The sequence below is a fragment of the Pristis pectinata genome, chromosome 15 (assembly GCF_009764475.1).
Source record: "Pristis pectinata isolate sPriPec2 chromosome 15, sPriPec2.1.pri, whole genome shotgun sequence".
NCBI lineage: Eukaryota > Metazoa > Chordata > Chondrichthyes > Rhinopristiformes > Pristidae > Pristis > Pristis pectinata.
In genome coordinates, this window is record NC_067419.1 from 34,218,261 (window position 1) to 34,290,349 (window position 72,089).

Sequence of the window (72,089 nt, forward strand, 5' to 3'; positions counted from 1 at the left end):
TAGTCAGTAAAGCCCACCACATTAAAGGCTGACCAGACGTTGAGAAGGACTGGGGTTACAGAAAGCTTTTGAGAGAAGAAAGTCTCAAATATTGCTGTTGTTGATAAGATAATTAGAACAATGTAACATTATTCATCATGCAATCAACATGAACCAACCACAATCCAAAATTAAAATTTCAGAAGGGCAAATGGTGCAATTTTAATCTCTATTCATCTGATTGGGGTGACAACATGGTGCAGCAGTTCATATGCTGTTTCACAGTTCCAGAAGCCCTAGTCTGATTCTGACCTTAGATGCTGTCCTTGTACAGTTTGCACATTCTTGGTGTGACTATGTGGGTTTCCTCTGAGTGCTCCAGTTCTTACCTATATCCTAAATATGTGCTGGTTGGGAGATTCATTAGGTACTGTAACTTAACTATAGTCAGCAGGAGAAATGGGGAGGAGTGGAGCTGATGGACATGGGAGAGAAAATATGTTACAGGGAAATAAATTACAATGATGAGTGATGAGTTTGCTCTGAGGGCTGTTAGTGACTAGACAGGCTGAATGGCCTCCTTTGATGTCTTAAGAAAGTATGAGATGTCTATGCCCTGAAGCCTGGGTGTTAAAGAAGTTGAGGACTACATTTGGTGCAAGTTATTGATGAATGATGAGTAAGTTTAAAAAAATATGAGCCATCATTCAGGTTACCTGACACAAGTATTATTATTGCTCACAAAGGTTTAGTTTGAGAAAACTTAGCCCAGGCAAATGAAGTGACAAGTGAATTTATGACCCAGCAGTTGCATTCATAATTTGGGCAATGATGAACAAGCTCAAAGTAATGGCAGAACCCAACATACGTGACCGAAAAGGAAAAACAGTGGATGGATCCACAGCAAAGGCTAAGAAGAACGAGGAAAGAAATATGAGTTTGGGGATTAGTAGGTAAATTAGAACATAGGACAGCATGAAACCAAAGTCATATGCTAAAAGGCAACAAAATTAAAGAGTGCACCTTTACATGCATAATAATGACCAAATACCATGTATTATTGTACTTGTTTATGTTACTAATTAGTGTTATTTAATGCTTGTATTAAAGTTGTACTTCATACAGTGTGATCAAATTATCCTAATGAAACAAGGATCGAACAGGATGCCAGACCAAAGTTGTATGAGATTTATATTAAGAGGTGATGTACAAGAGTGCCTTAAATAGGCACTTCAGAGATGTTAGGTACAGCTTGAAGTGCAGAGTGCTGTAGGAGAGAAAACTGAGGAATTGAGCAAATTTTTTGGTTACCTTAAATATACATAGTATATATAATTAGTTAATTGCATGGTATCATATATGTAAGTAGTTATACATATGATTATATAACTTTGTAAATGTAAATAGTCAATAGTTTGCATGGGTTTGTTACTTTTTAAAGGGAAGGTGTAAATTGTGAACATACCTTGAAGGATTGAGTATACAAGCTGGTGTGATTTTGATACGTTATCGTACCAGACCCAGTTGTATGGCTTAAGGATGGTTGTTTTAGGTAAAAGGTGTTCTGTTCTTAGCCATATCTAGTTTGAGTGATATCATTTGGAGCAACATTAAGGAAAACCCAACAGCACTACAATGGGAAAGTGTAGAATTATGAGTGGGTAGAATGTTGTACACAGGCTCTTTTGAGATGTTGTTCATGAAAGCAAGTAATAATAGAACTACTAACATCTTTTATTGAAGGCAGTTAACACTAACTACAACAGTGGTTGATAAAACAATGGATAATATGTGTACACACGGCTTTTTAATTTATTCTTCTATGGGACTTGAATGTTGCTGGCAGTACCAATACTTATTGCCCATCCCTAATTAAATTGGTAAGGCAATTAAGAATCCACCACATGGGTCTGGAGTCACATATAGACCAGACTGGGTAAGGATGACAGATTTCCTTTCTTGAAGGGCATTAGTAAATCGAGTGAAATTTTAAAGCAATCTGGTAGTTTCATGGTTAACATTACTGCATCTAGATTTCTTTTTGAAATCCAGATCTATTTAATTATTTTAAGAAGTTAGATTTGCCAGCTGCCATGGTTAGTTTTGCCAGCTGGGATTTGAATATGTATCTCTGGATCAACAGAAAAGAAAGGTAAACACTTAAGGTATTTATTAAATACTACTTCTCTTTAAAAAAACATGCAAACCATCAACTAGCATTAAACTATACCAGCTATAAATGTTAACTATTTATATATGTGAAATTATAGAATTGACTAATTACATACAGTGACATATATACCAAACATAAATTTCTTCATTTTCATAGTTCTCTCAACTACACATTTTACACTATAAGCTAAACTTAGTTTATCTGCAGTATGCATGTCAGGCATTGATAATTCCTATGGATCACTTCTCCAAATAGGCATTATACTAACTTCTCTCTGAGCACATATGGCAATTGTTACATTAATGATTGCATAACCAAAAGTACATGGTGCTAAATATTTTCTAAATGTCAACCATAATATTAAATACATATTTACTGCTACAACAGCTGCAATTGTATTTTATTGTCACTGGATTGGGAGGAGAAGGCTCTAATGCATAATGACAAAGGCATATTGCCAGCTGCAGGTTCCCCTGTAAGTTGCTCACCATCCTGAGTTTGAAATATATCACCAGTCATTTCTCATCATTGGCTGTCAATCCTGAACCTCCCTCGCCAAAAGCACTGTGGACTACCTTCACTAGAAGTACTATAGTGGTTCAAGAACTTGACTCACCCACTTTTCCAAGGGATGAGCAATAAATGCTGGCTTTATTGGTGATGTCCAGAAGATAAAAAAGTAAAAAATAATGAAAAACATCATACACACAATCATACCATTTTCTACATATATTCTTTCTGATGTTTGTTCTTCTGCATGCCTCTGCACCTACTCTGTCTTGCATCTTACTTCCACTCTGACTTGCTATAGGTATTGGATTTTTTCCTCTTTTCTACTCTCCCTGTTGAAGTTATTAACTTTCCTCTCTGGATTGTTTCTAGTGCTTATAATATAGCTCATAATTGTTTTCAGCTTCTCTTATCAAACTCTGGCTACACTGTACTTAAATGGATTCAGTAAGTCTAGGCCCAATCTGCTGATTTCAAGGCCATTCTGTAGCTCTGTAAACACCACAAGCTGAGTAGACACCAACTCTTCTGGAAGTTGTTGTGATGAACCATTGATTGCAATGGCATCATCTGACTTAAAAACAGAAAACACTGGAAACACTCAACAGGTTAGGCAGCATTTGTGAAAGGTAAACAGAGTTAAAGTTTCAGGTTGAAGCCCCTCTGTCAGAATTGGAAAAGAGAGAAAACAAGTTACTATCTTGGTGCAGGGAGGGTGGGGTTGGGGTGGATAGGGAAAAGCGAACATCTCTGAAAGGTTGGGGCCAGGACTGTCTTAAGGATAAGCTGTAAATGAGGTCATCTTGGTTGAAGGAGAACATGGTTGCTTGTTCATAAAAGGTACGGGCAGTTGAAGGGTGAGAACACAGACAAAGGAGTGTACAAGTTGCAAAATGCAAGGCTACAGGACATGACCTGCAGGTCAGGCCTGATGATGGAGAGAGGAAAACTGAGACAATATCACCAAAGATGGGCTTGGCCTGTGCTCACACACAGAGAAAACAGGTTACCTGAAGTTGTGAATTCAGTATTGAATCTGGAAGGCTGCAGTATGTCCAGATGTAAGATGGGGTGTTGTTTCCCAAGCTTATGTTCGGCATCGTTATAACAGCGCAGGAGGCGACGGACAGAATGGGCAGAGTGGGAATGGGATGGAGAATTAAAGTGGCACGTGATAGGAAACTCAGGGTTATGTCTGTGCACTGAATGCAGATGGTCTGCAAAGCAGTCACCCGATCTGCATTTAGTTTTTCCAGTGTGAGGAGATTGCATGTAGAGAACACTGCAATTACTATTTCTGAGGGCTTGTTTCCTGCCTGCACATTGGAGTCATGGCCTGAGAGCAACTATTTCACATTTCTCAATGCCATCTCCATACTGCTGGATGTTCTGCCCACTTTCATCCAGCATGTCAATCAATTATGCCTGAACTCTCTCAGAAACAAACAAAATCCTCCCTGCACCCTTCGCAGTCCTGTGGTGCCTGATCAAATGGCCATGTATTCATCAACCATTTCTTCTGATCATTGATTTTCTGTGCTAAATGTGTACTTCTTGAAAATCTCTCAATGCACTAAATTAACAAGTTCAGTCAGGGATTTTACAGCATCCTCATAGGAGACTTCACCTGTGATTCACATTGCTGGTAAACTCACTGAAATCTCATATGTCTTGTATGTCTCCAGCCATACCATCAGCAAAAATATCACCCTTTTCCACTCATGTAAGGCTATATTGCTCTGTTCTATGACCTCATCAATATTATAAGCATCCAGGAATACCCCAACTTATTCCAAGTGTGGGGCAAATGGTTGAGACTTCTCATATTTCTGAAGCTTGCTGACATATCACCCACACTCAACGCCTGCCATCATCACTAATCCACCTCGCGAACCCCATTCTCTATTACCACACATTTGATTACTACCCTCCTGCTCCCTCCAGCTGTGACACACCAGACTCATCACCAGTGTAGTGTCTAAAGGCTCTTTTTGGTTGCTGTTCACGAAGGCAATAACACAAATAGAGCTAGCAATAAAATGTCTTTTACTTAAGCAAGTTATTACTCCCAAATGGTGCTCTGGTTTCCTCCCACATCCCAAAAACATACTGGTAGATGAATTAGCTACCATTAATTACTGTAAGTGCAAAAGAATTGAGGGGGAGTTGATGGGCTTGAGTGAGCAAATAAGTTGCAGGTCTACAGGGGAATAAGATGATGGAGAATTAGGCTAATGGGTTTAATCTGCAGGGAGCCAGTACAGACCCATTGGGCTGAATGGCCTCCTTCTGTGTCATACTAAGTAGGTTAAGTTGCCCAACGAAAAGCAATGATACATCAACGTATCAAAAGTCCCACAGTTCTTAACAGTGCACTCATCAACTTCATATTTTAATTTCTTTCTCATCCAGCAAGTCAAGTGAAAATGAGTTGTATTTGCCTGCAGCCTAATTCCAGCTTGTCTACACTGCACTAATTTTCAAGCTATAGGCAATATATTATCCTTTGATTAAGTTTTTATTAATTTCAATCATAACAATTATATACATTATTGCTTAAATGCTCACTTAAGAAATGTAATTCATTTCTGAAGGTATGGAAAAGTACAATTAAATTTATGTTGTCACACAGCTGATGTAAGTTTCACACTGGATTGTATTTGCTATTCTTTCATACTTTTTGCTACTAACAAATTGAAATTTTACAAAATGTTGTGAAGATAATTTAACGTATGAAGGTGATAATGGTCTTTCCAGCTACCAGTTGTGATGCAAATATAAACTCATTCAGTTCCAATGCTTTTGGCTGAATGTCAAATGACTATGGGTGCATTGAGCAAACTTCTTCACAGTACAATAAATCTTTATTGGGCTGTGGCTGTCTCCGTCTCCTGGTTTCACAAGTTATTTGGGATGTCATAAAAGAAGCCTCTGTGAATCTGGAGCTTCTTATGTTTCCCAAGAGTCCATAGCAGAGAGATAATCCTAGAGCAGTGAGGTTATACTCAGACATAACTATGAACCTTTTGGGTTAAGTGCACTTACAGTGTTTGAAAGGCCTGAATCATCTAAAGTCTTACAGATTAAATTTCTTATTGTTAAGTACTATGTTAAAATGAAGCGCTTGATGGTGAATTACAGATTCTCCAGTGAAAATCTCACACCAGAATCTGCTATGCAGAGAAAAAAGCCTTAAATTGTAAGTTTTCTGTTTCAGACATTCCATCCTACAAGCAACAAACAGAAGCTCTTCAAACTTCCAATACTAAAGCATTTATTCTAATTCTCTGCATGGAGGCATACTTGTAGAGAGTTTTAATTAGAGACAGAGCTATGGAGATAACATGTTAACGTGCCCAGAGAGATCTGAATATGCTAGAAACTCACATTATAGCATTATATGTAAGCTGCACCCTATGTGAATCATGTTCACAATCACTCCCATCTGGACTCCTGGAATTCTGGAGGCATCAAGGAACTTTCCCAAAGCAGGAGAAGCCTTAATTATTATGTCCTATGTATACAACTATTGAACTATTTGTCAGTCTGCTTTGGGGCATGCCCAATGGATATAAGCCCAGTATTCAGACTATTCACATAATAAACTACAGGTTGAAACTCTTTATTCGGGCACCCTTGGGGCCTGATTGGTGCAGGACCATTGAAATTCCGGACCACAGAAATTCCACCCCACCCCCCCCCCCCCCACCCCCACCACCTTCCCCTGAGCAGGGGAAATGTTCTTTTTAAGTATTGACACTCCCCAGGTCATGTAAGCATTCCGAGAACTATCCATAGCCCAATTTTTTCATAAGTCGGAAAAGCATTGGGCTGAGATTACTGTAAACTGAGATCACAGAAGTTGCATTGGTAGGTTAGTTAGCTACAGATTAGTACTGATCTTAATTAATTGTAGATGTTAGTTAGACCTGAGTTAGAATTAGTTAATTAGTACAGATCTGTACAGGAGTTGCCAGACCACAGAATACCAGACTAGAGAGCTTCAACCTGTATTTGCAGTGGAACTACAAACCCTTCATCTTCCGATTCAGATAGATTGCTACCACAAATCAAAAGGATGACTGCTCAAATTAAGCATTTAAACTAAATATTATTTGCTATCATCTATTCCACGTTGCTAAAGTAAGGTTGTCATCACAGAAAATACTGCAATATTTACTTAATTGATTATCTGTCAGGAACTGGAACATCAACAAAATTTTACAAACAAATTTAATGCGCAGGGAAGGATTGTGCAAGGTAAGTTTAATTTTTCATTCAGCAGTAACTGAATTCTTCCTTTGGGTATTAAAATGGCTGATTACTACTGACAAAAACATAATTAAGATGTAGCAGTGAGAAATAACTGCGGTGGGACTGAAAGTTTTTTGTGTGAGGTAAGTCAATATCATGGAGACACAAGAAAACCTTGACTGAACAACATGGTATGTTTATTAAAAAAGCTGATGCAATTGCAAGCAGGGCTCAGATTCTCAATAAATTGCTCATGGTGAGGTGGAAGATGAGCTGTTTTATAACAATAAGGTTGTTATGCTATGTGACACATGATATACGATTATCAGGGTCACTAACGAGGAATGAATGAATAGGGTAAATCTTATTTATCTAATCTACAAAGTATGACAGTGAAACTGTGTTGGGAAATTGTTGCAGGGAGCACATCTCTGCAAATTGCATTGCTTAGAATATTTTACTCAGAAAACTCATTTGTACAATATTGAAAAGTTCAAGTTGATTCTGCCAAAGAACATGAAGGTGCACACAAGAATAATGAACATTTACAAAAACCTAGCTATTAATAGAAATAGTATAACAGTTAACAAAACTTAAGACTTACTGTATAATAAAACTTATCATGAACCCAAAGTCAACAGGGGTGATGTCTAGACTAGACAGACTAGACATTTAGTCACTGTGGAATAAACAACACAGCACTTGCTTCATTCAGCAAAAGAGGGCATGGGTTTCTCCTGCACATCCGAAGTTCACAGTTGTACAGTGGCCTGCAGTACGCAACAATCCATCACCATTCTGAAAATGCTGGCTGTTGCATTTTGAAGGACACCTGCAGTGAATCTTTAGCATAGTAGAGGGTTTTTCAGTTAATAATTTACTAGTGTAATGATTTATTGCAACATTGTTGAGCATCATTGTTGTGATTTTTGATGCATGACATGAGCATTGTTGACTATGGGTATGTCTTGTTTTATTCCAGCTACCTCTTAAGCCTGCTTCCGAACAATAAGGGATGAGGGAGCCAAAGGATGAAGTCATAATTGTATCTTCCAAGGAGTCTTTCCCACACCTGGATAGAGATCATTTTATGGTCGAATGGCAGCTACACATTTACAGAGTGTGAACCTTTGGTTGTATTGGCAGTGCCTGGATTCCCACCTATTTGTGGTTGATGGAGCTCTTCATCTGAAGGAAAACAATCTTTGCCACAAAGCTTATTCTGATTGGAATTAGTGGAGGAAAAGTTGGCACATATGTTGGCACTTCCAAACAACCCAACAGCAGCCTTATGCAGATGCAGCCTTGGATGTATCGATGTCAGAGCTGGGTAGAAAGTGGAATCAAGGTGAGTTTGACCACAACAGATAAAGCATAGTCAACAGGTCCAGGAAGTAGGAGATTTTATTCTACAAGGGTGCAGATGGGCACCGCTCCATTACATGGATATCTTCAGCCTTCCAAATCACCACTTGTCGGAGAAGTCAAGTAAATGGATCTTTGGCTTCTGCTTCCAGTCTCCTGTCAGCTGCACCATCTCTACTAGTTCCATATTTTCCTGTCCTCTCTCATTGTACAACCATAAATCTTTGTGTACCACACAGTTGAAGCTGTGAGCAGCACCCATCTTAATATATTAGGCCACAGTTCCAAAGTATAAAGAAAACACCTTAAAAAGTCATTGAGTACTACAGCACAGAAACAGGCCCTTTGGCCCATGCCAACCTGCCTAATCTCATCTACCTGCACCAGGACCATATCCCTCCAAACCGCTCTCATCCATGTACCTATCCAAACTTCTCTTAAATATTACAACTGAACCTGCATCCACCACTTCCACTGACAGCTCGTTCCACACTTGAACCACCCTCTGAGTGAAGAAGTTCCCCTCAGATTCCCCTTATATATTTCACCTTTCATCCTCAACCTATGTCCTCTAGTTCTAGTCTCACCCAACCTGAGGGGCAAAAAGCCTATATGCATTCACCCTATCCATACCCTACTAATTTTGTATACTTCTATAAGATCTCCCCTCATTCTCCTGCACTCCAGGGAATAAAGTCCAAACCTATTCAACCTTTCCCTATAACTCAGGTCCTCAAGTCCCAGCAACATCCTTGCAAATTTTCTCTGCACTCTTTCAAGCTTATTGATATTTTTCCTGTAGGTAGGTGAGCAGAACTGCACAGAATACTCCAAATTCGGCCTCACCGTCTTGTACAACTTTGACATAACATCCCAACTCCTGTACTTAGTGCCCTGATTTATGAAGGCCAATGTGCCAAAAGCTCTCTTTACAACCCTATCTACCTGTGACACCACTTTCAAGGAACTATGGATCTGTATTCCCAGGTCCCTTTGTTCTACCGCACACTTCACTGTGTAAGACTTACCCTGGTTTGTCTTCCCAAAGTGCAACACCTCACACTTGTCTGCATTAATTTCCATCTGCCATTTATCAGTCCATTTTCTGAGCTGATCCAGATCACTTTGCAAGCTTTGAAAGCCTTCCTTGCTGTCCACTATGCCCCCAATCTTGGTGTCATCTGCAAATTTGCTGATCCAGTTCACCACATTATCATCTAAATCATTAATATAGATAATAAACAACAATGGACCCAGCACCGATCCCTGTGGTACACCACTATTTATAGGCCTCCAGTCAGAGAGACAACCATCTACTACCACTCTCTGGCTTCTCCATCTAGGCCAATGTTATATCCAATTGGCTACTTCATCCAGAATGCCAAGTGACTTAACCTTCTGGACCAGCCTCCCACGCGGGACTTTGTCAACGGCCTTGCTAAGGTCCATGTGGACAACGTCCACTGCCTTTCCTTCATCGACCTTCTTGGTAACCTCCTCAAAGAAGTCTTTTAGATTGTTTAGACATAACCTACCATGCACAAAGCCATGTTGACTGTCTCTAATCAGGCCCTGTCCATCTAAATACTTATATGTCCTGTCCCTTAGAATACCTTCCAATAATTTACCCACGACTGACATCAGGCTCACCGGCCTATAATTTCCTGACTTATTCTTAGAGCCTTTCTTGAACAACGATGGTTGTGGTTACTCATTTGTTACATCCAGTCATTCTGACAATGAGCCATTCTTTCCTCCGCTCTTGTTTTCTCTGCTTTAACCATTAATCATTATTCAACCCAAATCTTACCTTGTGTAACAACTTTTCACATGGCAGTGTATAAAATGCCATTTACTTGTCCAAACATAGAATTCCCATTGGTTCTCTCAGAACTTCCCTATTGGGTACACCCTCAATAAACTCTAATACAGATGTCAAACACAACCTTCCTTTCACTAAACTGTGTCTAATCATACAGTGAGTTTTCTGCATGCCCTTTTAGCATGCCCTGCTTTTGATTGACATAAAGAGGACCAACATGAACTGGTGTCTTATACATCAATCATTTCTTTGGTCAGCTTTGTTTTAAGATTTTCTTTGTGTTCATTCCAAAACATCTCTCAGCTTGCAGCCAGGCATGATCAGACCTTCCAATCATAGCTCTAAGAAACTCCCTCTCAAACCATATAATTGGGCCCTTCCCTGACCATACCTCCACTCCCGATCATGTCTCTGACCTCCAATGTTGTACCCATGCTGTCCCAGTACCCTCTGCCAAATGCAGGTCCAATCCTCTCTCAACTCTGCCGCTTTCTAAACAGCCCACTCTGATCCATATCCTACCATTCTCTCTCAGCCAGTTCCACAATGGCCCTTGAAAGCATTCTCAGGAGCAAGGCTTTTTCTATCATGTAAGATAGCTAAGATCTCATGCACAATAGGACATGACTGCTGGGAGGCCACATACAAAACTGATGAGGGTTCCTCAAAAAGCACAAACTTAATGGTTTTTTTTTGGTGCTGTGAAGCCATAATTCTGTCAACAAAACTTTCCCTAGGCACTGCACTGGACCTGTCAGCCTAGTATTTTGACATTTCAAAGTAAAAAGAGGGAGAAGTTCAAAGGAAAAAATCTCAATTGATAGAGACAGACAAGAAAAATTCCAACAGAGCCTGTCTTGAAGACCATTTTGGTATTAAGAAATAAATTCAAACTTCAACCAGAGTTGTGACAAAACTGAAGTGTGACATTGCATAGTCTTAACTTCATGCTGGAATGTTGCTGATTTTACTTTGGATCACAACTGGACATATTGATAACTTAACCTTCCCTTGTTACTGATCGCTGGATCTGTTGATGCTACTCTCGATTACAATGTTTATTCATAAGTAATATGCTTAACACATTTTCATGATGCTCTTACTGGAGATGTTCATTGGTGTGTCATCCTTTTTTTAAGTGCAGAAAGAAATAAAAGTACTCAGGACCTTGATAGTTATTTTTCTCCTGAAAATTTTATGAAGTAATGATCAAATTTTTTCAGAATTTTCATTGTTTCCATACAGTGTCAGGTACCAAGTGTTCTGTCATTAACCACATGACATTAAGACTGAACATGCTTTGTGCAATAAGGCACAAAGATAATCAGCAATGTCCTCATGAAATGTTGAAAATTGTTCTACATAAAGGGAAGATATTCTCTAGTTTCTGTTTGCCGCAAGTTACTGTAATAGGAAAGTAACTAAACACTCCTTTTGAATTTTATGGTTCTAGTTTTTACATGTAGAACTATAAAAACGCCCACATTAAGAAGTTGCTGAACTACGAAGTCCTTCGTTAAATTTAAATGTATGGCCATAAATCAATCATTTCATGAATCATAAATAAACCATGTTGAGTTGTGGCATAGCCATGATTTCAACATATTAAATCTTTACCTTATGCTTTTGAAAGAAACAAGTATGCTCTGGAATTAATATTTTGGGCACAAAGAACTGTTTGTTGCTATTAAAAAGCAGGAAAAATTAAAAATTGTTTAAAAAATGGTGAAATAGAAAATGATGTTTTTAAATTCCCATTCAAAAATGAATCTTTATTAAATTTAATGATTGTGGTTTAAGATTTTTTGACTGCAATAGTTGTTATCACATAGGGAATCTGGCAGCCAATTTGCCAACAGCAAGGTCCCATAAACACCATTTAAGTAAGTAACCAGAATATTTGCTTTAGGTATTGAGTTGCAACCCATAATTTTGTGATCATAAAAAAGGCTCTGAGTTGCTGAAGGTCAAGAGAATGTGTTTTTCAGTAGCTCAAAAAAAACACAATTTGAAATGTGTTTTTCTACCAAGTATAACTTGCTGGTTATTTCATATTTCTCATTATATCCAACCCCTGTGAATTAACTGAGAATTGCAGAATCAAGAGGAATTTTTCATAAATTCATTCAGCTGCCATTTTACAATCCAGTTTAAATGGAATTATTTTTGTAATAATGAAAACGTCAAAGAAAAATAACAAAAATACCATTGCATTATGTTAGTGAAAATAGTTGAAATTTTATTTATTTGAATGTTTAGTTTTGTTCAGCAGGTAACATAATTCCTTGAGAAAAACAAAGGAAAGCTTAACAAGTTGATTGCAAAGGTAAGGCGAACACTGCATAAAATAACAAAATACAAACAAAAAAAACTGCCATTAACTTTTACAACAAAGTTGTATTTGATCACAACTAGCTTCTTCAGAGAAAGTGACAGGACGCACATAAAAGCTGTCAAAGAAATATTTTCTTAACAATTCATGACCTTTCCATTTTATGGGCCTATTATTGGCACAGAGTTCATTGAGAGATATTTACTATTCCTTGAACTATGTAATTTACCTGGGGCATGTCGAGGACAAATTTACTGGGAGAAGGAAGTTGCTAAGGTTAAAGTTGTTGCACAAACTTCTGTGCTCAAAATGTTGATTCATTGAATATTTTTTCATTACTCATTTCAGCTGTAGAATAAACATAATAAGTGACATGTTATCACAATTGAAGTTAGTCAGTTGACTATAATTTGCTCTTTCTAATATAATTATGTATTGCATTTTCAGTTAAAGAAACAAAACAGCAGTTCTCCTTCTCATCAGATACAATGCACACTTCATTCTTTTGAAATCCTTTTACCTGTATGAGAGTACATAAGGAATTAATACTTTGGAAATGCAAGCTATAATGTTCAGTCATTTATGTGAAGTGGATATTGTTGCAAAGACCAGTATTCATCGTCCACTGATAAATTTCCTTAGGCAGAGTGGGACAGTTCACCTCAGAGTGCAGTGAGGATTCAATTATTTTCCTGCAGTTCTCAAATTTTGACCATACTAGGCAAGGTCAGAAAATTCTCTTCCCTGAAGGATATTAGTGAATCAAATGGGCTTTTCTGACAGTCCAGTAGTTTCATGGTCACCATTACTAATACCAGCCTTTTTCTCCAGATTTACTTAATTATTTGAATTTAAATGTCTTAACTGCCATGGTAGGATTCAAACCCATGTCTCCAGTTCAATATTCAAGCCACTGGATACTGTTCAGTTACTTAATCTCCAGGCTACTATACCTCATAAAATGAGGAAATAATTTACCTGTTCTCCGGTTGTGTGAGAACAGGAAGTATGGATTATTTATGATATTTTCTACACCCTGGATTGTTGTTTTGAGCATCTCCTTGTTGTCTCTTTGAATTTGCAGGATACTAGAAAAAGTAATAGCAATGGAAAAGTATTTTGTAGTTTGTTTTAGTATTCAAAGTGGCTGACAACAAGACATGTTGGCCTGTTACTTTAGCTGCAATTTAAGGGATGAACTCAACTGCCTTTTCAATTGCATGGAATCGTCTGCAGGAGATCAAATGAGTTTACATTAGCATCATGCAACTGTAGAGCAGCTTAATAATTCATTACATGCAGCAATGAAAATCAACAACACCCTCTAAAGAACACTTACTATACTTTCCTATGTCATATTTGCCTTCTAGCTTTTTCCAATAGACTATTTATTTTCCTAACTGAAATGGAACTGATAACAGGGACACCAAAAGTTGTTAAAGGAAAATGTCATCTGCTTACTGACTAAGGAAATCTGCTTTGAACTCATTGTTAAATATGCACAGATTATGTTAGCAATGTAAGATGACCTTTAGTGCAGTAATGCCACCATGGACAGTTCCACAGGTGTGTTTTGAAATTAAGAAATCTAAGTAAAGACTAAGACTCGCAGTGTGGTGTGCCACCAACACTGAAAGAGTAAGATGACATGGTTAATTCACATTGAGCTTAAAAACCTTAGATTCCAAGAGGAAGGAAGGCATGTGAAATCAGCTCTACCCACTTGTTGACTTCTGGTATTATCCACTGTCTAAACTAACCCTATGTATGATTCAATGCCAAGTTTGCATATCAACTGAAGAATATTAAATACCCTGCTTTTATTAATCAGTTTTTCTTATGGATTCCAACTTTTCAGGAAGCTTGTGTGCCTAAACACACCAGGAAGTGATATAATAGCTTGGTTAAAGTTAATCCAGATGCTTACTGATTATATAAAAGCTACACAGGATAATTGCAATATTAGTCACAATTGGAAATAAGATTGAAATTAGATTTAGCACTCCTCCACCTCCATCCAGATCTGAGTTAGAAGGCGAGGGACTGGATCTCCACTCAGGACTCACAATAACCCTGGTGACTAGATATTGGATAGTTTGTAGGTTACTAACATCCAAATTGAGTGATCCCCTAGCTCAAAGGAATTACTCTCTACCTCTGAGATACAAGGGTTATAAATTGACCATGGCCACTCTGAATGCAATGATGAAGTCCAACAGTGGTGGCTGCCTCAACATATCATAAAAAGGAGTTAATAAGAGTCTTCCCTGCTGTTTTCAGCCCTAATAGGAAAAGGTGCTTTAAAGATTAAAAACTTGTGAGGAAGATAATATGCATTCATCTAGTACATGGCTGAACAACTCCAGGTTTTTTTCTACTTCAGTTAGGATCCTTTCAAGTCTGAATACATGAGACAGACTCACAATTAGAAGGTTTTAAATTTGTTTTAGAATTATCCTAAAGATTAAATAATAATCTTCACAGATGGAAGCATGTATTTTCCCTTATCTCTCATGCACAAGTAATGCTTATAGATATCTTAAGACATGCATCTGCACCAGGTGTCTTTAACATGGCCTGGGAAGAATACTTGGAAAAATCTGACAGGAAGAATTCCATGTCCATTACAGAGCAGATGGACTTTTTTTCTTAATTCAACTCAATGAAAGCAATTTTAGGCAGGTTCTATTCCTGACACATAACTCCAAACTATTTGCTTTCTGTTCCAATGAAGTTTAATGCTCAGGTTGGAAAGACAAGCTCCATTCTGATATATCAATACTTCAAAGTGGAAAATTACTATTTTTTAAATCAATAATTTTTATTGATGTGTTATAAATAGTTCTATGGTGTCAATTTTGTATATAAATATAACTTCAAAAAGAATTTTCAGCATTATTTCTAATTTACATTGATGGTTTTTACTCTAGGAAGTAATATATTTATGATATTGTAGCCTATATATACAGTGCAAGAAAATCCACACGTCCTCACTTATTTAAATGCCCGTTCTTGTTAACTGTTCATTAAAAGTCTTGAGACCTTGCTATTCGTTGTTGGCACACTGCCAACAACTTGTCTGAATAGTGTAACTATAAAACTCACTATAGTCCACTTCTGTTCACAGCGTACCATATTTAAAGTACTTATTCCACATCAGTGTATGCCCATGAACTTTTCTTGATGCCTATAGCCAAGGCATAAGCACATAGAAATACGCTGTTTACTTAGGCGGGCTGCAATGATACAGGTTTTGCAACACGTCCCCCGAAAGTCACATAGACTACTTGGTCTGCACTTTATACATTACTTTAAGGTGCTATCTTTGACTCTTGTACGTGTAACACACTGAATGGAGCCCCAGTGATTTTACACGTTTAGTCGGTTTTAAGTTCCCGGTAAAGTTGCGCAGTACAACATCTTTTTTTTGGATTACATTTACGACTTTTGCAGATCTATTTGTGCTTGATTCTATTTGAATAATGCACCACTGTGTCCCACTAATCGTTTTGTCTATGATTTTCACACCCATGTGCATGTCCACCAATGTTTGAGCATTAACATCCATGCAGCAGAGCGTGTCTCCAGTCATCTTAGTCCCCCTAGCCATTGTATCGACATCTTCTTAACTGTTGTGCTATGGCACCCTGCCTGAAAAGAAAGCATGCACAGGCAACTTCCACCCCACACTATGAAGTTCCGGACCTGGAATGTTAGAACCCACACAGACAGCACACCAACGACAGTCCTGCCTGATCCATTAGCTCTGAAAGGATTGTATGATTGTGTTCAGGCTTCTTGCAGTTGAAGAAAGTGACAGATAACAGCGAGCTAACACGGTGGGATGAAGTTACATTTTCTCGGTATTTGTCAACATTCACACAGCATATTGGATGATATGTTTTTAAAGGTCGTAAACGAAAAAATACGAAAAAAACTCTCGTTAACAAACGGCCAGGATGACTAAAGGTAATCTGTGGAAGCGGTCACAACCTCCACACAAGACGGTTCAGAGTCCTGGCTGTGCGTGGAACTGATCCCCGTGTCCGAATCCGTGTCATTCACATCGGAAGGGGAGGGATGCTCCGAGCAGCTTTTGGGGGGAGCCTTGACACTCTTTAGGGGCAACACACACTTGTTCGCAGCCTTGGCCGGCCCGGACACGGGGGTGTCACTCTCCCCGCCCTCTGCAAGGTGCAGAGACTGCAACTGTTCCACCAAGTGCTCGCACTCCGCCGCCTTTTGACTCAGCACCAACTCCTCGCGTTTCACTTTCTCCTGCACCTCCGACAGGTCCTGGTGGAGTTGCAGGGCAATGCACATGACGGCTTCCAATTCGCTCTGCATTCTCTCGGTTTCGGCCAGGCGGCCCGACTGACCGATGCTCGGGGAGCCGGGGGCACCCTGCGCCTTGCCCGGATCGGCCCCGCAAAGCCTGGTCATCTCCAGCTGGATCTCCGCCGACAGTCTCTCGATGGCTTCCCCGTGCTGCTCAATTTGTTCCTGCAGCTGGAAGGTGGCGTCCCTCCTGCTGAGGTACTCCTGGAGCTGTCCCCTCTCACCGACCTGCCCTCCACCCTCTCTACTCTCCAGCAAGTACGTCTCCTGGACGTAGTTCTCGCCCTCCTTCTGTATCCGCTCCAAGTGAGTCCACGATTCGTACCTGTCAATCTCGGCGTCCAGTTCCCGCATCCTCTGCAGCTGCTGGCGGATGGTGTGGTCCTGGGAGAGGATCAGATGCACCAAGGTCTCAATCCCCTCTCGTCCTTGCTTTAGCTTTTTCATCTTGGCCAATTTCCTGAAAGCTTTGCGGACCATCCTCTTCTGCTTTTCGGCCGGCAGGCTGTTGATGTACTGGGCGGCACTCAATTCCCCTTGACCTCCCTTGTTCTGGATCACCTTGGCTTCGGCGCTCCTCAGCCCCGGCACGGCCAGGGAAGCCCCCGCCTTGACCAGGACGAAGTGGACGTTGGGCTGCTCTTCTCCCCAGGACGCCCAGAGCCTCAGCAGCTTGGTGGCAGGGGGCAAGAGTCTCTCGAAGCCCCTCCACTTCTCCACGATGCAGTAGTCCTTGGCAGGTGCGTGCAGCAGCCTGGTGGCGCCGGCGTTGGCGAGGTGGTCCTCCAGCAAGGCTCTCACCACCTGGGCACAGCTGGTGCGCTTGGTCAAACCGCACACCAGCTTCTCCTCCTGGCACACCCACACAGCGATCTCGGCGCCCTCCGGGGATGCCATGGTCGCACTCCGAGCCAAATCTGAAATGAGCAAGAGAGACGAGCTGTCAGGACGCTGAAATCCCTTAAAACACACACACACGCCAAAGTTTGGCTGAGTTAAGTTGCAACGATCACGTGGCTGTAGGTATAAACTGGCTAATTCCCCGCGGGCAAACTCTCATCTTGTGTCAGTTCTATATTTCTCTTTGGAAAATGCTCCCTCTAAATGTCTCTTAATTGACGATACAAACTGACAAATAGATATCACCCCATCCGTAATTAAACATTACAACAGCCTCAATTGTCTCCGCCTATACGTCCTGTACAATCTCTTGAACAGGTCACTGCAAATTAGTTAATGAAAACGTCATTTATATTCAGAATGTTTCCATTTCTTTTAGTACCTATTTGAGTGCTGAACGACAATATGTTCCTCTAACCAAAACATTGGTTAAGATCTTTTGGCTGCGAACTGCAAATAAGTTATTCGCTTTACACATCTTTTCATGCTTTACGTCCAGTTAACCAGCAGCAAACTGGTCCCACACTGCTGACGTTAACAATTCTTCAGAAAGTCAAACGTGATGAAAACAGAGAATAAAAGTACGTCGTTATCTTGTAGATGTGTGTTCGCAAAAATCCGAGATGAGAAGTTAGTTACATTTTACTACCAACATTTTACTTTTCACCACCTCGTCCTAATGCACTTTAGCTCAATGTCGAATTTATATTTGAAAACACTGTGCAGCATCTTAAAGGCGCTATATAATTGAAGATTATGTTCTCAAAAATGTTTTTGCATTACTAAATTATATGTTTTCATCAGAGAACACTTATTTGATATGTGTCCAAACTTAAGTGGAAGTCATAATTTAAGTAGAAGCTGGATAATTTGCAATAGTTAGTATAGATTAGTTAGTTAGTTAGGTAGTTAGTTAGTTAGTTCTTGGTGATTAGCATAGATATGGTGGGACAAAGGGTCTGTTTCAGCGATATCTGACTCTACCAGTCCTAGAACATAATCCTTAGTATAGGACATATACTTAAACCATATATCTGTCAAAAATTTTCCACCATTTGTAACAAAATGTATGGTTTACAATATTTTTTTTGAAATTATTCTTATTTTAAACTTCAGTTTTTAATTTTCTCCCTGGTCTGCTGAAACACCTCCAACATCTGTGGGAATGCACATGTAAAACTTTGGTGTGAGCATTCATATTTAGCATTGACAAGCAACTTAATTCTGAGAGATGTATCAAACCTGAATGACATCTAATATTTTACACATCAAAACTGTTTAAAAAGTTTTTACATCACTAACTTATTATGCTGTCATAATGTTTAAGTCCTTAGCATTTATAAAAACACTAATTATAATCAATTATAACTTTAGGATCAATGTATCCATTATTGCTTCTTCTAATCCTCTCCAAGAGTCAAACATGAACAAGAGTTGTGTAAATAATATTTTATTAACATTGGGTTCAAGCTCATTAATTATTTATGCATTTTGAAATACTTAACCAAACTGCAACCCAAAATATAGGTAGTGATACAATACTTATCAGAATATGAAACAATAGCATAATGTATTACCAGATTATTAGTTTGTGATATTGGACCTTCCAGAATAACAGGTAATTTTAGGTGGTTAATCACAAAGTAATTCATGATACACTTTCCAAGTAATCTTTAAAAGCAAAGGACATGTTAAAATACACCTTCCTAACTTATGATTATAACTTTGATTTGTTGTGATGAAGGCAATATTTTGCACAAAACAAGATGTTGAAATTTCCAGGAAAATTATGCTTTCATTTGGGATTCATTTAAAAACACTTTATTATTTCGATGTGTTCAAGAAATTAGATGATTATTTATGAATGTATTTACTTTGATAGATTAATTCTTAAGGAAAACTACATTCCAAGTATTTTCAAACACTAACAACTCACTGCTTTCTTATTGGGTAATAAATGCAACTCTGATTTAGAAATACTGCAAACAATCAAAATAACCTCTCAACAGATTAGACTTGAACAATGGATTCTTAGAAAATTGAAGGTGCCAGATTATTACTTAAATAGACCTATAAATAAAAATGTGCTGCTGTAATTAACCTTAGTTTCTGAAAAGGATTGACAATGTTAGGGCATGTTAAAGGAAATGAGATGTAGATTTTGAAATCTATTCATTTAGATCAACTTTACAGTGCCACAAAGGAGTGATTTAACAAAAAAGGTTTTCTTCTGCATCTGAGTTTCAGACGATTTTTCTACCATTTACCTAAGAAGGTATGAGGAAATTCTAAAGGCAATATTTCTGCTCCATAGGATTTTAGGTTGTTGTGGTTCGGTTAGGAAATAAGAAACCATGTTTAAGTTTTACTAGGCTTCGACTGCCTGTATTTGGAGTTTTGTAGTGAATTTTAGGTCCTATATGTGGTGAGGAATAACAAAGCCCAAAGTGAGATACCTAGCAGGGCAATTAATATGACATCTCATTTTAAGGTCCTTGACTACAGGGAGGGACCTCATGCAAGAAACAGGAGCAGCAGAAGCCCTCCAGTCTTTGAAGCCTGCTCCACCATTCATTATGATCATGGCGGATCTTTTACATTAGCCCCAATGGGCCTATTTATATAAAGGTTCACACAGAAGATGTTTGAAACTTCTGGAATTAGATCGGGAAACATTCTGCGAATTTAGGTAGGCTATTTGAAATGGATAGCGATATGTGAACTGAGAAGCACAAACATAAAATATATCAGCAGAATTCACTTTAATGTTAGGAAGCATTTTTTACAGAAAGCTTTTGCCTTTGCAGCAGATTACCAAAGCATGCAGGAAGCATGGATTTCCTACAAGCTTTCAAAAGGAGTATATTTCATGCTGTAAAAATAAAATGTAGAATTGCTGGAAACAGATTAGTAGAGTGCCCTGGAACATTTTGGTTACTTCATGGAGTCAGAGAGGAAATTTTTAGAGTACTTCATAAGTTGACCGGGAGTTCTTTCCCCTAACTTCTGCCTCTCCAGGGGAATCGCAAGACTTGGGTGGGAGAAATTTGGAAGGTCCTGTATTTAGTTGCACTGCATCGGTTTCCACCCTATTTATACAGTTCTATCTTCATATACTTCCTATGGGGAAGTGTTCTAACTATGTTCTGACGTCAACCACAATTTAATTGCAATTTGACTAGGAAACTTACCAGTTTGTGTGGCCTTAGGTCAGAATAGAAGTATGTCAATTTTCAAAATATACGTTTACCTCTTTTAAACCTATTATAGTGATCCAAAGATGTCCTATATTATAATTCAGAAGTTGAAGGATGTTGAATTAATGGTACATTAAAGAACATTCAATTACTGACCAAAAAAGGTGACTGGGATGGCCCTGTTCCTGGATCGAATGAAGATTAAAGAGAGAAAGTGATATAACTTAATCAGATTTTGTTGCTGAATGTTTTTCTTACAATCTTTTCTCTCTCTTCCTTCAAACACCTGCACATTCCTTAGAGTCATGCAGCACAGAAACAGGCCCAACAAATGAGCTGCTGGAGGAATTCAGTGGATCGAGCAACTTCTGTGGGAGCAAAGGAATTTTCGACATTTCATGCAGGTTTTCTACCTGAAATGCTGACAGTTCCTTTCCTCCCACAGATGCTGTTCAACCATTGAGTTCCTCCAGCAGATTGCTTGTTGCTCCAGATTCTAGCATCTGCAGTCTTTTGTGTCTTGATCGAAACAAGCCCTTTGGCCAATTGAGTTCAAGCTGACCATTAACTACCACTTAATCTAATCTTACATTGATGCTTTTTTTTATTCTGCTCAGGATCTACTCAGGGTAAATTACAGTGACCAATTAACCTACCGACCTGTATGTCTTTGGGATGTGGGAGGAAACCAGAAACTCACGCGGTCATAAGGGAGAATATACAAATTCCACACAGGCAGCACCCAGAGGTCAAATTTGAACCAGGGTCTCTATCGCTGTGAGGGTGTGGCCCTACAGCTATGCACTGCATCACCAACTCATCTTTTCTCATTGAGTTTTCTAATATTCCAAAACCCTTTTTTTCTTCCTATCCCACTTTTTCTTTCCCTTGCAACTGGAACAATTATGCCCACATCAGGAATAAGTAATGTTGTGGAATGAAAATGTGGGAAAAGGGGGATCACAGGTCTGTCACCTCATCTTCCAATCAGACTTCCTGATGGGCACCAACTTGAAATAATTTCCCAGCAATAGTAGATGTTAACTGTTGCCTTCAGATGTCCATCTCTGAGATTTCTGTAGAATTCTGGTGCTTCTTTTACTAAGTACATCTTTTACGTTTACAGACGGAAATGATCAGACTGTAGCTTCCTGGTTTTTGTTCTTGCCAGCTGACTGGCATCTGTTGGCACCATTATTAACAACCGGCATTGGCTTCCTACTTCCATTCTCCTAGGAATGCCAACCTTGGGGGAATTATTTGGCTGATATAAACAACCAAAAGCCCAAAGCAGAAGATTTCAGCTTACATGAAGTAGAATTCACTTTGAGGAGGAGGCAGAGGGGAACATTGGCTCCCATTTGTTTCTGCATGTGGCAATCTAGCCTAAACCTGAATCTTATGGGAACAATAGCATCATGGTCGTGTAACCTGATTAGTAATCCAGAAAACTGAGCTAACGATCCAGACCTCTGAATTTGAATTGGACCACAATGAATGGGGAATTTAATTTGTTAATTAAGAAAATAAATATAGAATGGAAAAAATAGTATCAGTAATGTAGATAATTAAAGTATGGATTGATATAAAATCCCATCTAATGCTCTTCAGGGTTGCCAATTTAAGATGGGGATGAGGAGAAATATTTCTTCTCAGGTGGTGATGAGCCTTTGGATTTCTCCACCCCAGAGAGCTGTGTTGGCAGAATTATTGAATACGTTCAAGACCAAGACAGACAGGCTTTTGAACTATAGGTTGTCAAAAGCTACGGGGAACAGAAAGGAAAGCGGAGGGTGAGGCCAAGATCAGATCAGCCCTGAACTCACTGAATGGTGGAGCAGTTTTGAGGAACATCAGGGCCTGCTCCTGCTCCTCTCTTATGTTTCTGCATTCTTATAATAAATGTCACCCTTTCTTGGTCTGGCCTACTTGTGACTGGTGATCCATAGCGATGCTAAAGATTTAACGTGAAACGGCATCTGAAATGAAGTAGCAGGCCATCCTGATCAAGAGCAATTGGGGTTAATCAATAAATTGTTGCCTGTCTAGGTGCTTTCAGACCTCCAAATCAATCACTGCACTGTGTTGTCTTGAAATTCATTCCCTGTCACTACTGCTAAATAAACCATCTAATACTCATCCTAAACTTGTCATTCCACCCCGCTTCTGACCTCTGGTTTCTTTCATTTCGATATAGCAGATGTACAGTTAAAAAAGTAGGGATGAATTTGTAGGCACACTTGTTTCCTGATCATCAATCTGTTCTATGAAAGATGTGAGACAGGTTTTTTGTTCTCTCAGAAGGTGTGAGTCTATGGAACTCTCTTCCTGAAAGGATGGTGGAAACAGGGTATTTGAATAATGTTGGAAGCAAAGAAAAAGAGATTCTTAATAATGAAGGCGGTAAAAGATTACCAGGACTAAGCAGGAATATGGGGTTGAGCTGACAATTAGATCTTATTGCAGAGCAGAGCAGGCTTGAGGGGCTGTGGAGTGGCTTGCTCCTGCTCTCCAGGTCCAAGAGTGGACAAAATAGGAAGGGAACCAAAGCACAAGCCTAGAATGAAGGAAAATGCTGTGAATTAGCTTAGCTGTGACAAGTTGCCAAAATATTTAGATGTAATCCCTGAAGAACAAAAAAGACTGAGAAGATAGTTTCAGATGGTCAGTTGGTCAGTTGGTCAGGCATGCTGGAGGGTGAAAACAACAATGAAAGCATGGTCACAGAATCTCTTGGAAGAAACTATTGAATTGTGGGCTTTGCAGTTTCAACACCTTGAAACCTTGAAGAAAAGCATTTTGTCGACATATCTCCTTGGTTGCTTGTCAAAATGTGCTAAATGTTCTCATTCCCTGTGGTCACCCTACAGCTTCATGGAGATGAAGGCCTCAGAAGTGCAAACAAAGCATGTGTTGTTAAGAGCCTGCTCACCATTTAGAAGTATCTCAATCTGAGGCCTTCCAAAATAGTGGAAACAGATTGAAATAATTTTTTAAAAATACTTAGAAGTACATTTATTCAACAAGAAATTAAGCTATTATCTAATTAGAATATAAAGATGCAGAGAAATAAAGAAAAATGACACAAAACTTCAATTAAGTTCAGCTTTTTAATTGAGATTAGTGACCCATTCAAACATGTTAGATACAATATGTCAGCATGCCTGGGGTAAACTTGAGAGACTGGATACAAAGAGTACCCAAGCCCTCAATGATTCCAGGTGTGGAGTGAGGGGTCAGATATGCCTGCATCTGAGGTCCAGTGCATTCCATATGACTTGGTGCAGAAGTCTGGAACCTGCTAACAAATGCGCTGCACCTAACTGTTGGTTCACCACTGATTCATTGACTAATTTGTGTCGCATTCTTGCTCATCAGTTGCTGTGCATTCCACTCCAGACCTAAAATTTAGATCCATTTAAGCCAATGGAAGCTATGATTCTGTGATGCTGTAGCTACGACCAAATTACAAGTTTATTACTGGGAATTAAACATGAATTTCCACCTATTCTTTGCATGTTTCAAGGCCCCAAGGAATTTTGCAGCACAGAAGGAAGGCATTTGGCACATTATGCCCGGACTAAACTTTGAAAGAGCTCTCCAGTCATTCCCACACTCCTGCCCCTGCAGGACTGGAGGACGTTATAACCCAATAATGTTGCCTTTCCCTGAGCACTTCTCACTTTGAATCTGCTTTCACCACCTGTAGGGACAGTGAATTCCAAATCACGACAACTCTGCATTAAAGGAATACTCCTCATTGCCCCTTTGCAGTTTGCTTGAGCAACATCTCCATTCTTGATACCAAATATCATCAGAAACTCTCTAATTTCGTACTTCTCAATTCATTTTGTGCTGAGCTGAACCAAATTATTTCCAATCTCTTGCTTTGAATGTAAAGTCGTGCAAATATTTTGTTTTAGTCTGTCTTTTTCCATGACTTTTTATTTTTGTGTCAATGTGCTCCATTTGTATTAATCTACTTTTACTGCTGTTGTTTTCATCTCTGACCTCCATTTCACTCTAATACAGCACTTCAACCTCATCCTCTCAGTTTACTATTGTGCCTCCCTCTCTTAAATCATGCCCTGTTTGCTTTTGTTATTCTCCTTCAGCCAGGAGTACAGCTGGAGCTACTGGTGAAAAGTGAAACATTGCAGCTGCTGATAAGAAAACTAAAAGTGAGAAAAAAAACTTTCAGGAAGTTACTCTGAGGGGATTGGGGACTTGGAGCTGGGGCTGATTTCTGACAATGATGAAGCAGGATGGAAATGAATTAGGTGGGGTCAGAACAGTACTGGGTGGGTTAGAATTAGTGAGAAGTGACATTGACAGAATGAATAGGATGCAGTGTACTACAGCCGTGTCAGAGCTGGCTGGGAATGCCTGGTGGATTGGAGAAAGCCAAGAACGCAGGAAAGCTTAGCAATCAGGGTGGGTGGAGCCAAAGTGAAGAAAGGATTTGCTATGATTTATGTGAGCTGCAGCCACGAGGGAGGAACAAACATATTTGCAGAAAAATAAAATGAGCAACACCCAGCCCAATAATTAAAGACCCAGCCAACAAAGAAACTAGCCTTGCTGGGAAATATTTTTCAGGGCTTACAATTCTGTCCACATAACTCTCTTGTTTGGAACTGGCCTGTTAACTACTTCTGGCATTTTATAGAAGGTTTGCTTATTTATATCTATTTTAATAGTAAAACTATAGAGTATGAAATACAGTTAACAGAAGAGGAAATAAACTCATTTACAATCTATGTTCTCCCTATCATGTGTCAGAATATTTTATGAACATGCTTCATACACTAGAAGTACTCTACTTGGCTGGTGGCTTTTAAAATATTAACTGAACATATAGATTTTTGAATTATTTTATTTCAATTAATACTATAACTTCTACCTTAATAGATTTTTTTTTAATTTGGGGAAACGATTAGATTGAGATCAATGGCACAGAAACTGGTACATAAACTGATGCAGTTCTAGTGGAAGGTGATTACCTTGTAATCTCTCCACAGATGCTGCCTGTCCTGCCAAATATTTCCATATTTTCTGTTTCTATTCAAAATACCTAGCATCTACCTTATTTTGTGTGTGGCAAATGGCACACATTGTACCTATGCTACAACACTGAAATGATGCAAAACCTTGCTTCCACAGCTAAATTTGTGTTGCCATATTTTAGTGTCTCAGAAGAATGTTTACAACACACTACAAGCCTATATGAGTCAAAAAAATCCCACGGAAAAATCCATTAATTTAGGATTCTTCAGTGCTGCCATGAGTGCTCACTCCAGTAATGATTACGTCTTTTTATTATAAGACAGAAAAGAGGCATTGTTCCTCTAATTCCACTGTAGTCAAGGTCATCTCTGCCCACAGCTGGACTTCCATCACTGACTTGCGAGTCACTAATAGGAAAGGAGGTGGATTACAAGCTACCTGTGGAGACATGAACAGCGAGGTCAGCCCATGTGGTATGTTTACATGCATACTTGGAAAACTTTCCACTTACCTACCCCTAAAGCCTATTAGATCTCATGCTCTGGCGAAGTAGATGGGCTAGTTTGACACAGTAAGAGGCTGGGGTTATGCGTTTTACAACCAACATTAATTTTAATGAATGGATCAAGGGTTTTCCTCCTTTTACCCAGTCAAATTTTATTAACCTGCTTTTAATGAGGTCCAACACAAACCCTGTAAAATATAATCTTATGTTGGCAAGGCCAAATATAGATAAGATCTGCAGATGCTCTCGGTTTGCAAATGAGACCTTAGGCCATGTGTCTGGATGCTGGCTGGCTGTTAAAATACTCTGGATAGAGGCATAATAGAACTTTAGAATTGTTGTGCAATAAGGTTTCCCAGTATGGTTGGTGTGTTCTTAAAGAACCTCGATTTATAGGCGTGGATGGAAGAGGGTTGCAGCAACAAGCTCTTGGTAGCATGGGAAGTGGAGAATAATGTTTCCCTAGTCACTTGTGTCAACACAGATAAGCTCATACATTTCATCATTGCATAATTTCTGGCCCAGTGCTCTTCCATATTCATGAAGGTGACGCAATGTTGTGGTAACTAAAAATGAAAGCCTGCTGAGTGAGGAAAGAATGATAGATTTCACAATCCTCTCTGGCCAGAGACCATGTGCCTCAACACTTGCTGCTTTTCAGAATTCTACACCTCAGTCTACTCACCTTTATAAATAACTTTCTTCTCCAGAGTGAATCCTGAGAGCTCCCAGGCTTATTAATTAGTTCTAAGGAGTTAATTGTCATCAGTCTTTCGGCTTTTAATTTGGATGCCTGCCAACATATCTAGGTCAACATTCTTGGAGGTACTTTGTTTATCACATTCTGTTATTTGCCTTATCAAAGTTAGTAAGTTTTTTTTAAATGGCCAATCAGATTGGTTGGTTTTCTGCTGTTTACTTCTACCTCAATGGAACTTCTCGACCAAAAGTGAATTAGTTAGAGTCCAGCACCAATGTGTTTCCGTAGAAAGATAAGGCAACAGATCTAAGGAACTCTGGATGTTCAGGGATCTGGAGGGTTGTACAAAGAAAGAAAAGGTAGCACGTGGAAGGCATGAAAGCTAAAAGCAGGAGTCGTCTTATGGAAAATAAAAGGTGTGTGGGGGAATTATAAACATTGGGATTATAAATGATAAGAATATTTACTTCATTGTGATGTCTAAGTAGGAATAGTAGATGAAAAGTGAAAAAAAGGCAGATGTTGGAAACCTGAAATAAAAATAAGTGTGGTGGTTACCCGGAAGGTCAGGCAGCATCTGTGGGGAGAGAAACAGAGTTAATGTTTCAGGTCAATGACTCCTTATCAGACAACCATTAAACACTGCTCTGAGTATTCAACCAGACCTAAGTCAAATATCAGATTTATAATTGTTTAGCTGTACATCAAAAAATAGATATAAACAATCAGATAGTTAATTATTACAAGCAACTTAAAAGTTAAATGTTGTAAATATTACACTCTGCCTTTTCATCTTCATGCTCATCCTGAATGTAAAACATAATTTGGACGTGAAATTACTTCTCATATTTTTTTTTATTCTTGTCACTTTTTCTAATGACATAGAAGGAGGCCATTTGACCAATTGAGCCAATGCCAGCTTTCAGCAAATTCCCATCAGTCCCATTCCCCCACTCATTTCCCTGCAACCTATTCTCTCTCACACAGGCCCAACAACTTCCCCCTCTGATTCTCCTTCCTCTCACCTATACTAGAGATGATTTACAATTACAAATTAATCTTCCAACCAGCTGGTCTTTGGAAAGTGGGATGCAACTGGAGCCAACATGGGAGAATGTACAAAGTCCACACAGCCAACATCTGAGGTCAGAATTGAACCTAGTTTGCTGAAGCTGTGTGGCAGCAGCACTAACTGCTATGCCATTGACCTGCCCTCTGTGCCACTTCAAGCCTTTATGGTCAAGATGAGTTCAACAAGGCAACTTGGCCATCCATTCAAACACTGGATCTATAGCTAATCCACTGCAAATAAACCATCCAAATCCAATAACACGAACCTCTATTGCATATTGACACTTTGAATTGATTGCAGATTTTGATATTTGGACAACTAAAGAGCAAATATCATTCCCTACACAAATAAAGGTGTTAATTCTGTGAAATTAATTCAACCAACTGATTTTCTTTCTCACATTAAAGGCTAGGCTCCATAGTGCCCCACATCCAGTAGGAACTATGCATGGGCTACAACTAGCAAAGTAATTCTGGAGTAAATTCTTCAAGCTGCACTTTTCACAACTACTTGTTAAGGCTTATACTGATGGTCTCACCATCTTGAGGTGACATAACAATGAATATAGTGCTTAGAATAAAACATTTTAGCTTGTTTGAAAAGAGGAGCAAGTCTTGATATTCTCTGCTTTCTAAATTAGATCAAGGTAGCTATTTTCAAATCACAAGCTGAAAGAAATGTAGGAAGTGGAATCCAGTTATCCCAATGAAAAGAAAAATTCTATGAGGTAAACTAGAAATAACCTTGCCAGAAATGCCTGGCATATCAAGCAAAATCTGGAAGCAGAACATATAAAGAACATTTCTGACAAAATGCCTTTATAATGATTAATATTATCCAGAGGTGTTCATTGATAGTTGCTTTACTAATAGTTATCTAGGCCTTATGACAGACTGCCATAGCAAATGGCTTTTCTCTGCCATTTTTTTTCATGAAACATAGATCCTTTTTTGCATCTTTTGGGCATAAAAGATTAATTGCAGAGCATGCTTGTTTGTTTCATTCTGAATGTTATTGGAAGAATGAATAGGGATTTATACAGTAATAGGCACAATTACATTGTCTGAACTTTAATTATACTACAATATTCACTACTGAACTTTGTTCTGTGTGGAAAACATACACAATCAGAAATAAAAACCAAAAGTCTGACTTGAAATTTACAGCCTTCTGAAGTGGCACATGGGCAGATATGTTGTGATCTCTTTACAAGGAGTATGCCCATTATTATGATTCCAAGAGTTCCATACACATTAGGCACAGTTAGTCCCCATGAAGCCACTAAAGTCCATAGAGGGATAATTAGCCCCACATTAATCCTGACTCTAGGTGGTAGACAGATGTGTTGTAATCTTTCCTATATATAAATGATTTTGCTTTAAATGTCATGGAATTTTAGATCCAAGAATAATAGAAGTATGTGACACAGGAAGAGACAATTTGGCACACCCTGTATATGACCTCTTCTGACTAGGTATGCTAGGGAAACAAAGGACTGCAGATGCTGGAATCTAGATGAAAAACATGATGACGCTGGAGGAACTCAGCAGGCCAGGCAGCATCCGTGGAGAAAAGCAGGCGGTCAACATTTTGGGTCAGGACCCTTCTTTGGGACTGAAGATAGGAAAATATAGAGGAGGAGGGAAAAGCAGAGCAGTGATAGGTGGACAGAATAGGGGAGGCGGGGTGGGCACAAGGTGGTAATAGGTAGATTCAGGTAAGAGATAGTGATAAGTAGGTGCAGGGAGGAGGGGAGAGCAGATCAACTGGGGGATAGGTCAAAGGTAAGGAGAGAGAGGAAAAAAAAGGTTGACAAAAAGAGGCTAGGAAAGGGAAGAAGAGAAGAAACATGGTGGGGGGGGGGTGGGGGGGTATTTGTGGGGAAAGTGGGTGGCTATTACCTAAAGTGGGAGAATTCAATGTTCATGCCATCAGACTGCAAGGTTCCCAGATGGAAAATGAGGTTGCACTTGGAATTCTCCTGGCAGTGGAGAAGGCCGAGGACTGTCATATCAGTGATAGTGTGGGAGGGAGAGTTGAAGTGACTATGCTAGGGACTCATCTCTGAATGTAACAACTTTAATTACGCAGCTTTCCAGAGTTCATCGAAATTGACTATTTTCTCTCTCCACAGATGCTTCCTGACTTGCTGAGGTTTCTAGCATTCTCTTCTTTTTCAGATTTACAGGATCTCCAGTGTTTTGAATCTCGGAGTTCCAGCATCATTTCCTGCCCTCTCCCCTCCATCACTCATTTCCTTCTATTTACATCTCCTTCAGTTAATAGCTCCATGGTTAACAAGCCTACACCGCCCCTCTCAGCTGGAACCACAATCACTTGTGTTATTCCATTTCCCAAGGTGTCCACCTTCTCACAGACATTACTGTTGTTCTCCCCACCCCTCCCTTTCTCTGAAACTTAACATGTGTTTGACTTTTAACTTTTCATAATTCTGTTGAAAGATTATCAACCTAATACGTTAGCTCTGTTTCTCTCTCCACAGATGCTGCCTAAACTACTGAGTATTTCCAGCTTTTTCTTTTTTATTTCAGATTCCCAGCATCTGCATCTTTTTGCATCAAATATCCTAGTGAATCTGCTAATACATCTTCCATGAGGTGACCAGAACTCTAGCGGTGGCCTAACCAATGTTTGATGCACCTTCACTGTGATCTCCCTGCTCGGGTATTCTATTCCTCACCTAATTAAAGAAAACATGATGTTTACAACAGGGGAGGCTGAGGGATAGCACAGTGGTGCAGCTGGTGGAGAGGTGCAGTCTGTGTGGAGCTTGTATGTTCTCCTTGTGTCTCCATGGGTTTCTTCCAAGAGCTCCACTTTCCTTCTGCATCCCAAAGATCTGCAATTTGTCAGATTAATTGGCCACTCTATAAATTGCATCTAGTATGCAGGTGAGTGTTGGAATTTTGTGGGAGTTGATGAAAATGTCGTGAGAATAAAATGGGATTAGTGTAAATGTGTGTCTCATGGAGCCAGTGGGCCAAAGGGCCTGTTTCTGTGCTATGACACTATGACCTTATTAACCATTTGGACTACCTTTTTTTGCCTACCCTGAGATCTTCAGGGATTTGTGAGCATGTACTCCAAGGTTCTTCCGTTCCATCCCTCTTGTCAGTATCCCGCCACATATTTTTATTGTTTTAGCTTGACTCACTTGCCCTTCCCAACTGAATTACCCGCAATTCCCCGGATTGAATTCCATTTGACATTTATCTACCTCCTGATCTGGGCTGGAGCTGCAGTGCAAATATACAATGAACTGTTCTGATAGTGCAAATATAAACAGAAATTTTCTGTTCTTTAGATTCACTGATTGGCATCAGAAGGTTGATGTGTGTTATATTGAAAATAAATGTTAGCCTGCTCTGTTGACCAGGCAATTACTTCACAGGAGTAATGTTAACAAGAGGCTGCTTTCAACAGGTCTGTACTTGGTATTTTGTCTTATCTCAAATTAAACATTAGTTTCCTCAGCACTAATAGAGACAAAACTGATATATTCCAAGCCTATCCTATCTTATCTGGTTTTTGATAGTTTCAAGATTTTAGGTTCACTGAGTTTTTTCCACAATATCTTCCTGCACAATAGACTTTTTAAAAGGACACCATACCGGTAATTTCAGAAAATTGAACACCTTTCTATGTACTTACCTTGGTGGGCCCCTCCATATCTGTAAGGAGGTACATATTAATCCCACAATGTCGCTAAAGCTGCATATCTTTCAACACAAGTTGTTTGAACTGGGATGGCAAAGGAAGCTCCTGAACATTGGCTGCAGTCAATGAATGTTAAAGGTAGAGAAAGCAGTTGGCTGTGTTGTAGTCAAATTGGATACAGAAACAAATAGATTAAGGGGAAGATTTTAAACAAAAGTAAAGAAAAAAATGCTTCAAATGTAAAATGTAACAAAGGTCTGGGAACAAGTTAGAGTGGGAGTGTGTCTCCATAATTGCATTGTTCTCTTTCTGGGTTAAAGTTGTGTGTCAGGACTGTTGATCACATCCTAACCAATATTCTTCTGACATGAATTGCATGGAAGCGGCACACTTAATTTGTTATAAACAACACAAATCCAACAATTTCACAAGCGTACTTGACGTCAGGGAATCCATCTTTTAAATCCCTATCCCACCAATTGAACCAATAGCCTTAGGCATGGTCCACTTCAATGCACCCCATCAGCCATCTGCTAACAATCATTATTGAACCCCAAGAACCCTTCATTACACAATTGAAGGTGACGGCAAAATGGTCATTCTTTTGGTTTTGCCGAGTTTATATGAAACTTATCCTCCGCAGTTTATATGAAACTTATCTCCTCCTGGCCACAAACCGCTGCGGTTTCACGTATCTACTGAGGTGAGCACCGTGAACTTGCCGTTAACTTTCTGATACTTTCTGTGACCACACCTTCAGCCATACACCTGAACCACTTCGCGAAATATTTGCAATGCAAACGCAAGAACTATAGACCTTCCTGCGAGTGTGAGTGTGCTTTTTAGCAACAGCCAAAGGCAGTGGCGAGCGCAGGAATTCACATCTGATCGCTTTAACATGTCTGTTTAATATGATCATCTCATCATGTTAAACAGACATGTTTATACACATACCTGCAAATGCGTACATTCTCAATATGCTAATAATTATGGGCAGGGCCGTGCACCCCACCCCTCTCCACTCGCCCCTTGTCCACAATGACCTTGACATTCAACGGAGAGAATATATTTTGTAACATTCCAACATTAGGCGAATGTTACTGGCAATAATACTTCCATGACCCCTTGGCAAGCTGTAAAGACTGTTTTTGTTGAAATTCACATTGGCTGAAATAGTGCATTAACAATAGATACCCATTTCACCCATTTTAGAAAATTCGTTCGAGTTGCCCAACATTTATAAGACATGCTCTTTTTAGCGCTGTATAGTGGTGTCACTAAGACTCTATATATTATAGACATTTAGTTGTTCAACAAGTTCACGTAACCTTACCTTATCGCTTGCGACTAACTTCAGTAACTCCTTCAAGCGGCGAGCATTCGGCGTCTGCAACTAACATTCCCGGAAAGCTTCCTTCAAATAATGAATTCCATTCCACTGATGGCTTACTCATTAATTGTGACCCTCTGAATACCGGAGATGCCTGGTGAGCGGTTTGGCACGATCCCACGCCAGAAAAACCTCCCACCTGCTTAAGATACAAAACAAAAACAGCATAGTTACAGAGCCGACCAGAAGCTTTCAGTTCAAACCCATCTCAGACCCTGTCTGTTGTGCACATTGGCCGAGATCGTCAACTTTAATAGCTGAAAGACTCGAAATCCGATTGAGCAATGAAGTGTGTGTTTCGCTGGAGAATATGGATAATGTTTATGTATCACACCACCTCCAATTGAAAAGCTACCTTTAGGGCATTCGATTTTCTTTTCGAGGTTGTTTTATTGCTTAATTTCTAGGCGAGATTTAGTTTTATACTTATTGGGAACTTCATTTTGAGTTCAGGCTTGCTGCGAAAGTTCGTGGGAACTGAACACTGCGTGCGTTTGTTGTTGGTTACCAGTATGGCCTCGCAGTGGCCTCTGTTGGAAGGTGCCGGTGCTTGGCCGGGGGCAGCGGGACGTTCGCAAGCGTTGGATTCCTGCCCCGTTTCCCGATACAGTACTGAGGGTAGGGCAGTGTTCTGGTAGACGGGACATCTATCAGCTTCATTCTCGAAAATACTGGGGAATCGGTAGGTTTATAAAAAAAACTTACAGAGGGGAAGAAACATCCTTTCTCTGCCTACATCACAGAGATAAGCAGAGAGAGAGAGAGAGACATACACACACACGCAAAATCTCCAGATGCTGGAATCTGGAGCAATACACAAAAAGTGCTGGAGGAACTCAGCAGGTCAGGCAGCATCCATGGAGGGAAACAAACCGTCGACGTTTCCAGCCAGGGCCTTTCATCAGGACTGGAAAGGAAGCGGGCAGAAGCCAGAATAAGAAAAGTGGGGGGGGGGGGGGGGGGGGGGGGGGGGGAAGGGGGAGGAGGACATGTAGGCAGGTGATAGGTAAGTCCAGGTGAAAGGCGAGTCCAGGTCAGAAGGGGAAGGTAGGTGGGGAAGATGTAATAAGCTGAGAGTTGATGGGTAGAAGAGGCAAAGAGAGATTCTGGAAACGATTCCCCAAACATTATTACAACGTATAAAGCGAGCAGTTAGTTATATGCTACAATTCTTACAGTGGTACATACCCAATATCACACAAGCCAAATGGGTGACAAGGTGAGACAGACAGCAGATGTCAGAATCTGGGGAAAAAAAAACAGAACACTGGAAAGACTCAGTGGGTCATGCAGTGTCTATGGAGGCAAATGGTCCTGATGCATGGTGTCAACCCAAAATGTCGACTTACACCTTTCACATCCACAGATGCTTCTCAACCTGCTGAGTGCTTGCAATGTTCTTTTTTTCTGTAGGAGACAAGGTCTGACTGTTTCATGGGGCCTAGGTGTGGAAGAAACTCTCTGATTGACTCATGTATACATAGTTTAATGGATGGATGACATGCGACTGAAGTTTCAGGCTTTCTGTTCTGCTTATGAGAATATGAGATCCCTGGCCACTCATGCCTGCTCTAGAAACCATTGATAAACTGCTGTAATCAAGATAAATTAACAAGGGCATACACAGGGTGTGGAGGCATCAAGTAGAGGCCCAGATCCCCATCCCTCCGCCAATAATCATTAAGCATGTTAAGCAAAATGAACATTTAAAAAATCTGCTGATGCTGAAAATCTGAAATAAAAAGCAGAAAATGTTGGAAATATTCAGCAGGTCAGGTTACAGCTGTGGAAAGAGAAACTTTTCAGTCTGAAGACCCTTTGTCAGAACTGGGGAAAAGGGAAGACAAAGGTAGCTTGAAGTTGCAGAGAAGGTGGTGGGAGGTTTGTATAAGGCAAGGGGAATGTCTGTGATAGGGTGAAATGTCCAGGGTGGGATTATCTAGCCCAGTGGACTAATTGATAACACAGACAAGCATTATATGTTGCGTGGGGGTTGGGCTGTGGGGCACGTTGAGGACTTGTGCCCATGTGTATAATATGCATTAGTTTCATAGAACATAGAAATTTGAACATTACAGCACAGTACAGGCCCTTCAGCCCACAATGTTGTGCCGATATTTTATCCTGCTCTATTATCTATCTAACCCTTCCCTCCCACATAACCCTCCATTTTTCTACCATTCATGTGTCTATCTAAGAGTTTCTTAAATGTCCCTAATGTACCTGCCCCCACAACCTCTGCTGGCAGTGCGTTCCATGCACCCACCGCTCTCTGTGTAAAAAACTTACCTCTGACATCCCCCTTATACCTTCCTCCAATCTCCTTAAAACTATACCCCCTCGTGTTAGCCATTTTCGCCCTGAGAAAAAGTCTCTGACTGTCCATTCGATCTGTGCCTCTTATCATCTTGTACACCTCTATCAAGTCAGAGTAATCCAGCATGAGTATAGAGTTATCCAGCATGAGTATAGCGTTAACCAGTATGGAAACAAACCCTTCAGCCCACTGACTCTGCACCAGCCATTAAGTACCCTCTTACCCCAATCCTATATTAGTCCCATTTATTCTCCCCACATTCCCATCAACTCCCCCCAGATTCCACCTCTCACCTACACATCAGGGACAACTTACATCATCTAATTAACCTACCAACTCAGATATCCTGGGGATGTAGGAGGAAACCAAAGCAACTGTTGCAACAGAGCAACATGGTCGCAGGGAAAACATGCAATGTCTACACAGACAGCACCAGAGGTCAAGCACGATGAGGAAGCAACCCTACTAGCTGTGCCACTACGCTACCATGTATTTAATTGTATTTAACATGACTCCCTGAAAGGATTCAACTTCAATTTCAATTATAAAAACAGAAAATGCTGGAAATACTCAGCAGGTTATGCAGCTTCTGTAGAAAGAGAAAGAGTTGATGTTTCAGATCTGAGACCCTTTGTCAGAACTTCCACTGGGTAGAACCAGAATAGTTCTTCTGTCCTCTTCTTTCCAAAGTTGGTGTGTATATCTTGGGCCTGTAAAGGGTTGAAGGCACTCATCCCTCTATGTGAGGGTGGGAGATTTCCTCTCTCCCTAACTGCTGTTGGGAACCGTAAATGGGGGTGAAAGTGGATTGCTCTGGGAAGGTGATCCATACACTGTTTTCCTGACATTAGAAGTTTGCACCACTTGGCTGATTGGACATGAAAGAAACATCTGAATTTTTATAAACCTTTTAACACCTATGGACACCTTGGTCAGCATAACCAGAGGGCCTGTTTCTGGACTGTATAAGTCTATGATTCTAATTTATGCACAGTAAGATCTCACAAATGGCAATGTGATAATGTCTAGGTCATGACAAATGTACGATAAATATTGATTAGGACACCAAGGACAACTCCCCTGCCTTTCCAAATAGATCAATGGGACCTTTGAGAGACCCCAGAGAGATACACACTCAACCTCTCATCACAAAAATGGTCCGTCTGATAGTGAAATGCTCCTTCAGCACTGCACCGCAGGGCCAGTAAAGGCATTAGGAAGAGCTCAGAAAAAGTTTACAGGATTGCTTCCTGGGATAAGAGGTAACAGTTACAAGTTAGGAGAGACTGGGACTGTTCCCTCTGGAGAACGGAGCACTAAGGGGAGATTTGAAAGTAAATAAAATGTGGTGTAAAATGCAAGCAAAAGTATAAATGAATAAATGAATTATTTACCTCATCATAACTGTAGATTAATATTACCTTTCTTTTTTCTTTGAATGCATAATAATAGATATTTTCTCATCAATTAGCCCTGTACCACTCTGAATAATTTCTATCAAGTTTCCACGTTAACCAACTAGTGATTATAAGAAAGGTTGAAGTGAAGGATAAGGTAACCTGGATTTGTTTAGAGGCTAAATCATCTACAAGATAATATACTTGAATGTATGAAAGTAAACCTGAGTCAATCTTGAGCAACCTAAAGAAAAGTGTCAGAAGATCGTACTCCAGCTGCAAGGACTTGTGTAATGTTCACTGCGCCTTGGTGTCTGGACAGAGAGGATAGAAAGAGGTTGTTGCCTTTGATGGAAAAGTCAAGCACCATAGCTCATTGGTATAACATAAAGGAGAAGGGAATTAAGAATGAGGAACTTTTTTTACACAGTGGGTTGGAATCAGGAATGCACTGCTTGCAGATGTGGTGGAGATGGTTTCCATTATGGCCTTCAAAAGGAAATTGGATAAATATATGGTGGAGAAAAGATTGCAAGGCAACAGAAAAAGAGTCAGAGGGTGGATCCAGAGAGTTGCTCTGGCAGAGAGCTGGAGTGGACATGAATGGCCTCCTTCTGTGCTCTGTTTGTAGTTTAATGATATGTTGCTATTTGCAGCCATTTCACTCCCAAGTATCTTCCAATGCATTTGCAGATGGTCCTGCAGCTGGTACTTTCTCCAGAAGACCATTCATTAAAATGGAATTATATAAATGCATGTTGTTGTCATCAATAAGAAAAAGGTATGTATGCTCATGGAATCCAGAGTCACTCACATACCTCCAAGGCCCAGATACTAAGATTGAGTTAAAGCCAATGTCTAGTATTCAGGAAGTATCTACATCACAGACTCCAGGCTCTTTGGAAACATTGGGTTGAACAATGAAAAGATTGTGTGATCTCAAGTGGCAAGGGTGATGTCAATGCAAAGAAATATTTTTCAAAACGATTGGAATATTTGAAATAAGAACTGCTTGTTATTTAGTTTCCTGAAATGGCACCAGGAATGGCTAATGTGCTAGCGTTCAGATTCAGGATTTGCATGCGATGTCTGCATGTGAGATGCAAAGTTCTTACTTTAGCCAAGGTTTTTAAGTAATACAAAAGACGAGCTGGATGCCTTTCTTGCACAGCTGTCTAGCAGCTGTTGTCTGCGCACCTGGCTTCAGGCACTTGTGCCATCAGTGGGCTCTATGGCATCTTTTGAGGTATTTCTGCTCAGCCCTTTCCTGACTACAAAATTGTGAAGCACATAATTGGTACCACAGTTCATAACACTGTTCATAAAATGCATTGAACATTTTATACAAGGCACTAAACTCAGACGCCAGAACTTGCATATCCTGATTATTATTTAATTCTAAAATTTGTTATTATTTCTTCATTGAAGTGCCGTATTGCAGCCTGTGAAAAGGCACAGTGAACTGTGTTTATCATCCAATGGTCACCTATCTTTTGTCTTTGTATGAATATTCTCCACTTACAGTGATGAAAAGGTATTGGGATTACTTAGTAGCATTTGTAGTACTTACAGCAGAGGAACAGACCATTTCCCCAACAGATTTACTTGGTGCTTCAGCTCCTCATAAGCATATCAAGTATGAGTTCAAGTTCAGGTTTATTGTCATAGGCATGCATACACAGGGTACAAATGCCATGGAAATGAACTTTTTGCAGCACCAGCAGCAGAGTACATTACAAACATGACAAACATAAGTTAACAAACACTAGTTCAATGCCATTCACCCATTGATTTTGTGTTGATGCAATATATGTTTTTAAAATTTCAATCTGAATGGAATTGGATGCTTCAGATCACATATTTAAAATGACTTTGGATATTACACCTCTGTACTGGCTTGTACCATATCTCCATTCAGTCTAAAGCTGTATACGACAGAGGCAAGTCAGAGACTCTGTGGCACCAAACCGCCACAGGAGACTAAATAGATACCATGTTTCAGGGTTCAGTTTTAAGATGCTGGATTAGTATGGAAGGACCTTTGTTGTTAACAGTATTCCAATAAACCTGTAATTTACTGTTTGTATTCAATACTGCTCATTTGTCTTTTTAATGTTCAGTAAACGTGATGAGTAGTTTACAGACAAATCCACTGCTTAGCCAAGATGAAGAAAACCATGTAAACACAAATGGTATATCCATTAATTATTAGTTCTGTATATTCACCTGAATATTAGGCAAGTTAAGGCATGCTTAAATCATTAAAATGGGGTTTGTTTATTTGTGTAGTCTTTCATGTTGAACCTGGAGAATATACCAGATATAAAAGTCCAGCCAATTAATAACTCTCCTTTGCATTGTGAAGTTTAGAATCCAAGAGACATACATGAGCACATTAATTAAGATGTCTAAATACGCAACTGATAATTGACTCTATTGAGCATGTGCTAACCTGAAAGCACATAGTAATAGTTACCTTCAAAAGGCAGGATTAAAACTAATTTATTTTTGACATTTAGAGAAAGCTCTCTTTAACTGTCTGCTAATTTAAACAGGTAACTATACAATTGCCTCAAGGATAAAAAGAACAAACACCTTGGTTTTAAAAATACCAACAATTCAAAATAGATTCTGCTAAAAGTAAATACTAAAGTATTACGGGGTGAAAATGATGTGTAGTTAACAGGTACATAATCAGATTAGGCTTTAAGGCTCATATGTTAAAGCAAGATAGATCCACAAAATATATTTCAAAATGGGTTTCAAACGATGTGGCCTTCATCAGAAGGTTCTGATGATTTGCTTTAGTTAAACAATTATTAGAAATATTGAGACAGATTTTCCACTGAAAAGTCCTCAGATTCATTTGGATCTGCTGGCATTTACACATCTAACCAGGCAGAAACTCAGGACTCTGGAACAGGGGTTGAAGTCATGTCATCTACACCGTTCAGCATCATTCTCAGGACACCTGAGTTGTCTTTGATGCCTGGTTAACTCAGCACGGCATATTTTCCAATAATAATTGAAAATAATTAAATTTTTCTTCTATTATTAATCAAACATTTTTTCTTTAAATTACGACATGGGCAATTTCACTCACGTGGTTTAGTTTTTTTGGTTATGTGATTGAAAGGGAGGATTTCAATCATTATTTGGCAATGGATTGGTTTATGAATGGAAGATGGTTTCCAATTTTTTGGAAGTTATGTTGGATTTGATTGCAACAACTGACATTCCTAGTATCTACTTGTAATAACTTTTTTGATTCATGCACAGGCTGTGGATATCACTGGCTTCATCACCGTTTATTGATTGATTGTCTATTTCTAATTGTCCTTTGAGCTGAGTGGCTTGCTAGATCATTAAAAGTCATCTGGTTTGTGGGTCAGAGTCACATGTAAGCCAGAAACAAAAAGTTAATGGATCTCTCACCCCAAAGACATTTTCAAACAGCAGTGCTGTTTACAGTTATCATTACTGATGCAAGTTTTTATTTTTCCATGGTAGAATTTGAACTGCTGTATTCTGACCAATAATCCAGGCCTCTAGATTGTCATCCAATAAGAACTTTAATGCTGCTATGCCCCATGTCAATGAAAGTGAAAGTGAATCTAACTTTCTTAAAATATCTAGAGATGTTACAAAACTCAAAATTTAAGACACAATATAAAACCAAAATACTTTCTAAGCAAAGAAAAAAGATGATCAAAACTATCATTTTTTTAAAGGAAATTCACAATGCAAAATCAACCATGGTGTTGTTGAACATCTGCACAAAATCATGGTCATTCCAAAATGTTCTTGTATTCTGGAATCTTGGCTGTACCCGGATTAAATCATTGCCACAATACTTGCTTGTTCTTGTGGCAGATCTGGACAACTACACAAGGAGATTCACAAATAGTAATAAAATAACCTTGCTTGCTTGATATTCAGGAGATACAAGTGAGACAATATGACTCATTGTTTTGGCCTCATTCTTGGAGATAACAAATTTAATCTAACCACCAGATTGCAGATTTGTTTTATTTGTCTCAAAATGTCTACTTTGTATCATTGATAGTGGTTATTTCAAAGTGAATTATGAACAGACTTGTTTTTATTCTGGAATGAGGTCTTCATGACCAAAGTGGCTCATCAAAAGTTTGCATGAAAAGGAAACAATGTAATCTGCCTTGGGAATCTTTCACTCATCTTAATGGCAATTGATTCAGACTAATAGCTGTCTGACCTATAAATTTATACTGAGGATATAAAAATACATGCAAGGTTAGCCCCTTTACCATCCAAATCAATACAGCATTTAATGACTGAACCTGTCATTGGAATTGTATAAAATGCAAGCAAAAGCATAAGCGAATAAATACATTTACCTCATCATAACTGTAGATTAATATTACCTTTCTTTTCTCTTTGAATGTGTAATAATATATATTTTCTCATCAATTAGCCCTGTTCCACTCTGAATAATTTCTGTCAAGTTTTCATGTTAATCAACTAGTGATTATAAGAAAGGTTGAGGACAAGTGGTAAGGATAAGGTAACCTGGATTTGTTTAGAGGCTAAATCATCTACAAGATAATATGCTTGAATGTATGAAAGCAAACCTGAGTCAATCTTGAGCAACCTAGAGAAAAGTGTCAGAAGATCGTACTCCAGCTGCAAGGACTGGTGTAATGTTCACCGTGCCTTGGTGTAGATGATATTTCAATCCATGCCAGCAGTGCCACATCACAACATTGCTACCTTAAACTGGAGTTCATAAGGCCTGAAGAAGTACACCTGCTTTCCAGGAACCTCTGGCCCATAACCATTCAAAATGGAGAAGGCGTACTTATAGAACATAGAATACAGAACGGTACAGCACAGGAACAGGGCTTTCAGCCCATGATGTTATACCGAACCAATTAAACTAATAATTAAATGCCTAACTAAACTAATCTCTTCTGCCTATACAAGGTCCATATCCCTCCATTCTCTGCACATCCATGCGCCTATCTAAGAGCCTCTTAAATGCCTCTGTCATATTTGACTCCACTGCCACCCTGGCAGCGCATTCCAGACACCCACCACTCTCTGTGTAAAAAATTTGCCCCACACATCTTCTTTGAACTCCCACCCCTCACCTTAAACTCCCCCACCCACCCCAAATGTATTAGACATTTCGACCCTGGGAAAAGGATACTGGCTGTCTACTCTACCTGTGCCTCTCATAAACTTCTATCACATCTCCCCACAGCCTCTTCAGCTCCAGAGAAAACAACCCAAGTTTATCCAACTTCTCTTCATGTCCTCTAATCCAGACAGCATCCTGGTAAATCTCTTCTGCCCCCTCTCCAAAGCCTCCAAATCCTTCCTATAATGGGGTGACCAGAACTGAAGGCAATACTCCAGAAGCAGCCTAACCAGAGCTAAAGCTGCAGCATAACTTCCTGACACTTGAATTTGATGCCTCCACTAATAAAGGCAAGCATGCTATGCACCTTCTTTTGTACCCTATCAACTTGTGCAGCCACTTTCAGGGACCTATGGACTTGAACCACAAGCCTCTGTACATTAACTGTGTACTCTCCCTTTACATCTGATCTCCCAAAGTGCAACACCTCACACTTAACTGGATTAAACTCTATCTGCCATTTCTCTGCCCATATCTGCAATTGATCTATATTCCACTGTATCCTTTGGCAATCTTCTACACTATCCACAATGCTACTAATCTTTGTATCATCTGCAAACTTACTAACCCACCCATCCACACTTTCACCCAAGTCCTATAAATATATGGCAGAGGTCCCAGTACGGATCCCCGTGGAACACCATTAGTCATGGACCTCCAGCCAGAATATGTTCCATCAACCACTACCCTCTGTCTTCTTATGGGCAAGCCAATTCCAAATCCAAATGGCCAAGTCACCTTGGATCCCATACACCTCAATCTTCTGGATGAGCCTACCATGTGGGGATCTTGTCAAATGCCTTACTAAAATCCATGTATTTGTGATGGTCTTCAGACTCTCCAGGCCATGCACCGGGAAGTGGTGGAAGGAGAGCACCAGCTCAAAAGCTTCCCACGAGCCCACCTTGTCAGCCATCTTTCCTGCTCTATCTGTCAAAGAGTCTGCAGTTCCCACACTGGCCTCATTAATCACCTCTGATACCACAAAAGTAGAGTGGAAGTAAATCATCCTCAATCCCAAAGGATTATTTAAAAAGAAAGGAAGAAGAGTGTGCTAATGATTTTAATGGATGAGCCCAGATTACCAAGAGATTTGGAGGATTGGACAATTACTGAGTAATGGCCTCTTTCACTTTTGCTGCAGATAGCTTAACACTTCCAATACTTTAATTGTTCAGAGGATCCTATCTGAATAAATAGTGGAATTTAATCAGTGTTCTGCTAAACAGCTTTAAACAGATATAATGTTCTTACGTATGTACTTACAGCTTGGCACTTTCTAACCCATTCTTAAGATGTTTCCCAAAAGGCAGATAATTCATATCAGACAAACATTTCTTTTCTTCTGCAGATGTCACTATAGCATGTGTTGAAAGTTTGTAACCATCTGAATGGGATTCAGCAAATGTGAACTATTAAGCAATGTCTCAGGCTATTTCTCACCAATGGTAAAGACTGTTGGGGTTTAAACACAAGGCAAGGGATGCCTCCACAAACTGTATAAAATACCATGGAATACAATCAATAATTAGTGAATCAGGTGGCTAAACTTAATAGAGTTGAATATTCTGGGCATAACATATTGGATTTCTAGAATAATGAAGGAAGTATTGCTTTACTAGTTCCAATTCATGCTTTACTGCAGTTCAGGTGACAGAGCTTTCCTCTAGTTTTGATTCTATATTGAATCCCTGGAAATTGCTCCAGAACAGAAGGTACAATTAACATCAGGTTTGATTGAGACTGATACAACTGGACCCTTTTAAATGGAGCTTTATAAACTGTTTTGAGGATCTCAAAAATTATTAGGTCTAAAGTGTAAGATTAATTTGGAATCTGCTACACTTCATTACATTTAATAACAAGATCCTTTCCTGATATAATTACTATCAAGTCCTATTCCATATGGTGATCTAATCTTGGAAGTATTGTTCAAGAAACATAGTAAAAATTATGTTGGATATTTGCAATTCAGAGAATTTTCATTTACCAAGGCTTAAGATGTGGGGTACATTTTTACTTCAAACATTTCCATTTCAGGTAAGGGCTGGAATGCTCTATAGTGTCCAAAAATTAATCATAATTCCAATCACAGGAAATTTATTTCCTTCAGTGTTGGGTTCTAATGATTTTACTTCCAACACGGATTATTCTTCTGGTTTGAAATTTAAAATTGCCATTCTTGTATCTAATTCCCTCTTCCCATTTTAGTAATCTGCAGCTCCCACATCATGACCGGAGTGCCCATGTTGCACAGGCAAAGATTCTCCTTTTGAAAGAAAAAAGAAAAATGTTTTCAGTTGTACCTCAGCAATATCCATTAAAGGATCAACATAGCTCAAAGTTAATGTCTATTGCAGTCAATCTCAGTTCCACCTCCATGCAGAATCTCTGGGAGTGACTCTAAAAATCGGCCAGAGTCAGTAACACACCTAAGTAGAGCCAAAATCTTTGTTCTAACAGTGAAAATGATGTTGAAATGTTGTCAATACATAAAATATTTACAAGTTTTGATCTTAGAACAATGGTTTGCATTCAATAGTTCAAATGCCATGGCAAGAGTTATTCCCAATGTTGCCTTTGACTGAAACAACTCACTTTCTCCCTTGCCAGTCCTTTTCTTGCCAGCTTTTGTTTGTTGTGGGATATCATGCTCACTTTACCGCCCTTTTGTGTCTACTTATCGTCTCTGCAGCTTACCAGTTCTAATTCATTTCCACATCTCTCCTGTTGTGTGTGGATTGGATAATTACAGGATGATACATAATTAACATCGACCTCATGAAGTCAGCTTGTAAAACAATCTATCTCATTATGCAAGATGAGAGATCATGAAACAAAATGTGCAGTTAATTCATAAAAATTGCATTAACTTAAGGAAAGTTGAACTTACATCCAAGTAAACTTTATTAGGAACACTATGAGATAGTCATTTGGCTAGGACAAATGATGTAGAATCTGTAGATTACTTTGCACGTAAGGTATAATACAACAGAGCCATGATTGGATCTGTTGTACAGTAGGGAAGGTCAAAGTCTAGGCGAGCAGTAGTGATAGGGGTCTCTATAGTTAGGTGCACAGATAAATGTTTCTGTGGTTGTAAACAAGAGTCTAGGATGGTGTGTTGCCTCCCTGGTACCAGGGTCAATGATGTCTCTTAAAAGGCACAGGGAATTCTAAAAGGGGAGGATGAGCAGCCAGAGGTTGTGGTCTCTATGGTACTAATGGCATAGGCAGGAAAAGAGATGAGATTCTACAAAGTGAATATAGGGAGTTAGGCAGAAAGTTAAAAAGCAGGGCCTCTAGGGTTACAATCTCAGGATTGCCACGAGCTAGTGAGGATAGGAAGAAGAGGATAAAACAAATGAATTATTTACATTTGGAAAGGCAAGAACTGATAGTCAGCATGGCTTTGTGCATGAGAAATCTTGTCTCACAAATTTGATTGAGTTATTTGAAAAGGTGAGCAGAAGGATTGATGACAGCAGGGTATACATTGTCTACATGGACTCTTGCAAGACCTTTGACAAGGTCCCACGTGTAGGTTGGTCCAGAAAGACAGAAAATGTGGTATCCAGGGTGAGCTAGTCAATTGGATGCAAAATTGGCTTGGTGGAAGGAGCCAGATGGAAGGGCTTACGTATGATGAGCGTTTGTCGGCTCTTGGACTGTACTCACTGGAGTACAGAAGGATGAGAGGGGACCTCGTAGCGACATTTAAAATGTTGACAGGTAAGGATAGAGTAGATGTGGCTAGGCTGTTTCCCTTGGTGGGCGAGTCCAGGACCAGAGGGCACAATCTTAGAATTAGAGGGTACAGTTTCAAGACAGAGATGAGGAGAAATTTCTGTACCCAGAGGGTGGTGAAATTGTGGAACTCCTTGCCACGCACAGCAGTGGAGGCCAGATCAGTGGGGGTGTTCAAGGAGGAGATAGACAGATATCTAAATAGTCAGGGTATCAAGGGATATGGGGATAAGGCTGGAAAATGGGATTAGAATAGTTTTTTTTCCCCACCCCATTTCTTTTTCCCTTTTCCTTGGAGCAGACTCGATGGGCCGAATGGCCTGCTTCTGCTCCCTTGTCTTGTGATCTTGTGATCTTGAGATGGTGGTAGTGCAGGGTTGTTTTCAGAATGGAGGCCTGTAACCAGTGTTGCGCTGTAGGGATTGGTGTTGGGTCCTCTCTTGTTTGTCATGTATATTAATGATTTGGATGAGAATGTATGTGACATGGTTAGTAAGTTTGCGAGTGAAACAACATTGGTGGTATAGTGGACAATAAAGAATGTTCTCTAAGATTACAGCAGGATCTAGATCAACTGAGAAAAGAATGGCTGATGGAATTTAACTCAGACAAGTGTGAAGTGCTGCATTTTGGGAAGTTCAATCAGACCAGGACAGACACAGTGAATGGCAGGGCCCTGGGAAGTGTTGTTGAACAGAGAGACCTGGGGATAAAAGTAAATAGTTCCACGCAAGAGGCAACACAGGTAGACAGGGTTGTGAACAAGGCGTATGGCATGCTTGTTTTCATTGGCTGAGGCATTCAGTACTGGAGTTGGGATGTCATGATACAGTTGTACAAAATGTTAGTCAGGCTGCACTTGGGAGTAGTGTGCAGTTTTGGTGCCACATGACAGAAAAGGTGTGATTTAGCTTGAGGAGGTGCAAAGCATGTTGCCCGGATTGGAGTGCTTGAGTTATAAGGATTGACTGGATAGGTTTGCTTTGTCTACCCCAGAGTAAAGGAGGCTGAGAGGAAACATGATAGAGATATATAAAATTATGAGAGGCATAGAAAAGGTAGATAGCTAGAGTCTGTTTCCCAAGGTAGGGTACCTAAAACTAGAAGGCATAGGTTTAAGGTGAGAGGAAGGAGGTTTAAAGGGGATTTGAGGGGTAAATTTTTCACACTAAAAGTGGTTGGTATCTGGAACGAACTGCCAGAGTAGAGGGTGGAGGCACAAACTGCAACATTTAAGAGGCATTAGGACAGGTACTTGAATGAGCAGGGCATGGAGGGGTATGGAATTAAAGCAGGCAAGTGGGATTAGTACAGATAGGCATGGTGGTCGGCATAGGCACAGTGAACTAAAGGGCCAGTTTCTATGTTCTATGACTCTATAAATGTGAAATGATTGCATCTCGGTTACTCGCTATCTTACTTAGATTTAAAAAGAGTGCCCATGGCACCCTGCTTCATCTGATACAGGTGAAGCTAAATCATTTTCCATTCTTCTGTTTTCCACTTTATTGACTTTAAGTAAATGGGATTTCTTGTCCTTCCTTTTCTAATATGTCGAGCCCAGCTTTTAATTTATATAATCAAAATTCAGAATTCAAATTGGAACCCAATTTTTCAAACTGTTTTAAACAGGAGAACTGAATCTGATGTATTATTTGTAACTTTAAACTATGGGCTACAGTGTGACAGATAGGAAGTGGTATTGTTAGGCATGGGACATCTTTCAGGATTTATGGAATGGGGCTAGCAGCCAGTTAATACAAATGAGAACCAGTTTTCAATTTAAGACAAGGGTAGCTGCATGAAGACACAGCACTGTTTGCAGAGAGCCATCTCTCAATGCAGTGGTAAAGAAGGCTGTTTTGGGTGTCTGTATTCCCTACAAATGTGTTTGAATATGCAGAGATGTTCTTGATATGCTCCCATTGTAAATATATTCCTTTACAGAGTATTATGACCACACTCAGAATGTTGAACTCTAATTGTAACAATTCAATCTTCATTTAATCACTTGTTGTTATCTTTGTGCTTAAGGCTAATAAAACCTCACTGTACTTTTGAGTTCATAGAGCTTCTCCAGAGTTTCTCTAGAGATTCTCCAAGAGAGTTTCTCAAGAGATTCTCTAGAGATTCTCCAAGAGAGAATTTCTCAAGAGATTCACCTGAGATTCTCCAGAGCTTCTCCAAGAGGTGGACCCATGTAACTTAAACGTATTTATGTGATATGCAGCACCATTTATTTTTCCTTCTGAAACTTATCCTTGATCAGAAATAAAAACAGAAAATGCAGGAAACATTTAGCAGGTCAAGCAGCATCTGTGGAAGGATAGAGTTAATATTTCAGGTCAGAGAACCTTTGCCAGAACTCAATAGTTTAGAACACCAATATCTAGCCAGTTATGCATTTCAGCTAGTCCAAGCTTTTGTTTCTACATCACTGTCCTTCTTTACTTCTCCCTGTTGGATACATGTCATACATCCAAGCAATAAAATAATTCTGTTTAAGTAGAATATCAATGTTACTTCTGGTCCTACATCACCCTCTCTTTTTTTCTATTGTCTTCGCATTCTAAAACTTCTTTCTCCATTTTAGTAAACAAAATAAATTGATTGTGCTTCCTTAGATCTAATACTTCTTTCAAGATACATCTGAGGTGGAAATTCTGTGCACTGGAATCACGGATTGCCTTTCCTTGAACTCCGGATTTGGCAGATGGGCTCTTCAATTTCAGGTACGAGCATCAAGCAACTTTCGGCTTCCATTTGCCTTCTTTTGAGTGTTGCAGTTAGAATCATGCAACCTTCCTGAATGCACCATGAGTTTCCTTATTATACATATACTGCAGGTTACCTGTAAACGTAATGTCATTTTCAAACTCTACTCAACTCTACTACTTTCTCTTATCACTATTTTGTCAGACTACATGAATGATATCCATGTCTGGATAAGCAGAAATTTCCTCTGACTAGATTTTGGGATGGCTGAAGTCACTGTTACTAGTCCCTGTAACAAAACAACATCTTCATTTTCTTCTTAGCATCTGTCTGAACCAAACCTGAAAATTGAGAGTGCTGGAAATACTCAGCAGGTTAGGTAGCATCTGCAAAGGTAGAAATAGTGATGGTCTTTCAGGTTGATGAACTTTCAGGCCTTTGACATCAATATGAACTCTGTCTGATGCTGCTTGACATGCTGAGTATATCCAGCATTCCCTGTTCTAATTGCAGGATTCTAGCACCTGAGGTATTTTTTGTTGTTTTTTTTTTATCTGAACTGTCTGAGTGGTTGCAAACTTGATGCCATTTTTGAACCCAAAGCACCTTATATCCAAGCTATCAATCGACCCATGCATTTCCATCCATGTATTAATATAAACCATAAATAAATGGGGACCAAGAACTGATCCTTGAGGTACTTCACTAGTTACATTCTTCCATTCTGGAAAAGGCCTGTTTATTCCAATTCTCTAAGCTATAACTATGCTAACACACTTCTCCAATACCATGTGATCTTACCTAGTGCACCAGCCTTTTATGCGGCACCTTGTCAAATGCTTTCTGAAAATCCAACTAAGCTTAATTTACAGGTTCCTCTCTAACAACTGTACTTGTTACATCCACAAATAACCCTAGAGAATTTGTCAAACAATATTGACATTTTATAAAGTTATGTTGACTTGGTTTGATTACATTAAACCTCTAGCATCTTGCCAACAGCAGATTCTAAACTACCAGATCTATTACCCACTTTCTGTCATCCTCCCTCTTGAATGATGGAGTCACATTTGCAATTTTACAATTCTCTGGTACCTTCCTAGAACTCTGTGAGTTTTGAAAACTTCAGCCAATAGATCTATTGTTTCTAAAATCCGTTTCCTTTAAAACCCTTGGGTTGGGCCTGGTGATATGTCTGCCTTTATTCCCATTAGTTTTTTTAATACCATGTGATAGTGATTATTACAAGTACTTCCATAGTATTTAAAGCTAGTCTATCGGAAATCTCTGGGGTGTTTGCAGTGACCTCCACCATGAAGAGTGATGAAAATTATTGATGTAACTTATTTACCTGTTATTAATTTCTCAGTCTCACTCTCTAGAGGTTCCAATTTACCTTGACTACCTCCTTCCCTCTTAAATATCTGTAAAATTCTTGCAGTTTGGTTTGATATTACTTGCCAGTTTTCTCTCATGGTCAATTTTTTCTTCCATTTTAACCTTTTAGTCTCTTGCTGCTGGTTCTCGTAAAATTCCCAGTCCTCTGATCTCTCACTGGCTTTTCCCACATTATATGCTCCAGCCTTTGATTTAATATTTTCTTTGACCTCCTTTGTTAACCATGGATGGTTCATATTTCTCCTTGGAACCCTCTTTCAAATTGGGATAAATCTCTGCTGAGCATTATGAACATGTGTTGATTCATGGCATTAAATGTGCTGAATACTTGAAGATGGAGGATACAAGATCTCAGGGCATTTCCTTCAAAACTGAATTCTCATGACAATTCAGATGTTCTATTTAAAAATATGATTCATTTGCCATGGTAGGATAGACTATTTTACTATGGTTTGAAATATTTATGGAGGAAAAGGAGCAAAAGAGGGTATAGATGAGTAATGAAATGATAGTGGCTTTTTGTATTGCTGCAACATTACATTAATGGTGTACAAGACACTGGCTCTCATTTGATTTCTGTCATTGATTTGTATTATTGAAATCATTATTGATTAGAGGTTTGTAAGAAATTAGTGCAATGGCTATAATTCTCATTTACAAATTGTCCCAATTACTCACACATAGGTATGATATAGTCAATTGCCTTTCTCCGTGTAACCTGCACCTATGCTCTTACGGAGACAGCATCAGTTTTCAAGAAAGTCATTTTCTCTGTTGGACCTGCAGTTGCAAAACTCTTAGCCCAACCAAGTCTAAATTCATGCAAAGGCAAAATACAGCTCACTGCCACATTCTCAAAGAAAATTAGGAATGTACAATAAGATCTGGCTTTGTTGGAAATGACCACATTCCAAAAAATGAATAGAATATAATGTTGATGTATTAATTTATTAATTCATTCACTTGCATTTCCAAGTGCCTTCTTAAATGTAAAAATACAGTTATTCTGATGCACTGGAATACATTGCGTGGAAGGGTGGTGAAAGCAGATTTGATGGTAACCTGCAAAAGAGAAGTTGATAAACTTAATGGGGAAAATTTGCAAAGGGCAGAGAAGTGAGACTAACTGGAGTATTCCTTCAAAGTGGCAACATCAGCATGATGGGCCAAACAGCCTCCTTCTGTGGCTGCTTTTCATGGTCGCAAAAGAAATGTGTATGGATGATATAATGGATCCGTTCCTTCGGAATATTTATTTATAAATAAATAGGGAAGCAGACACGGTAGTGTAGTGGTTAGCGTAATGCTTTTACAGCGCTAGTGACCCAGGTTCAATTCCGGTCGCTGTCTGTAAGGAGCTTGTACATTCTCCCCGTGTCTGAGTGGGTTTCCTCCCACATTCCAAAGACGTCTGGGTAAGGAAGTTGTGGGCATGCTATGTTGGTGCTGGAAGTGTGCCGACACTTGTAGGCTGCCCCCAGAACATACTACGCAAAGATGCATTTCACTGTGTGTTTCGATGTACATGTGACTAATAAAGAAAGCTTATCTTTCCTTATCTTATCTGAAGCATGAGACCACCAGGCAGCATTTATTTAACATAAGATAAAATATGTATTTATTAGTCACATGTACATCAAAACACACAGTGAAATGCGTCTTTTTGGTTATTGAGAATGTGCTGAGGGCAGCCTGCAAGTATCACCACGCTTCCGGTGCCAACATAGCATGCCCACGACTTCCTAACCTCTGCATCTTTTGAATATGGGAGGAAACCGGAACACCCGGAGGAAACCCACGCAGATACAGGGAGAATGTACAAACTCCTTACAGACAGCGGCAGAAATTGAACCTGGTTCACTGATGCTGTAATAGCGTTACGCTAACCACTACACTACCACGCCACCCTTGTATTTAAGTACACTTGTACTTACATACATCTTACGGAAATTCCAAAGTTATCATTGGTACTGAAAGTCGAATACAGCTTTGAAACTGAACTAAAGAGCATTGACTTTAAGTAGAGATCCAGACAACAACATTTTCAAGTGATAGCAAAGATTATACCAGCTTCTCCCACACTTTCATCTCCCCAACTGATAACCAAAAATATGTCTGAGCTGACTGCAGGTCTTTGACATTTTTATCTGAAGTTAGAATATATTGCACACAACCAGCATTTCATGCAATAACATTTCAAAATGGGAGAATGGTTAAAAAAAAACATGAACTATAACAACAAGGTGCAGGTGGAGCCAGCTGTTAACAGAAAAGATGTCTCAAAAATGTGATCTTATTGAATGCTGAGATCAAAGAAACTCTTTGAAGAATCTGCATGAGGATATCAAACAGCAAGTTATATATTTCCCATATTTAGTGCTTGCCCCAGCATTTCTAATTCAGTAAATAATGATTATTTTTGTCCTTGTACCTCTGGGACAAGGTGTCTGGGATGTAACTGAACTGACAGGAATGGTGATGTGTTACATTTTGCTGTTTGCACTCTGTCCAACTGCTTTGGATTCAGATATAATTGTAAGATTGAGCAACATATAACATTTCTTGCAATAACAAGAGGTTCTAACTTTAGCACTGTAAATATGATGCTTTTTCTATTCCTACTTAAAAATAGATAACAATTTGTCTATATTTCTTATGTTACAAAGATTAGGATTAGGTATCTCCCTAGAATTCCCTGTCCTCTCTGTATCTGTTGCAGATTTTTTCTTTATCGTTGCAAATATCAGATCGAATAACCAGGGCAGTGCCTTGTGGGTAGAAAAATATTTATTGAATAAACGCAGCCAACAATTTTTTGGTCAAGCATATGGAAAGGAAAGCCAGTTAACATTTCAGTCAGTGGCTATTCCTCTGCTTCCAAGGAATGGTCCCCACCCTGAAATGTGAAGTGGTTTTGTCTTTTCACAGAAGCTGCTTGACTGACTGAGTTCTTCCAGCATTTCTGATTTTGTTTCTGATTCAAGCATCTGCAGTTTTATTTGTTTTCCATTTTGATCAATGTTTCCTGATAGAATTATTGCTTTGAAGTTACAGCTGCAATCTTAAATTTTACCATATAGGCAGAATAGTAAAAAGGAATAGTTTAAATAATTTTATATCATCACGTAGTCTTCACTTGAACCATAACTCTTACTAAATTGCAGTCTTAATCCTCAACCAAGTTAATAGGTCATATCCTTCCCTTTGTTTATAAGCTTCATCATGCTGACATTAGCATCAGGCTTTTTGCTTTTGTTGCTTATTCTTCATTAGGAAACAAACAAACTGATCTTCACAATGACAGTAGGAGTTTGTGTGAATTATTGATCAGAAGCAGGAAACTGCAATGACATTAAAATTAGAACAAGACACACATGAGTACTTTGATAAGTGCATTACTTAGGTTGTTTTTCTTTCAGGACAAATATCTACTGAAGGAGGGGTAGTTTGTTATACACTGTGAATTTCTACTCAAAATCATTTTTTAAAAAACAATGCATATGTGGATATCCATTTTGATATATGATTGAAGCAAAGTCATTTTATAAATTAAGATAAATTAACCAATTTACTCTGAGTTTATCTGTGCATTATGAGGTGCAAAGAGAACAGTTGATAGTAAGAATAATTGAAAACAAAGACATCTAATGGCAACGCAGATCAAATGATTAAAATGAAAAGAGCTTTTATTTATTTAGTGATTTTCACAATATCAAGAAATATTTGTTTATCAATGTTGTTGTGTGGAAAATGCAGCAGATGCAGTGACGTCCCACTCCCATAATGGTACATAATGAGCTCCCACAACATAAGAGTGGTGAAAGGAAAGGGATTCATTTTCATAACGTTGGTTAAGTAATAAATATTGGCTGGACATTGGTGAGACCTTCCCATGTTCCTTTCAAAATAATGTTGTGAGATCTCTTACCTCTATTTAAGAAGAATGACAGTATTTCAAAAGCAAGAAAAACGGAGAAGAATTCCAGTTTTGAGGATAAGACTAAGTATATGCTAAAGCAAGCGAGGTTTGCAATTGAATGCAATGGGAACGGAGGGAGGGAAAACATGATGAATTTTCAATAATGTACTGACCAAAGAAGCAATGACAAAGTGGACAGAAACAAATGATGGAGAGATTGCTCCAAAACTGCAACTGAGAGAACAGACCAAAGTCAGTCATGCAGCTGCCATCATCAGAAAAGATGATTTTAGACCAGATAACCAGCAATTTGTAAGCAGAGTGAAATACTTGCCATTAGACAATTATGAAATCAAATGACCACACCCCCCAAAAAATGGCCAGAGACTCCTTTTCAATGTATGCATAGTTTTTCTCACTGGAAATGAGGGTGTGGGGCGGCACATACAATTGGCAACTCACCCACTTCATAACTGGAGGAGTTACTTAATAACTTGTAATGTTTTGTTAAGTTGTAATGATCCAGAAAAAAATTATTACTAGACTTTGCTCACCATAGAATCTGGGCTCCGATTTGAGTGACAGCTTATAAACAGGAATTAATAAGGTGGGCAAGTCAAGTAAAACTTACAAATAGCTTTGAATCTTTCCCAGAAAAGAGTGTAACTCAGTAATATGGTCTCTGTGACATCCAATATCATTACCATTTACTCCTGTGCAGGTCTTTGCCTATTCAAGTCAATTTAGAAGCCCAACTAAACCACCCGAGCCTGCGTAAAAGCATATCTTGGGGGTCTCATGCATTTTTTTGTCCATTACTTACTGAAAGATTATTGGGTCCATCCAAATGACATATGGCAACTGGGTGTAAGCATATGCCCTTATGTGTTTACATAACTGTTCTTGAATCCACATTTATCTGCATATAAGCATGAGACAGGTCCAGCTTACTAAAATATTGAGAACCCTTCAGCTTTGGAAACAAATTTTGCAAGGTGTGTATCAGGTACTGTTCATGATCAACAGCTCTGTTCAGACCTTGTAGTCCCTCCATTAACACCATCTTGTCAGCTATTGTGTTCACCCTACTAGTGAAGTTGCCCAGTCACTATGTTGGACCTTCAATAGTGCCTTGCCAATGCTATGATTTGTGGTACATCTAGCCAGTTCTTTCCCATCAGTATTGACCATTTCATGTAATTGGCTACAATCATTTGAAGCTTCCTCATAACACCCTTGTACAAACAGTACATGATAATTTACCCAAAATTTGCAGGACCTCCCTAGAAAACACCCGCAAAACCGTGCTGCTGTTTACACATGAAAGACTTAACAACAGTTCATGTGTGTCGTGTGACCCATCAATGAGTGATCTGCACCTGTATCAGCTTCCGTCCTCAGTGATCTTAGAATGACTACCACACTGCAGGCCTGCATTGACCTCGGCAGAGTTACCATTAATTTCTGAGGCTGCCTTGTGTGCTTGTAGCATCCCAGTCTGAGTGCCTCTCCAGATCTGCTTTAGACCATTGCAGTCCTGGTCTTTCCTGCCTTTCAGGCTCCCATGACTGAGGAATTTCTGGCCAAAGACACGTTTCTGTGATCACATAACCTGCCACTGTGAACAAGAGAAGACACCACCATTACTGTTCTTTTCTATGTGGCCAACACCTGCACTCATACTTTTGACCAATATCTCCATGGCAGCAGCCATCCTCAATGCTCCCTCAAACATCACACTATCAATGCAAACAGCACAATTTGAATTCTCCCATTAATCAATTTACTTATCAACCAATCCCACTGCACCAATTTAAAAGATTCCTAGAGTTGTACTTTTTTGCCAATGACATTAGCCTGACCATACAGTCACTAACCATCTCATATGGGCTCAAGTTGCACATACCAAATATGTAACCCTGAGGGTGCTGGTTTAATATATCCTTGTAAGAGAGCACTTACGCATCTCTGGCCTACTACTCCTTTCACATATGATGGCATGTCTCTGATTTGAGTCCTCACCAGGGACTCAACATCATTTGCTCTCAGGGATATTGCCACTTATTCCAGGCACAACTGAGACGACTGTGGGGCAGACACGGTAGTATAGCGGTTAGCGTAACTCTATTACAGCGCCAGTGACCCGGGTTCAATTCCGGCCGCTGTCTGTAAGGAGTTTGCATGTTCTCCCCATGTCAGTGTGGGTTTCCTCCGGGTGCTCCGGTTTCCTCCCACATTCCAAAGATGTACGGGTTAGGAAGTTGTGGGCATGCTATGTTGGCGCCGGAAGTGTGGCAACACTTGCGGGCTGCCCCTAGAATATTCTACGTAAAGATGCATTTCACTGTGTGTTTCGAAGTACATGTGACTAATAAAGAAATATTATTGTACATTTCCAGCTAACCAACATATTCACCGTCCACTTCTTCCATCATTATTCTCACTAGAGTACCTCATTCACTTAATCTCACATTTTAATATTGCCTTCCTACTTCTCCAAGCAACAACATCCCAAATCCATTGCCAAATGTATTCTCTGTATTTTGTAAAGTAAGGGACAAGGGTAGAGCTTTTAACCAAAAATCCTTTATTAAACGTTATCAGCACTCAAATATCAGGAGCAGCTGACACAACAACATATATAAAAGTCATACCACACAGTATGCATAGTTCTTAAAGATGGATATACACTTGATATATACCACAATCATAAAATACAGACAGCAAGGAATCATTAATGATATTCTGGAGAAGCTACTTTACCAAAGAATGGTGAGATTGCAGAATTTACCAGTACAGAGAGTAATTGAGGTAAATAGTAGATGTACATAGGGGAAAGATATAGAAACATGAGAAAGTGAAGGCAGTGAAGTGTCTCGTTGACGAGCTGCATGATAAGTAACGGGAGAAGGGCAACTTGAGTGGAGCGTCATCACTGGGGTGAAAATGATGGACTGAATTGCTGTATATCCTATGGAAATTTCAATTTCTTATCTCAATGAATAAATAAGTGTAAAGCATTTTAAAACATAAAGAGAGAAAATCTACCAACAGCTTTGTCTCAGTGTATTTGAACACTGTTAATAAACTCAAGGGTTTGTATGATTAATTGATATCATGTGTTTTTAAATTATACATTAGTTCTTGTGCTGGCAAACCAAAAGCCATCAAATATGAGATTTGAAAAGATGCTTACAGAGTTCTTTGCAGTAAATTAATTACACAGAGATGCAGAATCTCAGGCATGTCTTTCAGTAAATGCATTCATGTCAGCACAAAATATTCTCAAGACAATATCATCTAGGATCAAATCCAAATCCAATTTTCACATGGGTTATCCAAAATCCATTTGAATTAATTTGCCCTGGATGATAACATATTTGGATCTTTTATTATTTTCTTTAAAGTAGGTTTTGATCATCATCCAATCTAACTGTTTATTTCTGTATTGGGCACCTTAACTCATGAAGCAAATCATTCACAACAGAAAAAAAAGAGATTTGATTTTTCTTTATATTCAAGGTGACAATTGTAATTTTCACATGCAGATAATGCTTACATCAAACAAGGCATTCATTTTATGAGATACATTTAGAATTTCTCTTCTATCTTATTCTGAGCAAAGTGTGACATTTTTAATTCAAATATCAAAGATAACATTGACCATTTTTGGGATTTGGTTTTAGAAGGATCTTAGGGAAGTGGTTGTAAATTCATAAAGCAAAGCATTATTAAGTTAACTCAGTAATTAGTCTCTAATTAATTATTTCTTCTCTTCTGCCATACTATTATTTCCAATCCTTCATGACCTGTCATTACCATATATTCTGCAATTCTAACTTGAATCCTTTCAGACAGGTTTTTGTCCCTGCTATCACACTAATATGGCCTTAATCAAAGTTACAACTAACATTTTGTTCATAAAATATTCATTGTAATTTTGATCAGAACCACAGATTATGGTAAACTGTTTTTTCTCATGTTCATCTACCTGTTTACAGCCACCAACACAGTTGACCACACCATTTCTTCAAACACCTCCTCAGTTGCTTTGCTGTATGGGTCTGCCTTTGCTTAGTTCCAATATTCTCTACCCAGTCCCAGCAAGAGAATTGCCAGCAATAGCTTCTCTTCCCTTTCTGCACTGGGAACCCCCATGGATCACCATCTTCCTCCAGTACCTTCTCCTTATGCACTACAGAGACTTAAGCGTAAAAGCTTCAGTGGACAATCCAACACAGAGCTGATGCTGCACTGCTAGAGCTGCCATCTTTTACCTAAAATATTACAGTAGGAGACATAAAAGATCCTATGTCACCACATACTGGTGTTCTGGATAATAATTATTCCAAAATCAACTTTACTACAACAGATTATCTGATGATTACCACTTTACAGTTTGTAGGAGCTTAACTGTGCAATGTTTCCTATGTTACAATTGTGATTTCACCTCGAAAGTATTTCAAGGGTCTCCCTAGTCCAGATGAAGGGTCTCGACCCAAAACGTCAACTATCCATTTCCCTCCAGAGGTGCTGCCTGAGCCGCTGAGTTCCTTCAGCTCCTTTCTGTGTTGCTTCAAGGACTGAAAAAAGCTTTGGCACAAAAGAAATATACTAAATTAGCCTCTCATTTCTTTTTTACATAGATACATGTTATTATTGTAAGTCTGCACAGCAATGCCAGAAGTTAATGTGAAAATTCTCCAGCCGTTGCAAGAAGAAACCAATCCATAAAGTTACCTCCAGTATTCAATACTATGCCTCATCCTCCACTCTGAGTGCACTTTTACACATTATCTTCATGCTGCTTGATTCCCTTGGTATCCAAAAATCTACAAATCTCAGTTATTAATATACTTGGAACAAAGAATTTCAAAGACCAACAGTCCTCTGAGAGATGAAATTTCTCCTCATCTCAGCCCTGAATAGTTGATTCCATTCTGAGACTATCCACTCTGATTCAGGACTCACCAACCAGTGATAACATACTCTCTGCATCCAGTCTGTCAATCCCCTTGGAATATTTTATGTTCAATGAGATCACCTCTCATTCTTCTAAACTCAGACAATATAATCCTGACTATACTGTTACAAAATTAATGAACTTTACAAATTTTACTGGCTTATAATGAATCATTATTAAAAAACCTATTAAAAACATGAATTCCAGCATCCAATCCTCAAATTTCATCAAGTAGAATAATGAGTAGCATGTAGCCTTTCATTTCTATTCCCAGCTGATACTGTAATTATAATAAGCATCCATTCAGAACTTAAGCCAAACTCAAGATGAAAGAACATCTAAGTAAGCAGCTTAGTATAATGTTTCAAATTATTCACAATAAAAATAAAGCAATCATATGGTTGTAAGTTGTGCACAGTTGGGAATTAAATGTGCTGTAGTCTTGAACCAACTTGACAGCAAAAGTTTCATATACAGTATTTTAGAAATGATTTTATTCTGCTTACATCCTATCAAAAAATTGGACTATATTTAGTGGTACAAGTATATTTACAAACTAAAAAATTATTCTGGTTTTTATTTGCCATTAGTTCTTATTTGTGAAGAAGTGTGTCAGAAATTTGTACAGAAACAGGCAAGTAAACAGCTTTTTTATTTCTGTAAAATCTAATAAAAAGCCACATTGATGTATCAATTGCTGGTTCCAGCTAAGGATTTCAACTTCATTAAAATACCTTTTTTGGGATTTGAGATATATTCAGATTTTCTTCTCAGGACAAAGAGGGGAGAAAAGCAGATTTTGAAACCCTATTTATCCCATTAACATATGTTGTATTATGTTTTATAATTTCATTGTTTCACATATAATATGAAAATACAGACATAAACAAGTAGTGTTCTGAAAAATAAAGATTGAATTCTGTCAAGCCTAATTTTATTAGATGAACCTACTCATGTCCATGTGTAAGTCACACACACACCATCCACCCCCAACACTCATTTATAGCTCCTTCAAAAACACCTTACTGTAGATGCATACAACAGATTTCACTGCAGTTCAATAATAAGGTATTAATTATTATTTTTTGTTTACTAGTTATCATAATGAAGGATAGAGTATGAAGATGGAAGCTCTTCTTAGCCCAATGGTTTGATCATAAGATTCTGAAAGGGATAGACAGGAGAGAAATAAGTAGGTTGCTTCTTTGGCTTGAGAAGCTAACAAAGGGACCCACGTCTCTGGATAGATCAAGAGGGTGGATGAGGGGAGGACAGTGGATGTTGTCTATATGGACTTCAACAAGGCCTTCGATAATGTCCCTCATGGCAGGCTAGTCTAGAAGGTTAGATCACCTGGGATCCAGGGGGAGATAGCAGATTGGATTCACAATTGGCTCAGTGGTAGGAAGTAGAGGGTGATGGTCGAGGGTTGATTCTCGGACTGGAGGCCTGTGTCTAGTGGTGTGCCACAGGTGTCAGTGCTGGGACCTTTGTTGTTTGTAATTTATATAAACAATTTGGATGTGAATGTACAAGGCATGGTTAGTAAGTTTGCAGATGATACTAAAGTAGGTGGTGTTGTAGATAGTGTAGAAGATAATGAAAAATTACAGGGAGATCCTGATCAGCTAGGTATGTGAGCTGTGGATCGGCAAATGGCTTTCAATCCAGTTAAATGTGAGGCATTTCATTTTGGGAGATCAAATCAGGGTAGGACTTATACAGTGAATGGTAGGACCCTGGGGAATGTTATGGAACAGAGGGACCAAGGAGTGCAAGTGCATAGTTCACTGAAAGCGGCATCACAGGTAGACAGGGTGGTGAAGAAGGTGTTTGGCATGTTGGCCTTCATCAGTCAGGGTGCTGATTATAGGAATTGGGAAGTTTTGTTGCAGTTATGTAAGACATTGGTGAGGATGCACTTGGATAATCGTGTACAGTTTTGGCCACTCTGTTATAGGAAAGATGTTATTAAACTGGAAAGAATGCAGAAAAGATGTACCAGGATGTTGTCTGGACTTGGGGACCTGTGTAATAAGGAGAGGTTGCATAGACTAGGACTTCATTCCTTGCAACGTAGGAGATTGAGGGGTGACCTGATAGAGGTATATACGATCATGAGAGGCATAGACAGGGTGAAAGTACATAATCTTTTTCCCAGGGAGGAGGTGCTAAAAACAAGAGGGCATAGGTTTAAGATCAGAGGAGAGAGATTTAAGAGGGACATCAGGGGCAGCTTCTTCTCGCAAAGGGTGGTGCATGTTTGGAATGAGCTGCCAGAAATAGTCGTTGAGGCAGGCACATTAGCAACATTTAAAATCCATCTGGATAAGTACATGGTTAGGAGGGGTTTAGCGGGCTATAGGGCACATACCGGCAGTTGGGACTAACTCGCTGGGCAACACAGTCGGCATGGACGAGTTGGGCCAGAGGGCCTGTTTCCATGCTGTATGACTCTATTGCTTGATGACTATATGACTCTGTAAGGAGGTTGCCTATTTAGTAGTAGTCATGATGATAGAATATATATTTTCATGGCAAAATATTCAGATTGCTAAACCTTGATAGTTAATAAGGCTCTGGAAGCAATCAGACATCACAGACCATAAGACCATAGATCATAAGACCATAAGACATGGGAGCAGAATTAGGTCATTCAGCCCATCGAATTTGCTCTGCCATTCGATCATGGCTGATTTATTTTTCCCGCTCAACACCATTCTCTTGCCTTCTTCCCGTAACATTTGACACCCTTACGAATCAAGAACCTGTCAAACTCCCAGTAACTTGGTCTCCACAGCCGTCTGTGGCAATGAATTCCACAGATTCACCATCCTCTGGCTAAAGAAATTCTTCCTCATCTCAGTTCCAAACGGACGTCCTTCTATTCTGAGGCTGTGTCCCTCTGGTCCTAAACTCTCCCACTACAGGAAACATCCTCTCCACGTCCACTTTATCCGGGCAATTCAATTTTCAGTATGCTTCAATGATATCCCCCCTCATCCTTCTAAATTCCAGTGAGTACAGGCCCAGGGCCATCAAATGCTCCTCATACATTAACCCTTTCATCCCCAGAATCATTCTCATAAACCTCCTCTGGACCCTCTCCAATACCAGCACATCTTTCCTTAGATATGGGGACCAAGACTGCTCACAATACTCCAAATGTGATCCGACCAACACTTTATAAAGCCTCAGCATTACATCCTTGCTTTTATATTCTAGTCCTAATGAAATGCATGCTAACATTGCATTTGTATTCCTTACTACCAACTCAACCTGCAAGTTAACCTTTAGGGAATCCTGCACTAGGACTCTCAAGTCCCTTTGCACCTCCAATTTCTGAATTCTTCCCCCGTTTGGAAAATAGTCTATGCTTTTAATCCTTCTACCAAAGTGCATGACTGTACACTTCCCTACACTGTATTCCACCTACCACTTCTTTGCCCATTCTCCCAACCTGTTCAAGTCCTTCTGCAGACTCCCTGCTTCCTCAACATTACCTGCCCCTCCACCTATCTTTGTATCATCTGCAAACTTGGCCACAAAGCCATCAATTCCATCATCCAGATTATTGACATATAACGCAAAAATTAGCAGACCCAACATCAACTCTTGAGGAACACCACTAGTCATCGGCAGCCAATCAGAAAAGGCCCCCTTTATTCCTATTCTTTGCCTTCTGTCAGTCAGCTGATCTTCTATCCATGCTAGAACCTTTCCTGTAATACCATGGGCTCCTAACTTGTTTAGCAGCCTCATGTGCGGCACCTTGTCAAAGGACTTCTGAAAATCCAAGTAAACAACATCCACTGACTCTGCTTTGTCTATCCTGCCTGTTACTTCCTCAAAGGCTTCCAACAGACCACTCATCCCCCACCCACAACTTTCCCTGCTCAGCCATCAGACTGCAGATCGAGACATGATGACATCATCTGGCCCAATTTGCATATTTAAAGTTGGACCCCACCTCCCAGGCCTCAATGCACTGTGTAATGAATTGATCTGTATGATCGGTATGCAAGACAGGCTTTTCACTGTACTTCAGTGCAAGTGACAATAATAAACCAATACCAATACCATGCAAGGGTACCTCAAATGTTCAGGTTAATATGGGGACACAGTGGGGGTGGGAATGGGACCATGGATTCAGAGGACATGTAATTCTCTCCAAAATGACCTTCTGTCTAGTTTCCATCCAATGGAGCCAGTTATAATTGGGACCAGAACATTTCTTTATTCACTGTAAATTAGCTTCTCTCATCTAACCAATTTCAAGGTTTTTCTTAAGTCCATAATACTTATATCTGACCCAGTAGAGTTCATGTATCCAAAAATATCTGTTTGAATTAAGGTCATTATTTTCATAAGAAAACAAAAGACATTTGTACAAAACTGTTAATTTCTTGCAACCACAGTGAGCCCCAAAATGTTAATATCAAAATAATCTAGATTTACATTAACGAAGAGGACATCAATCAGTAATGTTGAACAGTTGATCAGAATATTCAGAATGACACATGGGCAATGGACCAAAATCCCTGCCACAGTACATGTTCATAGTTTAGCCCCCAGTATAATGTAAATTATTGAGTACACCGAGGCATAGAATTTCAACAGCTAGTTGTTTCGTGCTTGAATATAGATTCACAGGAAATGAAAGTAAGCTATTATCTATGCAGAACATCTATTGAGACTTTATGTTTGTGAAGTAATAAGGCATCTCATATCACCAGGCTGCACCACCCATAATGTAAGGAGGGAATGGGCCATGCTGGTCAAATCATAAGTAATTTATGTATTGAGATATATCACCATCTGTTTCCTGGTCTGTGCATATTGTTCATCCATTATAAATTTCACATTTAGATGTTAATTTTGTGTCACTGAAATTTTGTGCTATTTCACAGAGGTCTGCTTCTTCATGTAGTAGTTAATTTTATATTTGAAACAGTCAATTCACATGTAAAAACTAAATACTGTTAATGCTGGAAATCTTAACTAGAAACAAAATTGCTGGAAATATTAAGCAGCATCTATGGAGAAAGAAACAACATTAACGTTTTGAGTGAAAGACCTGATAATAGCATTTGTGGTATTTGTCTTTTATACTATTGGATAGGGATGGGCTGAAGGCTAGTCATAGAAAACAGTAGGGCAGATGCAGATTGTGCAGCAGTGTGCTCCAGATATCTGTGTCTAAATGGTACCATAAGGACATCAGGAATATACCAGAAATATGTGCACATCATATCCTTGCTCTTTCCTTTAATTTCAAAGGTTAACTTTATTCATAAAAAATATAAAGAAGAATTTCAAAAACTGCATGGCTTTATTTTCACAGTGTAATTCAGACTATAGATTCATAATGTAATAGGGTCTATGCATTTGCAGTTTTAGCACATTCTATGTACAAGCCATCATTACCACTTATGCAGGCTCTTCAAACGCTTGAGAGGCTTTTACACAGGACCCAGTTCCTCAATGTCTAGTGGCAACAGTTCCTTAGACTGCAGTCTTTCCTCATAAGGCTGCACCAAGTTTCAATGCATTCCTTAGCACACACTCCTGCAAGAGAAACAAAGGACTGTAGATGCTGGAACCTAGATGGAAAACCCTATGATGCTGGAGGAACTCAGCAGGCCAGGCAGCATCTAATGGATTAGGCAAGGATTCAGTGCAATGCACAAACATGCAAAGGGAGAGTGGATAACCTGGCCTCACTCTGCCACCATTGAATCCAGGGGTATCCTGCAAGTTCTGTAAGCTACTGAGCCAGGAGGACACTTTGTACCTGGCACCTCAACTTTACACTGACCGTAGTTGGTCCATTCAGTGTGGCTCCATTCAGATGAATGAGATCACTAAATTTCCTTTAAAGGAGGTAGGTTTCTGTTTATTTTTCTTTAATGTATATTAGTGTTTTAATTATTTTTGTAGTTTCACATTTTTAAAATATGTTAGCATTTTTAATTCTTTTATCTTTTAATTATCTATCTACTGTACCTATCTACTAATTTACTTGTTTATTTACTTATTTTCAAATGTCTCTGATCATCAAAAGACCATCAGGGATTCTGTGGATGTCGCCTTAGTTCCCAACACTTGTGGCCCAATGCACATGGTGGAAGGAAAGGGCCACGCTGTCAAGACAGGACATTAGAACCTGCACGGCAGCATAAATTCAGTGTGGTTGCATGGAGCTGAGTGTGGGCAACAATCAGAAGCAGAGGCCAGGATTAGTGCATTCAGGCCCATTGTTTAATTCACTGCCACCTCTGGTGCTGAAGTTTACTTGCAGTACACTTTGAAGAGGTTTGTCTCTTTGACAGGTTTTCCATTTGTCTCATTCCCTTTTGATTCTCTTCTGGTCTTTGAAACTATTAGTACATCTGCCCTTTCCCCCACCCATCTAGCCAGTGTGTAACATTAGTGTTTTGAAAGGAATATCAAACCTCAATGCAACTATCTCACATTACCAGACAGGAGTCAGATCATGCACTTCACTGTCAAAACATTCCGGTGTGGTGTCTCCTTCCACCTTGGTAAACATTACCTTGACGCACAGGATTTAGTTTAAAAAAAGACAGTAAAGTGGAAACATTTTTGCTGATTAATTTATGTAAAAGATAAGGTAGCTTACACTCATATTTAAAGTTCATGTGCAGTTTTCTTATAAACAGGAAGCTAAAGAAATCATCCCTTATGTTGCTAAAAGAAAGGCTGAGATCAATATCCCAGATGATTAAAAGGCAAATACTGTTCTGAAAGTGGCTTCCAGACAGGGGGAGAAACACAGGAATCAAGTCAATGTCAAAATCTGCCAATGTAACTTAATTGAAACAATGAATATTGACTTACAGGTTTTGCATCTGCAGACGTCTCTATGGGGATGATGTGTTCTTTGCATGGCATGATCTTAGTTCTATCTGAAACAACTGTGCACCACTGGAAGTTGAAGGCTGCACATTGAGCAAGGGCAACAAGCAGAAGCTTTGCCAGATTACTGCTTTTCCTGGGGAAAAGAAAGGGAAAGAAAATTGTGGATCTCATCAAGGGATTATACTTGGTAGTGAACAGTAGGATCATTGCACTTTGCACACTTCCCCACCTCTCAATTTTGGATGCAACATTAGAAGTGGTTTTATGACCAATCACATCAGGTAAAACAAGTTGCCTGGAAATTCATACTCAGTCAATAATGCTGCACACATTACAGAGTATCTATAGCAAGTTGTGCTCAGCTATGAAATTCATTCTATTGATTTCACATCAAATCTTATGAAAAATAACTTGTATTAATATAGCTCCAGCTTCAAGTTCCTGGGACTGAACATCACCAATAGCCCATCCTGGTCAAATCACGTAGATGCCACTGCCAAGAAAGCTCACCAGCACCTCTACTTCCTCAGGAGGCGAAAGAAATTCGGTATGTCCTCTTTGACATTCACCAAATTTATCGATGCACCATAGAAAGCATCCTATCTGGATGCATCTTGGCTTGGTACGGCAACTGCTCTGGTCAGGACGCAAAAAGCTGCAGAGAGTTGTGGACACAGCCCACTGCATCACGGAAACCAGCCTCCCCTCCTTGGACTCTGTCTTTACCTCTCGCTGCCTTGGCGAAGCAGCCAGCATAATCAAAGACCCCACCCACCTGGGTCATTCTCTCTTCTCTCCTCTTCCATCAGGTAGAAGACACAGGAGCCTGAGGGCACATACCACCAGACTTAAGGACAGCTTCTATCCCACTGTGATAAGACTATTGAATGGTTCCCTTACACAATGAGATGGACTCTGACCTCACGATCTACCTTGTGACCTTGCATCTTATTGTCTTCCTGCACTGCACTTTCTCTGTAGCTGTGACACTTTACTCTGTACTGTTATTGTTTATACCTGTACTACCTCAATGCACTCTGTACTAACTCAATGTAACTGCACTGTGTAATGAATTGATCTGCAGCTTCTCTAGAAAATGACCTGCTACCTCCTGTTTGCAAGACAAGTTTTTCACTGTACCTCGGTACAAATGACAATAATAAACCAATACCAATACCAATACCAATACCTTTACCACCACAAGTTGTGCCAAAGAGCTTTGCAGAAACAGACTAGTTTCTATATACAGTCATTGCTGTGATGCCAGTGTGTGCAGCAAACTTCCACAAAAAGTAATTTGATTATCTCTAAATTGTTTTGATGAACAAAAATATTTTAAAAATCTGCAGAAGCTGGAAATCTGAAACAAAACCAAAAATGCTCGAAACACTCGGCAGGCCAGGTAGGATCAATGGAAAGAAAAGCAGGTAAAAGACCTTTTGTCAAAACAGGGAAAGAGAGAAAAGAAATTAGTTTTAAGACTTTCACAGCCATTGGTGAAGTGCGTTCATCAAGTCCAGGAGGTAGCAGGTCATTTTCTAGAGAAGCTGCAGATAGCTGCCAGCACCTGATCTGAGGACATCTACTGCTGATTCGACAGATCAAGGTGCTGAGCCCATTAGTGCACAACTCTTCTCCTGCTCACTTCATGCTTGTACTTGCCTCTCCTGCGCACATGAAGACCCACCGAAGTACCTCATCACTGCTGTGTATGCTGATTGTCTCCTCTTCTGATAAGCTGTCAAATACATCTCCCAAGGATGTTAATTGCAGCAATAAGCATTCCCAAGCACCAATTAAAGCCCTGCTGTCATCAAATTGGTTACTCGTGGCACTTAAATACATTTCTGTTAAACTCAGTAGTTAAATATCGGAGCTGAATTGAATTTGTGGGGTTAGTTTAGCTAACCTACCTGCTCCAAAGCAACCTTTTCTTGATAGTTAACATTTCCATTTCTAACAGTTACAATGGAAATTTTCTCCCTCAAAGAAATGATTTCAATGTAAGTAAAGAAAAATGTTGTGCAATAAGATCAAATAACCAAAATTATATTTTAAATGGAGCAATAAATGAATCAGAAAATCAACATCATTTGACAATAACTCTTGGAAAACAGCAAGATATATCCTGAGAAATTAGCTTGTTCTTTTGGTTCAGTTTGCTCAACAGATCTTGGAAACTCTATTTTAGCCCAGTTTCATTGAAACAATAGCAAAAGCCAACAAATTTAAAACTATGAACACTTAATACTGGAACTAAGTGTAATCCAAGAAAATAAGTTTGCAGTGATAGAGGTTAGCGTAACGCTATTACAGCGCTGGCAACCTGGGTTCAATTCCGGCTGCTGTCTGTAAGGAGTTTGTACGTTCTCCCCGTGACTGCATTTCCTCCGAGTGCTCTGGTTTCCTCCCACATTCAAAAGACGTAAGGGTTAGGAAGTTGTGGGCCTGCTATGTTGGTGCTGGAAGTGTGGCAACACTTGCGGGCTGCACCCAGAACAGTCTACGCAAAAGATGCACTTCACTGTGTGTTTTGATGTACATGTGACTAATAAAGATCTCTTAAAAAATTTTAAAATTGAATGCCTTTACAATATGGATTATATAGCTTAGCACTTATGAGAATAATTTGAGTCTATGTCCTGCAGTGGAAGAAAAATGACACTGATCTTTAAAACCAGTAATCTAAAAACAATTAAAATTTGAAAGTGACAGAAATAGCAATTAGGCAGCATCTGTGGAGAGAGAAACAAAGTTAACTTTTCAGGTCAGGATGATAAAAGATTAGAGATGAATAGGTTAGGGTTAAACAGGATAGAGAACATCAAAATAAATGTAGAATAAATTAATTTTCATGAAAATGTTTTATAGCAGATGGTTTTAAAATTACATTTTACACCTACTCATGTAAATGAATGTTTTGAAAGATTCTCCCCCTTTCTCACACATTTTTAGCTTTCTTCTATGGGCTGCTCTGTTCAAAACAGGCTCTGTTCAGAATGGGCTGCTCTGTTCAAAATAGGGGCTACGTGGGAGGGAAGGGTTAGCTAGATCTTAGAGCAGGATAAAATGCCAGCACAACATTGTGGGCTGAAGGGCCTGTACTGTTCTATGTTCTATGTTCTAAAATAAAGTCCACAAACAGGGTATGAGCATCAATAATTGCCCTTCTTGGTTTATCAAGTAGGAGATTTATATGATTTGCCACAGACATAAAAAATAACAGATTAGATGTCCTTAAATCACTGAACTATATATCAGCAATTTTCATTTTAGAAACTTTCATCTTTGTTCAATTATACAAAATTTCTTCATGTTTGTTTAAGTTTCTTCTCATTGAAAGTTTTCAAGAATAACCTGTAACTGTTCAAAATTCATAGATAAATAGCATTTGCTACCTTGCATGTGACTCCTATGACATAATTTGTTTCTTTGGTATAGATCCATTGAAAATCTGTATCCAGTGTTGCACTGATGAGCATAATTGCAATCCTATGCAAATTGCCCTGTGTCAATTTTACTTATAATCATTCTATTTTCTGATATGTTTGCAACATTTTCAGAGACAAAAGGATCATGTTTATTTAATGAATTCTACAAATAAAAACTGAAGTGGGTGAGGGGTTGTTGAAATAGTTTTTTTTGACTATGTTGAAATGTGTCTGATTTGCTTTTTAATTGATTTCAAAAGCAATAAAAATCAGTGAGGGTGTAACATGTATTTTTGATTTGCTCTGAGCCAGTTTTATGCAACTTGCAAAGATCAATTTCACTCTAACATTGACAACTGTTAGGCTGTAATAGTTTCTCCAAGTGCCAATCTCAAACCGTGAAGCCATGTATCCATTAATAGAGGCATCTAGATGGGCAAAGAGCTAAATTAAGTTTTGCTAATTATCTTCTGCTGAAAAATTATTCATAAACAAGAGATTAATTAGCCTATGTAAGTCAATCAGTAATCTCTCCCATTTTGCTCCATATTGCATCTTTTTTTTTAAATACCAGATGGCCTCTGGGTATCTGTTCGGGATGCTCAGATTAAATTAAGAAAATTAAGTTCAAAAGAAACCACATCTGTTATTGAAGAGCATTCTTCCATTCTGGAACCAAGTTCACTCTGTACCAAATCCATGGCAATTTGGCTGTTTAAGGAGCAATTCTATGACCCATATTAATGAGAACTAATAAGAAACTGCTATTGTTTAAAACAGCCATAGAAACATACTTAAGGTTAGCAAATAAAACTTCTTTACACAGGGCTGGATACATTTGAAACACTCTGCCATAAATTATTGATGCATATCTCTGATTTACTCAAAGAAACAAGTGTACTGAGGTTTCCAGGGTTATGTCATTCTCTCAACTGGAATAAACATAAAGGGTACAACATGGTCTAACAGCTCCCCCTGGCTCCCCCTATTGCAAGTGAGGATTGGTGGGAGACATCACAAAGTGATCATAAGGAAGTATTTTTAAGACCTTCCTTCAAATTAATTAATCATTTATAAATGACCTATGTTTGACCATCATTGAAAAGCTGAAATAATAAAAAAGAGCAAATTCTTTCAGTAGTGAGCATGTCAGGCTGTGGGTGTGGAGAGAGAAACTGAGTTAACGTTTCAATGATCCTTTCTCAGAAGATTTAACCTTAATGTTTTCCTCAGTTCCCAGAAAAATTGTTGAGCTAATTGATATCTCCTACTTTCAAATCCACATTATCTAGGACTGGGGTAGTGATCCTAAAGAATACCATTCCATGACATCCTAATAAAGGAGGAGCTGTAGCTTGGCTGCTTGCAAGGGGTCAGGCAGCATGGTAGAGGACAGCAATTTGCCATGCATTAACTTCACCATGCTCTATTGGTCATGACTGTTCTACAAAGAGCTCTCAGAAGGTCACTGTTTCTAATGATGACTTTTGGTCTCTTCTAATGTCATTACGAACAATTGCCGACTGCATTGGCTTTTTCTATAATAGTTAAAGGGACCAAAATTTATTTGACCTCACTTATTTTCAAGTTGTTGCAAAGAACAATATAATCAGGCAGCTATTAGTGAACATGATGTGCAGGTGGTGGTGATTTCCTTGTGTTGACAAATTACTCCATTTGGACATCAACCTCAAGCTTAGACATACAGAATTGAGAAACTGGATTCCTCGGAGTGCCATAATTGCATGCACATAGCATCCAAAGTGGTGGGGAATCAACCACTGCTGCATCTGAATAAGAAAGGGTTCGGGTCCCAGGGGATCCAGCTCATCTAGAGTGCACGGCAGGTTGTGTTGCCACTCATCACAAGATGGCTCATTAGAGGAGATGTTCAGCAAGAGGTCTCCATCAGCTGCTGTGATAATCCCTCATTCTCTATTTATCTTAACATCTTATTAGCCTGGTAGAAGTTTGCCAAGAATGTTTTGTATGAAGCAGTCTAAATCTGCTGAGTGATCTATTTCCTGTATAATAATATTTTATTTACTGTAGTATTCCTTAGTAACAAATCAAGAGACAAGTTTCAAGTATATTTGAAAGCAAGCATTCATTTTTGCAGATTAATATGAAGGAAAAAGTGTGTGAAGATTGGAATAAAGTTGTCAGTTGAAAAGTTTATGACAATTGTGATAGGAGAGGTGAGTCAAGAGGTGTGGAAAGTGAATGTGATATTATGGAGAAAGCAGTTCTGGAGCAGTATGTGATGGTGGCGTTTATAACAAAGTTTCAGTGCCCAAATATATGAGTTGCTTTTAGACAGAGAATAGATGGAGCTCAGAGTAGGGCCAAAAAAAGATAGTGTGGTGACACACTCATCTGACTCATGAATTGTTTTCTTTCAGCACTGCTAATTGGTCCTGGATGTGTGAGAATATTATGGTCAGTACCAGTCCCTGCAGGCAGCATGACCAGTGCTGGTGTTCATTTTGACAAAAAGGAAAACTCAAGACTCAGGAGTTTGAGTTTATGTTCTATTCCATGTTGGCAGGTCTTCACCTGAGAAGTTGGTTGTACTTTTGCAATCAACTGCCTTGGTATGGTATCCAATACGTGCTGTGAGAATCCAGTTGGGTTTTGTGGTATCAGACTAAATGAAAAATGATAGGTGAGAGATACCATGGGGTGACAGATGGGAAACCACTAGATTATCTGGGTGCTGCCATATTTTCTGGGGAAGGTGTTCCAGCAACTTATGCAGTTCCCACACCCAGGATCTGCCAAATGTGCATCAAAATATTTAAATTTATCCCTGAAAATGGGTTATAACTCCCCCTCCTAATAAACAGCAAATTTCTAAGCAACAATGGCATAACTGACAATAAGGAAATTGAGGATTGCGTTGAGTGACGAATATTGGTA

General features: G+C 39.2%; 1 protein-coding gene across 1 annotated transcript; it reads right to left on the reverse strand.

The window, feature by feature from the left end:
• Positions 1–12,323: 12,323 nt before the first annotated feature.
• On the reverse strand, positions 12,324–33,680 carry LOC127578367 (ras association domain-containing protein 9-like). Its single transcript, XM_052030311.1, has 3 exons — positions 33,578–33,680; positions 33,166–33,364; positions 12,324–17,690 (listed from the first exon to the last, which is right to left on the reverse strand). The coding sequence occupies exon 3, from the start codon at positions 17,668–17,670 to the stop codon at positions 16,399–16,401; it is 1,272 nt and encodes a 423-aa protein (XP_051886271.1). The 5' UTR covers positions 17,671–17,690; positions 33,166–33,364; positions 33,578–33,680; the 3' UTR covers positions 12,324–16,398.
• Positions 33,681–72,089: the final 38,409 nt, after the last annotated feature.

Excerpts from the sequence above, each read along its gene's own strand:
- LOC127578367 (XM_052030311.1), bottom strand. The coding sequence starts at position 17,670 with ATGGCATCCCCGGAGGGCGCCGAGATCGCTGTGTGGGTGTGCCAGGAG.